The sequence below is a fragment of the Haliotis rubra genome, unplaced genomic scaffold (genome assembly GCF_003918875.1).
Source record: "Haliotis rubra isolate DU_JTF1 unplaced genomic scaffold, ASM391887v1 Scf127, whole genome shotgun sequence".
Classification (NCBI taxonomy): domain Eukaryota; kingdom Metazoa; phylum Mollusca; class Gastropoda; order Lepetellida; family Haliotidae; genus Haliotis; species Haliotis rubra.
This window is the reverse complement of record NW_025765192.1, coordinates 1,813,559-1,885,647: the sequence shown is the minus strand read 5'-3', so window position 1 is coordinate 1,885,647 and position 72,089 is coordinate 1,813,559. Positions and strand designations below refer to the sequence as shown.

At 38.8% G+C, this 72,089-nt stretch overlaps 4 protein-coding genes across 4 annotated transcripts; 2 read left to right on the top strand and 2 right to left on the bottom strand.

The window, feature by feature from the left end:
- The first annotated feature begins 3,715 nt into the window (after positions 1-3,715).
- Positions 3,716-6,373, top strand: LOC124266671 (fibrinogen-like protein 1). Its single transcript, XM_046701472.1, has 4 exons — positions 3,716-3,737; positions 4,697-4,924; positions 5,519-5,649; positions 6,086-6,373. The coding sequence occupies exons 1-4, from the start codon at positions 3,716-3,718 to the stop codon at positions 6,371-6,373; spliced, it is 669 nt and encodes a 222-aa protein (XP_046557428.1).
- Positions 6,374-24,707: 18,334 nt separating this feature from the next.
- LOC124266652 (angiopoietin-4-like) lies at positions 24,708-30,444 on the bottom strand. The gene is made up of 4 exons (XM_046701453.1): positions 29,335-30,444; positions 28,780-29,007; positions 27,592-27,722; positions 24,708-25,419 (listed from the first exon to the last, which is right to left on the bottom strand). Exons 1-4 carry the CDS (start codon positions 29,462-29,464, stop codon positions 25,135-25,137), a joined length of 774 nt encoding a protein of 257 aa, XP_046557409.1. The 5' UTR covers positions 29,465-30,444; the 3' UTR covers positions 24,708-25,134.
- A 2,956-nt stretch (positions 30,445-33,400) lies between these two features.
- On the bottom strand, positions 33,401-40,478 carry LOC124266642. Its single transcript, XM_046701443.1, has 3 exons — positions 40,412-40,478; positions 35,172-35,307; positions 33,401-34,358 (listed from the first exon to the last, which is right to left on the bottom strand). Exons 1-3 carry the CDS (start codon positions 40,463-40,465, stop codon positions 34,222-34,224), a joined length of 327 nt encoding a protein of 108 aa, XP_046557399.1. The 5' UTR covers positions 40,466-40,478; the 3' UTR covers positions 33,401-34,221.
- A 790-nt stretch (positions 40,479-41,268) lies between these two features.
- On the top strand, positions 41,269-48,180 carry LOC124266651 (fibrinogen-like protein 1). Its single transcript, XM_046701452.1, has 5 exons — positions 41,269-41,773; positions 41,971-42,076; positions 42,492-42,719; positions 44,263-44,393; positions 46,198-48,180. The coding sequence occupies exons 1-5, from the start codon at positions 41,483-41,485 to the stop codon at positions 46,525-46,527; spliced, it is 1,086 nt and encodes a 361-aa protein (XP_046557408.1). The 5' UTR covers positions 41,269-41,482; the 3' UTR covers positions 46,528-48,180.
- The last annotated feature ends 23,909 nt before the right edge of the window (positions 48,181-72,089 follow it).

Sequence of the window (72,089 nt, the reverse complement as noted above, 5' to 3'; positions counted from 1 at the left end):
ATACATACATACATACATACATACATACATACATACATACATACATATGCATGCATGCATGCATGCACGCACACACGCATACATACGCATGCATGCATGCATACATACATACATACATACATACATACATACATACATACATACATACATACATACATACATACATACATACATACATACATACATACACACCCACATATACATACATACATACATACAGATAACATCCGATATGACACACATAGGTAGATATAGAGAGGCAGATAAATGGATAGATGGTTAGATAGATAGATAGAAATTTTACCATACAGTTACAGGGCTAGAATTTCATGCCGCAACAGCCATACATGTGTACTCGGCGTCATTAATGAATGGCCAAGCTATTGGTATCACTATTTCTTAAAAGTGATAAATCTTCGATTTGTTTGAAATATATACAACTGAACGTTTTATAAACTTTCTTAACAGTAAGGAATAACACATCAGGCCGTTAAAATGTCATTATTACGTTCCTTAACGTCCGATACATTCTGTTACAAATTTGTTGATTTGGAAATCCACCTGCCACTTAATGTCAATGATTTGCACGTGCAAGCTGCTCTATCCATGGAAAGTGGAGGACAATACACATGCATTGATGCTTGTTCACTGTCGTTCACTATTCACGTACCTGTCTGAAATCGCAGCTTAAAATGAGACGCTTTTGACACTTGCTGAAAGGGGTCAGGCTAAAGGCCTTTTGGAACCTGGTCAAACTCAGCGGCAGATTGATGTCCTCTTTAATTTGACTCAGAGTGCTATTGATAGACTGTGGCAGAGATTTCAAGCCAATGGGTCTATGGAATATGCACGTCGACCAGGTGGCCCCAGAGTCACAACATTCTGAGATGACAGGCACATGATTAACACTCCATTGCGTAACAGATTACTTAAAACAGTATATCTTCAGACAGAACACTTAGATAAATATATAGATAGATATTCAATATACAGTGAGAGTGTTACTATTTAATGCCACAACAGCCATACATGTTTTTCAGCCATATAGCACCAAGTTCACACACATGCATAAGTCCGTTAAAAACACAGTCACACACGAAAACAGTTATTATGTACACATTTTAAAATTCAGTATCATTCACAATTCAAAACACGGGGTATGACATTTATTTATAATTCTAAACAGGGCTATCAGCCGGATTAAAAAACAACAACCAAGCAATTCATTACCCACATACATATTTACAGTTTATGATACAGATGGAATTCGTTTCAAGTAATATATGATAAAGGTTGCTATCTTCTGCACGTTACCGCTGTCCCTTGTCTCGTGTGGAGACGGGGCATATCACCAGGAGATGGTGCATGGATCAAGAAAGAATTAATTTTGTATATCCATAGAACTATCCCTCTTGTTCAGTCTAATCATTAGACTACAATACTGGTTAAAGGTTGCTTCAACACTAGAAGTTACGTATATTACTGGCCTAGATTTTACGAGAGTTCGAGATACATGCTAGCATCCACAAATGTTGTTTCCACGGTGCGTACGTCCGTCAAAAGACCGCCGCCATATAGCTGGAATATTACTAGGCGCGGCATTAAACAAACAAACAAACAAACAAACACGCAAACAAACAATTCAACAAACCCAAACACACTTAAGACAAATTTGGAGCAAGTACTGCCCTTTTCTGTCAATTATCATCTACAAGTCCAATCATATGGAGACATCAAACGTTGTCTACAAAGAAAGTAGGCTGTTTCAGAAATGCCCGACGTAGCATACTATTATATTTGGGATTGCACCTTCTCTGGACAGTACAGATTATGTTACATTTGACCACTTTCTAAATGGTTCAAGGTATTCTCAGCTTTCGGTCGTGATCCAGATGCTATCAGTTGTCAGATTTTTCATGGTAACGATCAGGTGTCCTACTCTGACAGTATGGGTTCGATTAAAAATGAGTAGTAGCATATGTAAAATCAACCTGAATCTCAAGGAGCTCAGACTCAGAATATAGTCTTGTGCTGTATACTTTATAAGATAATTATATTCAGCGTTGTTTATGAGACGTCTCATCGGGTTCCACATTCAGCTGTCAGTAGGTGATAAAAAAAAGCTCACAGGTACTGCACATATTTAAGCCCAGGGCTTAAATAACGGATTTTGTGCATTTTGCGAGAAAAAAATATTACAGAATTTAAGCCCAAGGCGTAAAAACGAAAAAAGTACAAAAGATGAAATTAAGATGAACTTCTGATGTTTAAGGAACAAATTATTAATCAATTTAGTGTTTCATGAACATTAAACGAGTCCATGGAGTGCATTATCATTCTGGGAGCAGAGAAGATGATGTTCACAGTTGCCCAGTACAACCGACGTCGACCATAGAACATATGCATGTCATGTTCGTACCTAATGTGTAAAACATATGTATGTTTGTTGAACATTGATATCTTCAATGGGCAATTACAAAAGACACATTCTGTATTAACATGCAACCCGAAACCATTCAAAAAGACCATTTATTTCCGCAAGTGAAATCACTTCACTGAGATAAACATTAAATGAAGTGAAATGACAGAAATACCTTTGCTACGGGTAAAACAGATTAAACATATCTCTAAATACAAGAGGATCCTTGCAATATGTAACCGATATAGGATACTGAAACGCATGGCTTGTTTGCTGTTAAAAGCTTCTTTATGGTCATAACATATGAGGAGTGAAGTCTGCATGCTAGATGACAAGTTTGTATATATCACAAGTTTGTATTTTAGATGGCGTAAGTGACGGTGGGGCAGGCAAGCGGTGAAGGCGATCGCTCGTCACGCCTAAGACCCGGGTTCGATTCCCCACATGGGTACAATGTGTGAAGCCCATTTCTGGTGTCACCCACTGGAATATTGTTAAAAGCGACGTAAAACTGAACTCACACACTCGATTCGAGTACTGGTGATATACTGACCTGTTTGAAAGCTACGAAGAACAGTGTAATATGTTTGGGTCGTGTCACTCGAATGAAGAATCTACGAACGTGTTTACGTAAAACACAAGTTTAAACCCACTCAGCACATATCATGACGAAGTAAGATCATAAACTAGAGAAAATGATCACATATGATTGTACTGCATTTCTAAAACATTCTTGATGCAACATGTTCATCGCTCTGTACCAGGCAACCTGATTAGGATTCATAAACTTTGCGTGGTAATTTAGTTAAAATATTGGTTATAAATAAAACGAACAGGAAATGTGTTTAATTTGCTGTAAATTCTGGACGCTGAGCTGGGCATCAGTCATGACAAACATTGACAATCCACTCACAACGTCAATAATAACCTGAATAATTGTGATCTTATACGCATCATATACGCAAATCACCTTGGCACTTTGATCCCTCCCTTGCACAGATGCCACGTTGTTCGGTAAATGTTATGACAGTCACGTGGCTAATACCAGCCGAATTAGCCCTAGTTTCCAGTTATTTGGATCCTCATTTGTGAGCGCGCTGCACAAGGTACCATAAGCAGCGTAGATCACCCACAATGACTAGAATACTTCATGTTTGCATTGTTGTATTATTTGGAATTATACCGAAATGTGATGCTCACATGAAATTCACCCGTATTGAATCTTGTTATGACCCGACACAGACACCCGAGACATACCACACAGTCACCCGTATCAGCGTTCCGCTATGTGGAATCATGTGCGCAAGGGATGACAGATGTAAGTCCATCAGCATTAAACGTGACGGGAACACTGTCACATGTTATCACAATAGTGGAAGGAGACTGTTGAGTACAGGATGCGACAACCAGTACCGACATTTCAATGTGAGTACATCAAGATTCATTCGAATACTCGTGACAAGATTAGATTTGGGATTAAATGCGATGATATTACTATTACAATATTAAAATTTCTTACACAATCGTAAACTGTGTATTTACATGTAGTATTATTGTCTTTTTCTGTAAATTGTTCATTAGAAAACATAGCATGGCAAATTATTGGATCAAATTAGTGAATTTACTAGATTTGAGTAACCAATAGTTGACTGCAAGAGTTTACAAGTTTGATATATTTTCATTTTGCTTGTAAATGATATTGTTACACCAGGGGTACCATTCAACATGTCATTACCGCGGAGTCTTTCTGAATGACACCTATGGCTGCAGATGCTACGGTGGCTATATTGGTGCATGGTGTGAACGGCTAATGCAAGGTATTGTATCAGTCCTTTTGCATGATACCTTTTTATTTTGTACCATATTTGTGCCACCTGGTGTTAACGGGTAAGGTATTTTTGTCAATTTTGAATGATACTTTTGGAACGTCATATTTGAATAAAACAAAACAATTTAAGTCTCACCAGACTGAACGTATTTTATTTGTTACTAATTTGTTAGAATAACTGTTTTCTCGTAACCGCTAATATTGTCAGCTCTATATCTATTATATTGATGCCTATTTGCCTAAAGTATGTAAGGTGGAATGCCGAAAAAGGTTGACGATTGAAGACGCCTACAGCATGTTCAGGAAAGATCCTGGTTTAATCTTGGATAAAATTACGCACAGACTGTGTAAACATCATTTTTTCATCAAGTTTGTTTGTAGTTCGAATGATGAGTATGTTTATTATGAATGGTTATAATAATTTAAACTTTCCTTTTCCTTCAATGCAGATTGCACTGATGGTTTCTTGACGGATCATTACAGAGACTTTAGAGAGTCGGATGTGTTTCACATCCATCCCCACAATGCTCCTCAGGTCTTTAAGGTTGTTTGTAAGATGGATAAATGGACAACTGGATGGGCATTTCTCTGCGCACGACGTCGTGGGGCTATCCAGGTCAACTTTTCACGAACGTGGGAAGACTACAAAAATGGATTTGGAAACTTCGGCTTACGAGGTATGTTATAAATGCGCGAATTGTAATGACGAGATTGTGTTGTGGGTATGATAGATTAAACATATTTCCAAATACAAAGGGATCCTTGCTAGATGTAACCGATATAGGATACTGAAAGACAAGGCTTGTTTTGCTGTTAAATGCTTCTTTATAGTTATAACACATGGGGAGAGAAATATGCATACTATATGACGTTCACAGGTTTGTATTTTAGATGGTGAGTGAGTTTAGTTTTACGCCGCACTCAGCAATAGTCCAGCTATATGGCGGCGGTCTGTAAATAATCGAGGCTGGACCAGACAATCCAGTGATCAACAGCATGAGCATCGATCTACGCAATTGGGAACCGATGACATGTGTGAAACAAGTCAGCGAGCCTGACCACCCGATCCCGGTAGTCGCCTCTAACGACAAGCATGGGTCACTGAAGATCAATATTCTAACCCGGACCTTCACGGGTTTTAGATGGTGAAAGTGGCGGTGGGGTAGCCAAGTGGTGAAAGCGATAGGTATTATAGGTATACTCTTCACTAATATCTATTATTCTCCAATAACAGACTTAGACAAGGGAAATATTTCATGTATGTGTTTCAGAAAACTATTGGTCAGGTCTGGATGTGATGCACTACGTGACTAACAACCGTCCCCACAAACTGAGGGTACAAATACTGTTTCAAGAAAATAGGACCAACGTGTGGAGGAACCATGACTATCTTGATTTTAAGGTAGTCAAAGCAGGATTCTAAACAGATACACATTTGGTGATACGCCTCAGATTTGCAGGTTTTGAAATCCGTAAGAACATATCTAAGAACTCAGTCTCCAAAATAATTACAGTCATTACCTATTACCACCCCAATTGCGAAAACACAGCGAATATATATTTTGATAATGCTGAAATAGTCCAGATACAACATCATTTTTGAACTCATGCATTAATGCAGAGAAAATCATGAAGGCCTATACATTGTTATAATACAGGTTACAGATAACCTGAACAAATGCCCAAGGCGCCATGCCATCCATCGCCGTTGCTTGATCATATAATGCATTAAACGTTTGACACAGTTCATGTTGAAATTCACCATGCAGTCCTTATTTTTAAATCTTATTTACTGTAAAAGAGCAGACCATCGTAAACAGGCGAATGTTTACTTTCAGGTTAGCAGTGAGCAGCATGGTTATAACTTCACCTTTTCGTCCGCTGTACCGCCCAGGATCAATGAAGCAATTGATGGCCTCTCTGCGTCTATGGGAGTTCGATTTTCGACTTACGATATCGACAACGACAACGACAGCGGTGGCAACTGTGCAAGTATCCACCAGTCTGGGTGGTGGTTCACCACATGTGACGGCTACAATCCCACAGGGCAGCCACAACCTCCATCAGTTCAATACCAAGACATCGGACCCCACTCAACTGTCCTGGCCTCACACACTGAACTATAGTCCTGTCAAGATGAAAATGTATCTGACTGCCGAAATTAACTGAAGGGATCTGAGACTTAGTTTCTGGTTTCCCGCTGGCCTGAGAAGTACTATCAACAACCTTCAGGTTTGCTTGTCTAAAGCACGAAACTATATGTAGCTCCCTGATAAATAGGTTATGCTATTCGGTCCAGCGTCTATCAAGAAACAATATTAACATCTGCCGCAAAATCTACCTTGGGACTGATCAAATTCAGATTCCTGTTGAAATGATTATTTGCTTGTCACACCCAAAAATCCTCTCAGATCCCAAACATGTGTAAAATTATTCATGCCTTGACATTGATGGGATATTCGTAAATGCAGAATTAAAACATACTCATCCACTGACTTTCACACTATTGAGCATGTGAGTGAGTGAGTGAGTGAGTGAGTGAGGTTTTGCGCCGCTTCAAGCAATATTCCAGCCATATCACGGCGGCAGACACCAGACATGGGCTTCAACTTGTTAATATCAGTCGAAAAAATTATCCCCAAGATCTTAACGTTTTCTGGGTTCCAACGTAGGTTTAGATCTGGTCTGAATTTAGCATTACTATTTCTACAACTTCCTACCTAAATCACTTTTGAGTTATCATAGTTAACATTAAGTCCAGAGATTTGTGCATACAGATCTAATGTGTCAATGACTCCTTCGAATGATTTCCTTGAGCCATCCAGGATATATTTTGTGTCATCTGCATATTGAGCGATCAAGTATTCTATGGTTATTTACCACTACACCCTTTATGCTTCATTTAATTTCATCACAGTTTTCAAGTTTTTCTAATCAGAGCCGATAGTATTTCAGCACATAGTAGGAAGATACAAGGTGACAAAGGGTCGCCTTGTCTACAGCCACGAAGAATAGGTATCCAGGGAGACATTATACCATTTATGACTATATTTGATTTAGTATCTTCATGCAGTATAGAAACCCATTTAACAAAACCATCACCAAAACCCCAAAATGTCAATGTTGTGATATATATTACTTGTCCTGCAACAAGGAGTTGTTGAACTTCCAGTATGTCTTTCGCTTTATTGTATTTTCAATATTCAAATGGAAACTAGGAAGTGAGAGGTCTGTCCTATAGCCTGGTTCTATTTTGGTTTGGGATACATCTCTATAAAGATTTTCTGACATAAGAAAAAATTCTCATCTAGCTTGTTTTACAGGTTTTGTACGCCGCCAGGTGTACTGCTTTAATTCAGGGTTATTATCACGCCATATATCTATAAGGTTAAGTTCTCCTATAAGTTCTAATAATTGTTCTCTAGCCTTTGGATTTTTAACATTCTTGTAATTATTAGTGTCTTTATCTTGGTAGAGAACAAGGTTAAAGTCACCTCCAAGTATGTAGGATTCATAACCAAATTCTTTTAATTTTGTTAGGATCATTTTTTTAAAATCTGGTGAGTCAGAATTTGTACCATAGATATTACCTGCAGACATTCGGCAGCCATCGAGGGTGATATCGATCAAAATAAAGTTACCGGATTCATGTTTATAAACTTGATGGATCTTATATTCAGTATTGTTATTCAAGAGAAAGGCCACACCTCTAGACTGGCTTGAATGATAATTAAGAATAATATCATGACCCCACATTGATCTAATAAGTTTTTCCTCTTGACAAGTAAAATGTGTGTCTTGGATGAAGTAAAGGGAACAGTTCTTGGAACGCAGAAAGTTGAAGACATCTCTTCTTTTGGCTAAATTACCAAGACCTCGACAGTTGAAGGAACCACAAGAGAAGTTGCTATCTATAGCTTTCATGATTTGTAATAAGTCTAACTGACGTGGCGGGAACACATTCACACCATTCACACACCATACGTACCTTACAAATAAACGGAAATAACAGAAGAAGATGCAGAACACATCCGGAAGGCGTTTCATGATAGTAATCGTTAAAGTAAATAAAGAATGTCCCAATAGCTATTGTCATATCAATATTGTAAGAAACTAGGTAAAACTGGCAGTATCTATCTTGGAACCGGAGGTCATAAGACTTCTCTCACAACTCTTAACAGTGGAACTTCAGTTGCCATGGTAGTTGTTGTAAGTATTGCAAAAGCACACAAACGGCTAGTCCTCCGTATAGATAAAAGCATTTCAATATGGAGAGAAATGACATCTCGCTGGCAACCGTGTAACCGGAAGTCGAATCCTGCCAGTGGGATTTCAAATGCCATATTCAACGATATTCAAAACTCTGCGCATTACCAGAGTAAACAAAGAGCGAATCCTCCGTAGCAAATAAAAGCAATAGCAACCACACACAGTTAACTGTTACTCCGCTGTAAGCGGCTTGATTCGTCAACACAATAACTCGGTTGTCTCGTTGAATCGCTACACGATTGAGAGGCTCTAAAGTTTACTCAATAATAATATACATTGCCCTTTTTTTTAAAACAGGCAGAAGAATACAATATCTGGTGTGACGAAGAAGGTTGATGGCCCCGCTGAGACTTACATGACTCTGAGGTCATCCAGAGAAAGCACAAAACACTCCCCCTCTCAAGTAAACGGGTCTGTACCTGGTGTGTGTTACGTAGTTCTTTGCCTTTGGCGACGAGTTTACTTCTCAATTTTTTCAGCTTGACGGGTAGGTCTGTGCGGATGGATTTCTTGAGACTTCTGAGCACTTTGCCTTGTTTAAAACTCGCGTTGTAGACCTCCTGTCTGATTAAGCTACATTATGAAAGTAAGCTATATGAAATTGAAGAAATTATTAAACGAGGATGAAGAGAGCTATAACCCCTCTAGGTAAAATTGCTATTATCAAGTCACTGCTCATTCCAAATGAAATTTCCTTTTCCTAACTCTGCCATATCCACCTGGTATTTTTTAAAAAAAGAGTTAAATAGTATTTAATAGTTATTTGGTTTTCTCTGGAATAACAAACCTGACAAAATTAAACGAACAGTAGTTTGTAGACCAATTGTTGAGGGTGGGAATTGTTGAGGGTGGGCTTGGCATGATCGACATATATGCCTATGTCGATGCTCTGAAAGTAACATGGACTAGAAAACTACTACAACAAAACTATGATAGAAAGTGGAAACACCTGCTGCTAGAAACACTTCCACAATATTTAAACCTACCACTGTTTGGTAGCGACTTTCCACACAAGCTTTCAAAATCTATACAGAATATTTTCTGGAAAGATACTCTGAATGCTACTGCTAATTATAGCTATAAAAATAAACCAAATACCTGTGAAGATTTTCTTAGGGAACCCCTTTTGTATAACAGAAACATAATTATAGGTGGCAAATCTCTCTACCGAAAAAAAACATTTCAAGAACATGACATTGTTAATATTCATTGTTTACTGAATGATGACGCTTGTACAGTTTTGTCATAAATGTTACAATATAAATTTTACTGAATTTCATGGAATTGTAAAAGCAGTTAATAAGTACCTCAAAGCTACAGGGATTAAAAAAACTCAAATGTGATGTTAGATAACCTTATAAATATAAATATGAATAATCTTTTTTGATGTACAAAAGGATCAAAGAGCTATTATTTTAAAATCACTGAAGGTGAAGAAAAATTGAAGATCATCGAAAAATGGGAAGATGAAACTTTGATTAATATTAATTGGAGCGATATCTTTATAAAACCCTTTAAGACAAGTCCCGATCCCAAATTATGATGGATGCAATATAGGTTGCTTCATAGAATATTTCCAGTAAATACATACTTGATTAAAATGAAATTGTTGATAATAATCTTTGCACATTCTGTGGGAGTTAGCCTGAATCTATACTTCACCTTTTCTGGAACTGTAGAATAAGTAAACATTTTTGGCAAATGCTTTCTCAGTGGATTGAACAAAACTGCTCACATACAGGTATTATTAATTTCCAGGTTGATCTGATCCTTTTTGGTTGTTCCTCCACTTTCCAAACTGATGATATTTTTCATCTCATTTGCTACGTGCCAAGTATCAGATATGTAGATGCAAGCTGCAAAAGAAATCACCAACCCTCTCCCATTTGAAGAAAGAATTAGGATACTATTATTTAATAGAAAAAGCTAGACATTGTAAAAAAGCTATGCTTAATGACTTTGAAACGAAATGGGCAATGTATCGAAACTTAATTAATGCAGAAATATGATCTATTCAGTAATTGGGTATGTATGCTTTGGTGTGAATGTGTGAATGAATGACGTATAATTATTAAGCTAGTTACTCTCTTTTATTTATTTATTCATTACATATGTGTTTGTTTTTTTATTTTGATTTATTTATTTTGATTTATTTTTTATTTTATTATTTTATTTATTTATTTATTATTTTTTAATTTATTTTTTAATCTAATTATTATTTAATCTAATTATTATTTATACATCTATTTATACATTTTTTAATTATTTATATATTTTTTTGTTTATTTTTATTTATTTTTTCTTATTTTTATTTATTTAATTATTTATTTATTTTAATACTTATTAACAAAAAAATAAAAATAAAAATCATGCTACCATGGCTACCTTGCCCTGTCCATTGTATACTAATCCATAGTGTTGTACTTAGATGGAACCATTTATTTGAGCATTAGTTTCTTTAAAAAGTTTAATACAGTTGTAAGGAATCTCAGTTTCTTTGGGTTTTAATGCATCTGTTATAAAGTTCTTAGATTACACAATGCTGATTTGGAGTAAACTGTATGTAACTGATGAAGTGAATACAGGTTGCCATGTACTGAATTTTATACTTTAAGCAACATGTTATTTCACATAGGTAGTTAAATCGTGTTCATTGAATGCCAGATGAGCATACCATGTGTTAGTAATAATGTGTTGCTTGGTAGATGTTTGTATTGTAGGATGATCTTGCTATAAGACTATATACCACATTGTGTACAAAGGGCAGAGGCTCCTATCACATTCAACAGGACATAGGAAGATTGCCTAAACAAGGCCTCTTCAGTAATGGTGACATTTTGCAAATATGCTAGCTGGTAAATATTATCAATTTTACAGGACATTTGACTATCCTTGAGGGACCATCTTTGCACAGTGTGTGTTCATTGAGGTGATCATGGGTATCTCGAACCCATCACAGCTTGTGTACCAAGATATCTCATACTAGTTGTACAGTTTTTAAGTTCATGTATTCAACAGCAAATATAAAAAAAAGAAAAAAAAGAAAAGAAAAGAAATGGGCTTCACACAATGTACCCATGTGGGGAATCATCACGTCTTCGGCGTGACAAGCGAAACATTTAGCAAACAAACCAGAACAGATCTACATGTAATCGTTCAAATAGAATTGCAGCAGTCTTTGCCTGTGTGGAGATGTTTCAGAGAGCAATTAATATTTTTATAATTTATGTTACGACTTTAATCACTAGGCCACCCAACATAGTCTACCGTATTCTAAATAGCCTAGAAAAAGTAACACGAGGCCTAACTATATTACGAAGGAAATCCATAAAAAGGCCACAGAATTCCTAAAATAGATTTAGCAATCCAGGAGGATATTGTATCTTTCACTCATTAGGTGTGTGAGTGAGTGAGTTAAGATTTACAGTCATATCGGCAAGTTTTCAGCCATGCTGTGACTAAACCAAGCCATACATTGATAGTAAATAGTGTTACATTATAAAATCTGTTGACAAAGGACCATAAAACAAATATAATATCACAGATGTAGATTTAATCCTGGTATGTAGCATTAAGTTTTATTTTACTATTAAGAACAAGAAGACGGAAAAAATATAAGAACAAACTATAGATCATGAGCTACTGAAGCTAGATCACCCTATCAGCTACCATGGGGACTTACAGTACTTTGCTACCTGTTTGGACTAGCTGGACTTATGCCATCCTTCAGGTGTTTGCGAATATTGCTACATTTAGTTATGTATTAAAAGAACGCATGTTGCTGTTTGCACTTCCATGATGATATAAATTGATGTGTTTCAGTCTGTTGTATGTATACCATCGTATATTATGTTTATTTACTTCGACATGCGAATAACAAGGAAAAACGTTTGTTAAATTGTAATAACCGAATCATTTTCAAAACTATCTGTGTCAGAGATGGAAATTATATTTTTACAAGAATATTCACATAATTACATCCATGAAAAACGACGGGCAAATATTATCATTTGAACTCCTTCAGATGACTGCGCATCTTGATGTAATTTGGCATACAGTTAGTTATTTAGTCAGTTATTTGCTTTAGTTAGCGTCGCACGCACAACTAAGGTATTTCGGCGACGGGGTAGTACACTTATTAAGAAACAAGGGGGAACAAAAAATATAAATTTTGAAAGAGTAGTGTTACTACCCAAAAAACAACAACCAACAAACAAAAAAAACTGAGTGTGAAGGGAATTTTAAATGGAGGCCGAACAAGAAAGGTAAAAATATGAAATAGGTAAAGAGTAATAGAGATTTGGAATTTAATATAGATGTAGTATAATAAATGGTTATTGTTATTGTTTAAAACATGTTTATAAAGAGAATAATGATGAACATATAAAAGGTTAAATGAGGAAGTTGATAAAAAGAGACAACATACAGTCAATACGTGGCACCTTATATCGTGTTTCATGGCCCGTTTCACTGGACCATTTCTCCAATTTAATCAAATATCGACGGCCTTCTCCGAGCTTATGTATTAACACGCCTACATATGTAATCGAATATTTAATGAAACCTTCGTGTTATGAAGAAACACTCGGTGTATGTAAATACAACAAATATATTTACATTGACTTTAACCTGGAAATCAGGAGTAAATTTAAAGGCATTCTTAAAATTTCCTTTCAACCTAAAGTTCAAACAGGATGCTGATGTACGTTTGTGCACTGATTCACTTCTCATGTATTCGTGCACCGTTGTGTATCCTATATGATGTCCCAAATGTTCCATTTACGGCGTCTCTTCTCTCCACAGCCTTATCCTTGTAGAGCTCATCATTGCACCCATGTGGCCCCGTACACCAGTTTGATCTCACACACCGAATACCCTTCTCATAAGATCAACAAATGGCCCTTTCTTCACTTTTAACGCATTTCAAATTCAATGTAATGTATGGGTCATTATGAAAAGCAATCAGAAGTGTCTTGTCAAAATGTGTCCATTTGTGGAGAATATAACCTTCCCGGACAGAGATTCATACTTTATTAGGTGGTGTCAACAATTTTATCTTAGGAAAATGAATTGATAGGTGGATTATGTGGATTAAGATTACTTTACATTTACATCCTTATACTTCCCCAAAATGAGTTATAGCATGTGTGTGAACACTATGGTTTTCCAGCAGTTTTAATGGCTCACCTTGACATTATTGCATGGCATATCTTCTGAGCTGCCTAATGTATAACAGTTTGTTGAGGTGCCTATCAGTAACTTAAAAGAAAATAGTTTCCTTAGAACAGCAAACCTATCCTAAAACAATGGACTTGTCATAAACATTCAGGCACAGAAAGATGCAACGTGTGAACGACCATCAGAATTTTCAATCTTACTCATCATATCATATAGGTTCAGAAATGATAGTTCCACAAGTACGTTGCTTATGTACCACCCTTTTTGTATCCAAATCAATAGTTTGGCTAAAGTTTTATATGCCAACATCTATTCGTTGATGAATTTTTCTTTTCATGTCCTTGTACCAGGATGAATAAAACTACAAGACAATTGCAGCTTCGTCTTAATAAGATACAAATGGTTACTGGAAATTGCTTTAAGAGCTAAACCATGTGGTGTACATTTTTGTAACAAACATAAGCTAACACGTGCACAGAGATCTTTCTTAATAGGAAGACAACTTGTTTTGGTTAACATTTCATCGCAAATTATCTTTTATTCCTCAGATAGATATTTGGTTCGGCTCGCAAAGCATATCTTTATCTATATGGAGAGTCCGATACAATTCATGATCAAGGGGCCGGGTTAGAATTGGTCTTCAGTAATCCATGCTTGTCGTAAGAGGTGACGAACAGACTTGGTCGACACGTGTCATCGTATCCCAATTGCGTAGATCGATGCTCATGCTGTTGATCACAAGATTGTCTAGTCCAGACTCGAATATTTACAGACCGCCATCAAATAGCTGGAATATTGCTGAGTGCGGCGTTAAACAACAAACCAACCAACCAAGATACCTTAAAAACGGATTGGGGATTGGGGATTGGGGATTCGAATCCCGAATCTGAATTTAATGATCACATTCAGCATTCGAATCCCGAATCTGAATTTTTTGTTCACATTCGTCATTACAATCCCGAATCTGATTTTTTTTCGTATTCGGGGTTTTCATTTTGCATATTAGGCACTCGGCAACTTCGGAACTTCAGCGTCCTTGTAACTATACTCTTTGAACAAAAAATTCAGATTCGGGATTCGAATCCCCAATCCCCCATACGAATCCGTTTCCAAACAAAAAATTCAGATTCGGGATTCGAATCCCGAATATGAAAAAATTATTCAGATTCTGGATTCGAATCTCGAATATGAAAACATATTCAGATTCTTGATTCAAATTCCGAAACCCGAATGTTAAGAAAACTCAGATTTGAGGTTCAAATATCGAAATCTGTAGTTTGGTTGTTTATGTTTTTCAGTTACCCAGGTACACAACGAGCACCTAGTTCATTAGAAGGGGGATGAAATAATGAATAGTGACAAAATTCGAATGTGAACAAAAATTCAGATTCGTGATTCGAATCCCAAATTCCGAAACCGTTTCTAACTTCATGTTCCTCCAAGGTATCAGGGATAAAGGGTTAAACAGTATATATCAAAGCTTTACTCAAATCCATCCAACCCAGCTTTCAAATGTGTTTTAATCCGACTTAACATGATTTGTATGATAACAAACCAAAGTCGATTCAACCTTTTGGATACGGAAATGCAAAATAAATCTTCACTATAATGAATCACGTTTTACTTCAATGTGTGGATTTTGCAAATATCAGACACCATTTTATGACGATGTTTCTCCCATATCTGATTTTTTTAGAATAGTTTCTAACCACTTGATTGTAGCATATTTAAAATAAATCAATTTATCCTAAAAGTATGGATTCTTATCTCATCAGTCAGATTTTATCCTTAAATTCGATATTTGACTGAAAATATAGCGATTTATAACATCTTTTATTTTTCGAGCATTTGTAACGCAAAAAGACAATTCTCCCTTTGAATAGCTGCAAAATTGACGATGCGGTGTTAAGCAATATTCACTCACTTATCTTTATCACCTACAATACACTTTGGTTGTTGACGACACTGTTGGGCTAATCTTGACTTTTTTGTAGATGTTGTTCATGACAATGGGCCTGTGACAATGCATTAAATGTGATCATATCACGTTTGTTTGTGGCACCTTTTGACTGAATACACTTCAACACGACCCTCGGCATAAAATTGCCAACAGTCAGTGAACAATGCAGTTAATATGATGGCAGTAGCTACACATATCTGTGTGTACAAACATCCTAACCCATCTTAGGACTATTTCAGCTTGTTGAATGGAACTTATATCACTGTTAACATATTTTCAAAGTCAGAAAGCTTTGTGAAGGATATGTTATCGTTAACCCCTTAGGTTAATATCAGCAGTTTCCCGCGAGTATTCAAAGTTGAATATCATTCCCGATAGCTTGAATAGTATTACCAATATGATACATATAAGTATATCTATTGCAATGATGTTAGCTTCCATTGATCACATAATCTTCTAATACATCAACTAACCATCTGTGGCTAAGATCATGAATATATGATCAGTAAATAACAAAGGAACGAGTTGATCATCATCAAAGATTGAATACAAATGTCGTTGATTTCTGGTGTCTTTTCAATTATGAACAGTGAGAATAAAAACGGACATTCCAACATGGAGACTTTACACCCATCCCGTGTCTCGTACAACCTTTTTGAAATTTTCATATATGCTACATACTTCCACGATTTCGGAACATTTGGAACTCAATTAAGCTTTCTCCAGAAGTTACACCTGTGTACAGAATCAAACGTGATAGAGAAATCAACAAATAATACATTACACGTTCCGGCTTTCATGCTGATACCAGAGATACTAACATAAATTACATTATGAGCGTCCGCCGGAAGGTCGCTGGTTCGATCCCCGACCACGTCATACCAAAAGACGTTAAAATATGGTACTTGTTGTTCCCTTCCTGGCTCTCGGCATTAATGGGTAAAACAAGGACTGGCCGGCTCGGAGTCAGTATAATGTGCCTGAGTTGGGTATTCATGCTTAACTGCGACATGGTCTTTCAGTGAGCTAGTACTATATAACCAGCTTAGACTAGTACAAGCAGTCACACATAAACACGCATGTTCGTTGTCATATGAGCGAAATATTCTTAAGTACGACGTTAAATCCCATTTCCCCATCACTTCACCTTAACTCCGACCGTAGATTCATTAATTAAATCCATGTTATCTGTAACAGATACAAAACCGAGCGATCATACTCATACTGAAGTTGCTGACTTCAACAGAAACGCAGACTTTATGAAGCGGACTTTGAAACCAACAAACCACGTTTCCGACAGGTGTCCCTTAGCAAACATCACAACAAATAACAATTCTGGATATTGGAAAACATAAATAAAAAATAAAAAAATAAAACAATGTATAAATTATGCTGAAATTATGCCATTTTTTCAGAAGATACGAACATTCCGTATGATGAAGCTATAACACTTCTTCCCTGTAACAGTCGTTGAGAATAATATGTGTAACATCATCAGTGAAATAATCGGTACAATCATCTTGTAAAATACTCCGAAAGTAAACTGATGGATATTCACCAGAGGCATATAATTTACCGGTAGAAACTCAACACTTTTTCATTATCATAAAAATCATATTACAAACTAGCAATAATGTTAGGTTATCGGATACCACGTATTCTTGTAACTGTCCCATTTACATCTCGCATCTCTTGATGCGTTATCGCGTCACCGTTTGATCAAGCTAGAGGGGTTCAATGTGAATCTATGTTCTGTTGCTTCTACCCGTCCACATGAAGCTGGAGTGATTCCTAAGGCAGCGTATACCTTTACCCACACCTAATGACATACAGTTTGTTACGAGTGTGTTTTTCGGAAGGAGTATTTGCCCTTTGTTTCTAAGGGTTCTGTGTCGCTTATGGGAGATAATTCTACCCCACGGCCCGTTATTATCTTGAGAGATCCTGGAGCTCTTCAATCTCTGATTTTGAAGGAAATTTTGCCTTTTTCTGATGAGTCTTCAGCGAACTCAGATGTTTTGCTTCAGGGTATAGGTGGCAATTCTTCTGCTCCTCTCCATTTTGTGAATTTGACTTCAGATCTGATTTCTGGTGAGGTGAAAGTTGGTGTTCTTGACTCTCTTCCAGTTCTGGGTGTCGATTTGTTGATCGGTAATGATCTTATGATCCCATTGTCACTGTTTCTCCGGAGAGTTCAGTTAGTACAGAAAAGTTGAAGGATGAATTTCCGGGTAACTTGTCCTTCTTGTGCAGTGACTCGTTCAATGTCGAAAGACTTCTTCTTTGCCGAATGATTCCATTTTGATTTGTCAGATACTTTCATGGATCATTCTTTTTGTGAGGTAGAGGCTGATGACTTAGTTACTTCTTTGAAGAGTCATTAACTACCTCACAAAAAAATGGTCTTCTTGATAAGTCTGATAGTTTGTCAGGTGGTGATCACACTCTGTCAAGAGAGCAGCTTATTAGTGCTCAGGGTGAGGATGTTGAGTTGTATTATGACAGAAAGGCAAAAAAGAGAAATTTCATTTGTGGTGAGAAAGTATTAGTCTTACTTCCCATTCCTGGTCAACCACTGAGAGCTTAATATCAAAGTCCATATGTTGTTGACTAAAAGGTTAGCGACACAGACTATGTCGTCCTGACGGCTGGCCGCCGTAAGCAAAAGAGGTTGTGTCATGTAAACATGATTTAGAAATACCATGACAGGTTAGAAACAAAACAGGTCAGTTGTATTGCCACACTCTCCCCAGTTACTGATTGTACTAAAGACAATGGTGAACATGTTGACAATATTGATGATGCTGTTAGCAATGTGAAATTTGATGACCTTAGTGATAATGTTTCACGAAAGTTAAGAAATTCTGATGTGTTAGCTCACCTTGATGAGAAAATATCACATTTATTCCCTGAGCAGAAAGTTCAAATGTCAGATTTGATTCATGAGTTCTCTCACTTATTTCCTGATGTGCCTGGCCGAACAAATGTTGTTAGCCATGATATAGATGTAGGCGATGCTGTGCCTGTAAAACAACATCCATATCGTATGAATCCTGTGAAACATGAAATTCTGCGGAAAGAAGTGAAATACATGCTGGACAATGACATTATTGAACCCAGTGACAGTCCATGGAGTTCACCATGTGTTTTTGTGCCGAAGAGTGGTTGAGGTGGTTGGCGCTGCTGTGCTGACATGAAAGCTGTCAATGCTCTCTCACGAACTGATTCTTATCCAATTCCAAGAGTGGACAATTGCAAGCAGTGGACTAGATTATATTGAGATCGCATTGGTCAAGCTTGAGATATATAAGTAAGTTTGACTTATTGAAGGGTTTCCGGCAGATTCCACTCATAGACCGTGCAAAGAAAATATCAGCATGCCTTACACCAGATGGACTGTTTCAATACAAAGTGATGCCGTTTGGTCTGAAGAACGCACCAGCGACGTTCCAGAGACAATGTTACATCTGGTCTTGATAGTGTCGAAGCTTACATAGATGATGTCATCAATTACGACATGGAGTGGGAAGACCATCTGAAGAGAACTCGTGTTTTCTTTGAAAGACTGTCTGAAGCAAAATTGACTGTGAATCTTGCAAAGTGTGAATTTGGGAAGGCACAAGTTGAATTTTTAGGGCATGTGGTAGGGCACAGCCAAGTACAGCCAGTTCATGCTAAGGTTGCAGCAATAGTACATTTTCCAGTACCTCAGTCTAAGAGAGAACTCATGAGATTCTTGGGTATGGCAGGCTATTATAAAAAAGTTTTGTCAAAATGTCTCAAAAATGTTGTATCCCATATTACCAACCTTTTGGTGAAAAAGGTAAAATTCCAGTGGGTTAGCAGTTGTCAGACTGCATTTGAAAAAGACAAAGCCATACTCATGAATTCTCAAGTATTGCAGGCACAAAATTATTTGAAAGCATTTAAGTCACAAATTGATGCAAGTGATGTAGGTGCAGTAGCTGTCCTGATTCAAGAGGATGATTCAGGAAGTGATCACCCAGTTTGTTATTTTTCCAAGAAGTTTGCATCAATGAAATTATTCTACCATTGAGAAAGAGACATTAGGTGTTTTGCTAGCTTTGTGGCATTTTGAAGTGTACCTAGGTGCCACTACTTTTCCAATTGAAGTGTTTAATTATCACAATCCCTTGACTTTTCTTCATAAAATGAAGAACAATAATCAAAGTCTTATGAGGTGGAGTTTGACCTTGCAAGGGTTCAATCTTGTGATTAGACACATAAAAAGCAAAGTAATTCTGCAAGATGTTTCTCATGTTATTCATATTATTACATGTCATCTTATTACGTTAGTTATCTTGCTATGATTGTAACAGAAAATGTCTGTGAAACTTTCTTTTCCTTAAGGGGGAGAGTGTTACGAGAGTGTTTTTTTTTGTAATTTGTAAGAACATTCATTAAGTGATAGTTATTATGGGTCACAATGTTTAAAGTTTTGAGAGTGGGTTGCGGCTCACATCTTGCATCATGTATGTTTAATGGCAATAGTATTTTGTTAGCGGTACACCTTTTTGATAGCGCTCCAGAGTTGCCTCCCTTATTTTTGTTTTGAATCCCGGTCTTATGTTCGAGAAAAACAGCCGAATGTTCTGAGTGGATAATGATGCTGCCTACCTTTGCTAGACTGTTCAAGAACTGTGTAAGAGCTATGTAAAGGCTGTTTTTTTGCGTTGTGCGACGGGACTTATCATATCACTGGATTTATATACATTTGTCTGCCATCGTTAACCTACATGTCAAGACTGACTGTGCTCGTCTATATTCAACATATGTCATTGTAAACAACCTTCATTCAGTATATCTGCTCTCTCTGTAAATGTCAAGACTCTGGTGAGTTAATATTTTATATTTGTGACCCATTACTTTTGTGACTCAATTGCATTGTACTAGATATCTGTATTGTCATTCATTGTAGCTTGCTCATTGTTTGTTCAATATATTATTGAATATTTTAGACTTGTCTGTGTTATATTTTGCTGGTTCAAAAGGGACTCTTAAACTTTTGTCACGGCAATTGTTTAACCGTAACAAGTTTTAAGAAAAAGATATAATGTTCACAATGTTCCGTTCATTGTTGCAAACATGGAAATATTCTACAAATGAAACCCTTCAGCAAATATAACTGATTAGTGATCAAAAAAGGGATGCATGTGGCAATACAGCGAGCAGGAGCAGCGTCGTTGCAGATGGTGATTCGGGACCCCAAGTGTGGATGAGTTGGAAAAACTGCTAATTCCGGATAGCAGGTGCAGGTTGTGTCCTTTTCCTCGGAACTTGCCAGTTGGAGCATGTGGGTGAAGAATAAAGCTGAAGGGCAATGGGTGACTTAATAAACTGAAAGGATTGGTGCAAGATTGTTAGCATATGTTATAATAGCTATCGTACCTGTGGTTCTGATTTGCTGAATATAACGCATCCGGAAACAACAACCTCTGATTTATTCGATTATATTTTGTGTTCAACAAAAACACAAACTATGTACATATCCAAAGGAGAGGAATCATCTCATAGGCTAACAACACGCCCCAATCATAATAGTCATAATAAACGCCCGGTGATTCAAACCTCGCAGCCTCCTTAAAATGTACATATAAATATATCTAAATGTTTCTCACCGTTGCTTCGCATGTCATAAAAACAGAAGTGAAAATATACTGGACTATTAACAATCTAGTGGATGTGACATACTTCAGTTTAGAAGCACACTTGTGACGCTGTCAATGAATGTATGTATGTATGTATGTATGTATGTATGTATGTATGTATGTATGTATGTATGTATGTATGTATGTATGTATGTATGTATGTATGTATGTATGTATGTATGTATGTATGTATGTATGTATGTATGTATGTATGTATGTATGTATGTATGTATGTATGTATGTATGTATGTATGTATGTATGTATGTATGTATGTATGTATGTATGTATGTATGTATGTATGTATGTGTATGCATGAAGAAGATTTAGAAGAAGATATTTGGCATCTTGAAACGGCGTGACCAAAAGTTTCCAGTTTGTTTACATCCAATGTTTGTTGGGGGCTGTGGGGTAGCCTAGTGATTAAAGCGTTCGCTCGTCATGCCGAAGACCCGGGTTCGATTCCCCACATGGGTACACTGTGTGAAGCCCATTTGTGGTGTCCCCGCCGTGATATTGCTGGAATAATGCTGAAAGCGGCGTAAAACCAAACTCACTCACTCACTACATTGTTTGCACTGACTGTCTTATGTGCTCTTTGGCAGAGGATTTTATTAGAATGAGGGAGACAGTGGGTCTTTATAACAGCTGCTTTAGTTTCTGCTTAGGTTCGTATGTTACCGGGCGGTGGGGTAGCCTAGTGGTTAAAGCGTTGGCTCGTCACGCCGAAGGCCCGGGTTCGATTCTCCACAGGGGTACAATGTGTGAAGCCCATTTCTGGTGTTTCCCGCCGTGATATTGCTGGAATATTGCTAAAAGAGGCGTTAAACCATACTTAGTCAGTCGTGTGTTACCGCAATGCCATCAATCGGGTAAAAAGTCTGATCAGTGACAAATATCTACACAGTGTAGAAATATCAATAAAACAGTCAACATGATGTTTTGGGGATATGCGCTCCCATGCGTCTCCCATGCCAATTACTTTGTTTGCTTCAACCGCATGATACATTCTTTGGCAGAAAATGAGGTATCACAAGCGGAGAAAAAGAACTTGTATATTTGTTAAGTTTCCCTTTTATTGCCTTCGTGTTCGTGCCACATACTCCAGGATAATCCATGAACACACACACACGGATGGATGATGGATGGATTGATGGATTGATGGATGAATGGATGAATGGATGAATGAGGAGATGGATGGATGGGCCCATAAAACGTGTCAAGAATTTAGATTCTTTGTGTAACAGTATCTTATAATATCAATACAGGGAATAATGAAGGAACGCACTTTATTAATAACGTCTATTCACATTGAAATAAAATAGGGCAATCAGTGGTAATCCACATACATATTCACACAAACACACAGAGACCAATCGACAGATGTCTATTCACTTTAAGCAGTTACAAAGAAACAGAACATTTTATGAGTGGTTAATGTACATTAGGTATGAGTGAGTGAAGGACTGTGAGAAAATGAATAGTTCTTCATAAACAGCAAGGTAAATACTACAGACTTAATCAAAACAGTCAGAAGTACATACATTAAGAAGTACAGAGAAAATGATCAAAACATCCCTAATGTACTGTTTGCCTTGAGGAACATACATGACAACGATCTTGTTCTGAAGGTCACCAAGAACTGCTGAGACACACAAACACGGAAAACAAATATGTATCAGTTGCTTTAAGATTGGAAATTTCATGTCATACGTGTTGATGCGGAAAATCGGAATTACACTGAAAATATTACATGTCACAGATATTCTGAACAAACCTGAGTCAGATAAAATTCAGGCCCGTTTTATAGCAATGCTTTGACATTGTGCAAACTGAGTGCTTTTTTTAAATTGAGCCTCTTGAAGGTTGAAAAACGTAGCTACGACTTTATCGATAACACATTCTTGTTCACTGGATATCTTATCCAATAAGTGTCCTCGTTATTGACTGTCCAGTTTCTTGCATGGAAATCAAACATTTAGCAAACAAACCAGAACGGATCTATGTGCAATCGTTCAAATAGGATTGCAGCAGTTTGTGTCTTTGTGAAGATGTTTCAGAAAGCAATCAATATTTTTTAAAATATTTATGTTAGTATTTTGCCGAATATTTGGTATTACTCCCTCAAACCTTTTACGGCCCATTCAGATCAATAGCATCAACGACAACAAAGATTACTTAAAATCAGTCGATATCACTTTTGCACGTATTGGAGATTATTGCCTAAAGTGTTTGAGGATGTTTTTGTTCAGAAGATTTAAAAGGGTGTGAGGTTGCGAGATGGATATTCAATATACATGTATGATCATAAAGTGAGCGAGTGAGTGAGTTTCCGTTTTACGCCGCTTTTAGAAATATTCCAGCAATATCACGACGAGGAGACACCGGAAATGTGCTTCACACATTGTGCACATGTGGGGAATCGAACCCGAGTCTTCGGGGTGACGAAAGAACGCTTTACTACAAGGCTACCCATGAGACAGTGAGACCTTGAACATGTAGAGTTTGATTGTTAATGTTTGACGCTGTATTCAGCAATATTTCAGCTGCATGTTTGGGTCAAACAATCCGGTGATCATGGTCATCGATCTATAAAACTGCGATTGAACATTTAGAAAGATAATACAAGTAATACAATGGTTGTACATAAAGGGACAAACATTTTCCATAGTCAAAAGACTCTTTGCAAAGAACAAGAATCGATTTCACGAAATTGACTATATCGTCAGTATGTGTTCACTATCAGTGACGATGAGTTATAATCAAATACTAATAAAACCAGATATTCGCGAAAAAGTGAACGTATTCTGTCCAACTGGTATCAAATGCCACAAGGACATGGAACGAATTATTGATTGTTTACCCGAATAAACATGAGAAAATAATACGGTAAAAGCCAAAGTTATCAGATATCAGCTTCACACATGTTTATGTCAAATTTGAAATATCATCCACATGTCTACCACAAAGCGTTTTCAGAGTTATGGTGCTGTGTGGTTCTGTGCGTAGGGCTCGGATCACAAATCAGTTGAAGCTAAGCAACGTTGGGCGCGGAGAGTCCTTGGATGGGTGGTCGTGTTTGACTCTTGAGAGTTTCTAGGACTTCAGTTCTGCCCCACAATGAAGCACATGTGATCTCACCTTAGGCAAGTGAGTTTGTTCAAACTTGCATCTGTTCACCCAGCAAAAAAGGTACTCGGTGGGATAATTCATGTGACTATTAACCTTCCGCCTCACAGACAGCTTGGGTTATCCGGGATAATAATAATCAGCACTTGGAGCACTTGGTAGCACGGGGATCGGAGCGTTCCCCTCCGTGGTGCGGACTTCATCCGGGATAATAATAATCAGATTACCAACAAATTCAGCGCATTACAAATGCCCTTATTATTATTAAACCACGAATATTGTAATCCTGATCTATCTCCTGAGTCGTAAATTTTCTTTGAAATTTCCGCACAAATAGCATATTCGATGGAGCCTAGAAATTAAGTTGTCATCAACAAAGGTCAGAGCTACTGGAATACTGCTCAAAATGATGAGAAAGGTGAAAGTCTTGTGGGGAATTTTCGTGACATTGGTAGACCTTAATATGATCAAATTTAACAGTATCCCAGTGGAATCGAATCTGTGTCTTTGTTGGTTGCTTCGTGATGAAGATATCCGTCCAGATCTATAAGGGGAATCTTTCTGATCCGAAATCATAGGATCGAACTGTTATTGGATATCTCAGGCGTGCTTTTCGTGTTTATTCCATCAATCTTCAGTCCTATTCGGCAGTCAGAAACATACTTATGCTTATTGCACTGTAGTTCATTGTGTGAGGCCAGGACAGTTGAGTGGGGTCCGACGTCTTGTATTGAACTGATGGAGGTTGTGGCTGCCCTGTGGGATTGTAGCCGTCACATGTGGTGAACCAAAACCCAGACTGGTGGATACTTGCACAGTTGTCACCGCTGTCGTTGTCGTTGTCGACATCGTAAGTCGAAAATCGAACTCCCAGAAGTGGTGAGAGGCCATCAACAGCTGGATCATTGTTGCCACCGGGGATGCAGCAGACGAAAACGAGAAGTTATAACCGTATGTTTCACTGTTCACCTGAAATAAAATATACGAAGATGAACTCACTTTCAGGGAATCTGTGAAAGTGCACATCAACACGATCAGCAAACGATATACGAAGCAGTAAGCCAATAATTAAGCTAGGGAAAATTACGACCCTTTGGTTATGAATTATATGACGACGAGTTTTGCCTTGTGTTGGAAATGCTGAAATGATTCAGGAGCAAGTGAGTGAGTGAGTTAATATTTAACGTCACATCGGCAATATTTCAGCCATATCGTGACGAGAACAAATTTGACAACGATGGAGAATATGTATATATCATAAAATCTGTCGTCAAAGGACAGTAAAACAACTAGACTATCACAGTTCGAATTTAAAACTAGCATGTGAAGTTTAAAACTAATAGCACAATTTGGACAATACATAATATAAAAATAGGCTATAGATCGCCAACAAATGAAGAGCCAATCACGACCTTAGTGTATTACTGATGTAGAAAATATGATGTTGCATGTGCACTAAGTTAGTCATATGGAATAAAATGTTCTAGCTACACGATTGCGCTCTGTAATTAACTAAATACGGGATAAAAACACACAGAAGTACAAAGAACTTCAAACACCTGCAAAGTAAAAAAGAACGGAATGTCGCCACATCTAACAACAAGCAATAGAATATGTTTTCTCTCATTGTCAAATGTATTCTTAAGGAACCGTTTGACCAGAAGTACACCGTACAAAGTTGTGATACACAGGATCACAGGATCGAAGCCCTCAAATTTACCCTCGATTTGTCAGCATTGTCAAGTAAATATACTATCTTCACCCAATTCAAATGACTGTCCGTCATAAAACTCTCGTTCATCAAGATTACAACATTAAAGGCCTTACTGAATCTTTCAAAATGTTATGTGGTAGACCCGTGACAGACATTTTCAGACCGGACGTGGATGAAATGATGTCTGATGCATTTCTTTACTTTCATTTACACCATATGGATTTTGTTTTCAAACGAACGTTAATGTTTTTCATGTCCGCTTTTCCATCGATGTGGAACGATGCTCCCACCGTTTGACGATCAACTTGTATCATCACTAACTGATACTGAGTCATACACACCAGCCCATGATGTAGTCGGGAATATACGATATAGTTTTAGCAGTTGATATCGTATGGTTGTGCTAATTAAGTTGATGTTTCTATTCATGGTCATTACTGTGACGTACCAGGGTTCGAATGTGTTTACAGTTGAAATCAAATCTGTTCGGCCTTTCGGCCATTACAGTTGTTCACAAAGCTACACTCATTACCCACAAATGAAGGATTTGCTAGAAACAATCCATAACCCCGTTTGAACTTCGACTGGCAGAAAATAACAAACACACTGCTGAACTATATTATGCCAAAATATTCATCACACTATGTTAAAGGTAATTTTACATGTCAGGGAAAACCTTTAGATCTAATTTGGTCACAAGATCTACATTCTCAAAATTTATCTGGAGGTAGCTGGTTATGTCTTCAATGATTGGACAATGCATCCGCAGATACATTATAGTGAATGCCAGCATTGAACTTCAAATATATTATGTCTAGATATTGAGGAACATTTGACTCAAACTGATAATTGAATATATTCCAACTTAATGTTTCATCTGGAAACAATTGTGACATTAATTTGCCAGTTTCTAGCCATATAAGACTTACACGGCTTGGTTTAGTGCGATTGGAAATTATCAGCCATCAGCATTGGGAGAACGGTAACATGAATGAGCTGTATGTTCTTTGGTTGAATGAATGTTTATCAGAGTTTATATGTTCATGCTCCACAAACATCGGGTAAGCTTGTGACCTTGTGTCATAGAACAGTTAGACCTTTATGTATGAAACAGTAAATGGATGGTATGCCAGTTGTAATTGCTGACTGGCACTTTAAAAATGCCACGAAGATGAAACATTTAATGTTTAGAAAGCTGTTTATACAGTTGTGCACATGGAACATTTTGGGTCAAAAGTCGTAAAGAACATTTGATTTTCAGGTGAAGGATTATGCTTGACCATATGAGGGCTATGAATTTAAACTTTGTCTTTATTTAATTGCGATCTACCTGGTGTATTAGTTACGCATTTCCATATGAAAGTATATTAAACAAACAAAACTATCAAATTTCCAATCGTGTTTCTTAAGAACCCTTCTTTGAGTACCTGGAAATCGTTGTAGAAATACTTCCTCCCGATCGTGACTCCATCTTCTTGAAATGTAATGTATGCCCTCAATCTGTGTGGACGATTGTTTGTCACGTGATATATCATATCCAATCCAGACCAAAAATTGCCTGAAACATTACATTATGGCGAATATCACCATGACATCATAATTGATCATAACTGCAAAACCATGAGTGAATTGAAATAAACGTGCCTATCACTCAATGTTACTTTATTCAACAGACCCGTGAAGGTCCGGGTTAGAATATTGGCCTTCAGTAACCCATGCTTGACGTAAAAGGCAACTAACCGGATCGGGTGGTCAGGCTCGCTGACTTGGTTGACACATGTCATCGGTTCCCAATTGCGCAGACCGATGCTCATGCTGTTGATCACTGGATTGTCTGGCACAATCTCGATTATTTACAGACCGCCGCCATATAGCTGGAATATTGCTGAGTGCGGCGTAAAACTGAACTCACTCACTCACTTTATTCAAGAAATAGTCATATATTTCTATATAACAGGACACGAGTCCGAGATTTCTTGTTTTATTTAATATCATTCTGAATAATGTATGGTTACAATATTTTTCTAAATCGAATTCAGGGCTGAATTCGACCTTTCCAGTTCAAGCTGTAGGAATGCTATGATGTCGTCTGGAGAAATATCTTTTATTTCATTCAAACTCAAATTTATCTAAATACAAGTTGAATTCTATTTGGTATGTATATTTTAAGAAATACACAGAACGCTCCGAAGTATTGGATAGTTTAAATTAGAATCATTAAAGTGATACTTTTGACATTTAAGATAATTTTAGCGCTCAAATTAGTGATTCCTTACTCCACAGATACCGCGTGACCTCATACAAAGTGAGAGAGTGAGTTCAGTTTCACGCCGCACTCAACAATATCACAGCTATATGGCGGCGGTCTGTAAATAATCGAGTCTGGACCAGACAATCCTGTGATGCATGCGCAACGATCTAAGCAATTGGGATACGATAACACAACCAAGTCAGTGAGCCTGACTATCCGATCCCGTTAGTCGCCACTTATGGCAAGCATGGGTTACTGAAGATCACTTCTATCCCAGATTCTTCGCGGGTCCTCATACAAAGACTACCATATGTATAAGCCAGTTATTTGCACATTACAGACTAACTAGTAATACTGTATTTACCTTCGATTTTGAAGTCTCCAAATCCATGTTTGTAGTCTTCCCATTGGCGTGTAAAATTCACGTAGGGACTGTCCCAACGTCGCTTATAGAAAAATGTCCACCCAGGCGGCCATTTGTGCATTTCACAAACAACCTTAAAGGCCAGAGGAGAATTTTTGGGATGGATTTTAAACACATCAGACTCTGTGAAGACTCTGTAATGATCGGTTGAGGCACCCTCGGTGCAATCTGTGTTGAAATAAAAGGAAGAAATACTGTAGAATATTAACAGTCTCTAACATACCATACATCTGCATTCAGTCAAACCGACACTACCAACAGACTAAATGCCAAAACGATGCGCCATTATCTGCACTATTAATAGCGTTTAGTCTCCAGACTGATCATCTTACACTTGGTCAATTTTTTCACCCCTATCCTCCACTCATTAACGATAGCTTGATGGTTATTAATGGCAAATAATAACATTTACTCTTACCCTTGTGAGACTTTAAAATATTATCAGTTAAAACAAATACGATTTTTTAATTGTTTACTGTAAACATTAATAAATACCTTCCATCAGCCGTTCACACCAAGCACCAATATAACCACCATAGCATCTGCAGCCAGAGGTGTCATTCAGAAAGAACCCGTGGTAATGACAACTTGAATGGTAGCCCTGGGGCATAAAGTATAATCTCATTTACAAACAAACTGTAACTATGTTATATTTATCAACAACTTTCAAGGACTCTTCCAGTTGTGAAATGCTGGTTACTTAGTTTTGATCAATTCACAAATTTGATCAAATAATGTGCCATTCCATGTTTTTAATCCCCAAACCAATCTTGCCACGCGTATTCGAATGAATATTGAGGTACTCACATTGAAATGTCTGTACTGGTTGTCGCATCCTGTACTCATCAGTCTCCTTCCACTATTGTGATAACATGTGACAGTGTTTCCGTCACGTTTAATGCTGATGGACCTACATCTCTCATCCCATGCGCACATGATTCCACATTGTGGAACGCTGATGCCGGTGATGGTGTGGTATGTTTCCGGTGTTTGTGTTGGGTCATAACAAGATTCAATACTGGTGAATTTCCATGTGTCCACGACAGTCCGGCATAATTCCAAATAACAAAACAATACAACTGTATAATATTCCAGTCATGCTGAATGATCTACATAGACGGTACCATGGTTATTGTACTTTGCGCAACACGCTAACAGATGAGAATCCAAATAACTTACTGGAAACTAGCAAGTCACAAGTGGGAGTCATTCGACTGGAAGTGATACACGTTCCTATAAACTAACAAACAACATGGCGTCTGCCTGAAGGACGCGGCCCGAGTGTGAATAGTTGCCTTGTCATTGGTTGTCATAGCTGTTAACTAACTCATTGGCTGGTATCAATATGTACAGAAACGCAAGATGCATCTCTTTTTCGTGTTTTAAAAATCAATATTGGAATTGATTACCATATTCGAACCTAGGAAACATGATCAGGTTGTGTGGTACAGATCAATGAACATGTTGGATCAAGAGTGGTTTGACATCTAGCGAAATCCAATGTCGAAAATAAGTTGATTGTTTTACATCTAAGACCTCACATTTTTCCAATAATTCCTTTAATGGAAACAGCTTGTGTTTAACGTGTACATATTCGGAATTTTCCATTAGAGTGACACGACCCAACCAATTTACACATTTTTCCAAATAGCTAAGACATCATCCATACGTCCTCCCTGTTCACCATGTGTGAACAATGTGTTTGGGTAATAAATATGCTACAAACCACTTTATACCCGCATACTATACTACCAATCAAAAGTTTAGACTCACTTAAAGCACTCACTATATGTTATGTATATATATGTGGTTACATCGAATATGAATTTCTGCACTACCTTGGGGGGAACCAACTGCAAACCTTATGCATATGTATTGCACGAGGATCATGCATCAAATTGCTGAAAAGCATGTGCAAATATTGTGCATGTGAACAGCTGCGTTTTGGTGTAAAGTTTTGTTAAGAATTCGCCAATTTTCACCAAGTTTCATCATTTGTTGAACTCATGACAATAATCTTTTCAACGTTACGAATTTGTTTTACAATCCATCAGTTCATGTGTAAACAATACCTTTAAACAGTGTGGGGTATTTTGCAAAATCTAGTTTAGAACAATTGACTGAAGTAAGTGGCTACATTTACACTAGTGAGTCTAAACTTTTGAAGGGTAGTATATATTTATTACATACATCCGCTTGTGCGCGTTATCATTTAGTATCCTTGAGACTTACGAAGTTAATGACAAAGGTGTATTCATAGTTTGATAATTCCATGTTGAGCTTGGCAAAATGGCGGCAATCGGAGAACGTAGCTATCTGTGTGAAGGGTTCAAGTGTATATATCGTAAAAGTATATATGTTAAGCGATCATCAATTAAATATATGACTGTTCAATAAACGTACAGCGAAGGAATTGTGAGATCAAGGTGTACTCTACGTTAATCTATTCACAGCCTATACACCCTAAACACTATATTACATATATATGTAAATATATATATATAAAATTCATTTTTATAGCGCCTTTATCCATCTGTCCAGTTGCTCGCTGGGGCATATGTAGGAGTCATTAGAGTGTGAGCGGGAAAATGTCAAAAATTGTAAGCAGTTCTGAACAGAAGGGTTTTGATTTGGCGCTTAAAAGTGGATTCACATAGGTGGCTTTAAGGTGCAAGATTCGCTGTTGAACTGGCAACCAATGGAGAAATCTCAGAACTGGAGTGAGGTGGTCAGTGCGTCGCGTGCGTGTAATCGATACTGCTGCAGAATTCTGTAGTCTTTGCAGACGTGATAGAATCTTTGGTGGGAGGTTGACAAGAAGAGAGTCGGTTGATGATAAGAGTTTGTACAAGAAGTTCGATGGTATCCAGGGTCATGAATGGAATGTTACTGCAACAGCTGTAAGACCTTCCTCGCCCACTCCATTCTAAAAATAAACATCCTTGTGGATTTATTTATCACCTGGTTTTAACCATCGCAATTATTTACTCAGCTCCAGTCAATAAAGTTCAAAGTTATTTGTCTACCACATCAAGTTTGTCATTCACGCATTTGACCTGCAACACTCCCAACAACAAGTGTAATCTAACAGTCTGACTCAGGGAAATGGCACGCTGATGTCCATCCGGTTACCAGCGAACAATTTGGATGCTGTAACAACATGGTATATCCTTGGGTGAACAAAAGGTCATCGCAGTAAAATATGTATCTATGTTTGCATAAAGTTATACTTTAAAACATATTTTTAGAGATTTCTGGATTTTCTTAAAAATGCCCCTTAATGTGTGTACTAATTCATCTTTTGAGGTAAAACCGAAAAATCCTAAAAATATTTACATAATCAGCAAACCTCCAGATATACCACGGCAGTCAGTAAATAGTCGAATCTGGACCAGACAAACCATAGTCACAGAATTACCACGACCCATAGTCAGCTATGTCACAGAAGGCGACAGCAGAACCCGATTTAGTTGACAGTCAATGACAGCCAACAACATGCAGAGGCCTATTCTGTACCGGATCCCCAGGAAGATTTTTGGGGTTTCACAGAGGTGGGTTGGGCTTGAAGCTCTTTGAATATGATGGTTTACAGGCATTAAATACTTTCGATTCTATTCGATTATCTTCCTGAGTTAAAAAAGAGGTTCTGTAACGTACACAACACTGGCCATTATTGGCGGTTTCATAATTTCTTAAATAAATGACAATGGATATACACGACACGTAATCGGGTATCGGAAAACCACAGCAGACCATGCCGAGTGATGTCTTTCGTTATTTCTCGGTTTCATTTATGGTCATTATTGTGCTGCAATGTATGCAATGGCATGGACAAACCTACTAAAGCCTTCAGGATATAGTCAATCAAATAATATTTTTTTCAATCAATTAAAGTAGAAATTAATACAGTGCTACATGTCCAGATGTAACAGGCCTAATACATGTATATCGTTTTCTTTTATGTGCGTTTAGACAGCCTTATAAGAACTGTCAAATCCCGAAGCTGCTCGAACGATCAAGGCCATTATGTACGGTATCTCTAATTACACTTCCTGTTACATTTAACTTATTTTACCAATCGGTTGCAGCCACTGAACATAACAGATGGCACAAGTGGTTCACTGAAATGCTGTAACTAACGAAGTTACACCCTTCTGGCTTATTCCATCAGCCAAGACTAAAAACTGATTCAGTCACTCATTCTCTCAGTCACTCACTCAATCTTAGTGGTCTTAGACGTTGCCGACATTGGCGAAACCATCGCTCAGACAGGTGGTTGATAAACCAAGAATCCTCATGAGTTGAATATGAGATTCTAACCGAAATTAGAGAATACTGTCCGAGTTAAAGGACACAATTCTGTTTGGACAATCACGGCGTGTTATATGACTGAGTCAACCGTGCCATTGCATCCACAAACTCAATTATACATTTCAACTCTGTGTGCGTCACGTTATGGCTGAAATATTGCCGATGTGACGCTAAATATTAACTCACTCACTCACTCACTCACTCACTCACTCACTCATCTCTGTGTGTCTGAGCAAACTATTATACGAAATGACGTGATCTAGTGAAGTTTATTTCAAAGGTTTCATGATTTCATCGGAATCTGATAACAAGACCATCAGCAATAAGTGGTGACCACTAGCAATGAGACAAATGGTGGTCCTTATTTTCATTGAACTTCCACATTGATTTGCTTCTCTGCCGTCTGACCGTTCCGGCCGGTAGCGATACAGAAGTAAATTCCTTGATCAGCCGGAGTTACCGGAAATATCTGGAACTCTTTCCATTGTACGTACTCGCTACTGGTGGACACAATAGGGTCCAACGATGGCCCTTGTCTACCCTTCCGTAGTTCCACATTCACGATGTCCGGTCCCAGGCCGTTGCATTCGATAGAGCAGGTATATCGCTCGTCACATGTTTTCTTCCCGTCAAATACGTCTGACAGCGAGTAGGCACCAACAAAGTTTTCAGGGAACGGTCCCACGTGATCTCTATGTTTGAGGTAGGCGACACGTGTCGAGCCAAGAGTGGGCAGATAACTCCTGCTATAAAACGTACTGTATACAAACACCAGTCCTTCTTCTGACAACAGAGTGAGACGGGAGGACACAACGGTTTTGACACCTGGGTCAATGTTGAATGTCCTGTCAATCCTTTGACCCACAGAGTCATACGGGGTCACTACTTGGACAGGGGCGTCTTTAGATGAGCTGTTGATTCCAACAAAATACCAACCAAGGTCTGGTACACTGTAGAAGTCTGAGTCCTCTATCTCGATCTCTACGGATATATCGAATGGCTCACCTGGGGTGTAGGAAATGGGATCGGGTGAAAATCGAATGGATATATCAGACACGGCCAGTTCTCCGTTTATTTCCCCAAAACATAGTAATACTCCGTCAGGGAGCCCCTCAGTTTCAGAGCTACGATCAGTCCATAGGCAGGGTTCCTTACTACCAGCTCTGACCGTCCTTGACCTTCACGGAACGTGTCCTTGGCCGTATCATCTGGAATATTTAACCAAGACGGTAAGTTGACGTTAAGACTTGCATTGTCTATACTGTTTGTAGCGAGTTGATACAAAATTGCTTATGCAGCGTTAAGTAATATTCACGCACTACTTCACTCACTCAGTATTCTGGGCTGGCCTCGATTTTTTGTTTTTAAAAAAATAATTCCTTCCTTGCCAATGCTTCATGCATATTTTATCTGGCTTGTGCCCCCAATTTATTTTTCAGGACAATCAATTAACATTGTTAAACTCTGTAAAGACATTTAGAGTGAGTGAATGAGTGAGGTGTCTCCGATGGTTTTGGGGATTATCTGCATACATAAAGGGGTGGGGTGGGGTGGGTAGTTGAAAATCTCCTTCATCCAGTGGGAAAGTTCAGTTGAAGGCCGCCTTGAACAGTCTTCCAGTCATATCACGGTGTGTCACATAAAACCGACAGATATTCACCAAGAGGCGAACCTAGATTCGAACCCACGGTCATAGGATTCTGGCACAGCAAAAAAATGTGCTTAAAGTGACAAGGGACCCCGTGCCCCTTAAACGAATGAGTATATTCTGGAAATCTGAGTACTTAATGCATTCCAATGTAGTGTTCGCTGTTAACTGGATCAACTTGTCTCTCATGTTAATGAGGTAGACCGTCATAGCTCATAATGTTCGGGAGTCACAAACGTAAATGGCAAATTGGCTATGGCAGGAAAATAACTTAATGACATTATTGACATTTTGAATGTGAGGGTTAATCATGTATACTTAAAACCAAACATTCGTTCGTTCGTTCATTCGTGCATTCATTTGGCTCACTTACATATCTTATCTCCGTATTTCCATACAGCCTCCGCCTGAGAGGGACTCTCATACTGGATAGAGTATTTGACAAAGCCACCCTCTTCCACAGCGGAGATACTCGAGGTTTTCAGTCTTGCGTCGCTGGTTGCAACAACCTGCGAAAACAACATAATTTGATTTACAATTTAAGTGATTGTTACTCCAAGAACGGACCAATAATATGAGCACATAAAGAGGATTCTGTCGAAATAATCTTAGGAGATAAAACTCCTCTTGTGTTTTATTCTTTACCAGGCATATATAACTTAAACACATCACCATAATGTACAGACGATATCCCATTCCATGTGTTCAGACAATAACCAAATGTGTATTCTGTATTCTATAAACACATTCCTAAACATATTTCAACAGTAACCAGTAACTATTGACCTTTCAAAATCCGCCTTGAAGAGACACAGCATGACATCCATTGACAAAACGGCCCTTATATATTCAGGCAAGACACTTTATTTCCTACACATTAAAATCTCGTTTACTCCGATAAGACATGCTTACGTGGAGGTATCGTGTCAGAGTAAATTATCATATTGGAAAGTGATTACTAACTAGGACTTAGGAGAGAAGGGAAGATAGTCTAGTGGTTAAATTGTTCGCTTGTCGCGCCAAATCTCCGGGTTCGATTCATCCCGCCGTCATATTGTCTGAACATTGCCAAAAGCGGAGAACACAATACACACACTCGCTAACATTATCACCATGTAGAATACCACATAGGCAGTGGGGGAACTTAACATATGGTAGATCTCCGTGTGTGACAGTGGGAGAACTTAACATATGTTAGATCTCTGTGTGTGACAGTGGGGGAACTTAACATGTGGTAGATCTCGGTGTGTGACAGTGGGGGAACTTAACACATGGTAGATCTCTGTGTGGAACAGTGAGGGAACTTAACATATGGTAGATCTCCGTGTGGAACAGTGGGGGAACTTAGCATATGGTAGATCTCTGTGTGGAACAGTAGGGGAACTTAACATATGGTAGATCTCTGTGTGGAATAGTTGGGGAACTTAACATATGGTAAATCTCCGTGTGGAACAGTGGGGGAACTTAACATATGGTAGATCTCCGTGTGGAATAGTGGGGGGCTTAACATATGGTAGATTTCCGTGTGTGACAGTGGGGGAACTTAACGTATGGTAGATCTCCGTGTGGAACAGTTTGGGGAACGTAACACATGGTAGATCTCCGTGTTGAACAGTGGAGGAACTTAACATATGGTAGATTTCCGTGTGTGACAGTGGGGGAACGTAACATATGGTAGATCTCTGTGTGGAACAGTGGGAGACAGTGGGGGAACTTAACATATGGCAGATCTCCTTGTGGAACAGTAGAGGAACTTAACATATGGTAGATCTCCGTGTGTGACAGTGGGTGAACGTAACATATGGTAGATCTCCGTGTGAAACAGTGGGTGAACGAAACATATGATAGATATCCGTGTGAAACAGTGGGTGAACGTAACATATGGTAGATATCCGTGTGAAACAGTGGGGGAACTTAACATTTGGTAGATATCCGTGTGAAACATTGGGGAACGTAACATATGGTAGATATCCGTGTGACAGTGGTTGAACGTAACATATGATAGATATCCGTGTGAAACAGTGGGTGAACTTAACATATAGTAGATCTCTGTGTGGAACAGTGGGGGAACTTAACATATGGTAGATCTCTGTGTGTGACAGAGCGGGAACGTAACATGTGGTAGATCTCTGTGTTGAACAGTGGGAGACAGTGGGGGAACGTAACATATGATAGATATCCGTGTGAAACAGTGGGGGAACTTAACATATGGTAGATCTCTGTGTGTGACAGTTCGGGAACGTAACATGTGGTAGATCTCTGTGTGGAACAGTGGGAGACAGTAGGGGAATTTAACATGTGGTAGATCTCTGTGTGGAACAGTGAGGGACAGTAGGGGAACTTAACATATGGTAGATCTCTGTGTGGAACAGTGGGAGTCAGTAGGGGAACGTAACGCGTGATAGATCTCTGTGTTGAACATTGGGAGACAGTGGGAGACCGTAACATATGTCTCCTTGTGGGACAGTGGGGGGAACATTAGACATGGTAGATCTCCGTGTGGAACAGTGGAGGAACTTAACATATGGTAGATCTCCGTGTGTGACAGTGGGAGAACTTAACATATGTTAGATCTCTGTGTGTGACAGTGGGGGAACTTAACATGTGGTAGATCTCGGTGTGTGACAGTGGGGGAACTTAACACATGGTAGATCTCTGTGTGGAACAGTGAGGGAACTTAACATATGGTAGATCTCCGTGTGGAACAGTGGGGGAACTTAGCATATGGTAGATCTCTGTGTGGAACAGTAGGGGAACTTAACATATGGTAGATCTCTGTGTGGAATAGTTGGGGAACTTAACATATGGTAAATCTCCGTGTGGAACAGTGGGGGAACTTAACATATGGTAGATCTCCGTGTGGAATAGAACTTAACATATGGTAGATTTCCGTGTGTGACAGTGGGGAACTTAACGTATGGTAGATCTCCGTGTGGAACAGTTTGGGGAACGTAACACATGGTAGATCTCCGTGTTGAACAGTGGAGGAACTTAACATATGGTAGATTTCCGTGTGTGACAGTGGGGGAACGTAACATATGGTAGATCTCTGTGTGGAACGAACTTAACATATGGCAGATGGTAGATCTCATATGGTGTGTGTGAAACAGTGAACGAAACATATGGAGAAACAGTGGGGAACTTAACATATGGAAACAGATCTCCATTGTGTAACATATGGTAGATATCCGTGTGACAGTGATAGATATCCGTGTGAAACAGTGGGTGAACTTAACATATAGTAGATCTCTGTGTGGAACAGTGGGGGAACTTAACATATGGTAGATCTCTGACAGAGAGAACGTAACATGTGGTAGATCTCTGTGTTGAACAGTGGGGGAGACAGTGGGGAACGTAACATATGGTAGATATCCGTGTGAAACAGTGGGGAAAACATATGGTAGAGTGGGTGGAACAGTGGGGAACGTAACATGTGGTAGATCTATGGAACAGTGAGGGACGTGTGAAACAGTGGGGTGGAACAGTAAGAGGGGAACGTAACATATGGTAGATATCATATGTGTGAAACAGTGGGGAACGTAACATATGGTAGATCTCCGTGGTGAAAAACAGTGGGGATGACATGGTAACATATGGGTGGTAGATCCGTGTGTGACAGTGGGGAACGTAACATATGGTAGATCTCCGTGTGAAACAGTGGGGAACTTAACATATGGTAGATCTCCTGGAACAGTGGGTGAACGTAACATATGGTGTGATCTCCGTGGAACAGTGGGGAACGTAACATATAGTAGATCTGGAGGAACTTAACATATGGTGTGTGACAGTGGGGAACGTAACAGTGGTGAAGAGACAGTGGGGAACGTAACATATGATAGATATCCGTGTGAAACAGTGGGGAACTTAACATATGGTAGATCTCTGTGTGTAGACAGTGACAGGGGAACGTAACATGTGGTAGATCTCTGTGTGGAACAGTGGGGAACGGGAGACAGTAGGGGAATTTAACATATGGTAGATCTCTGTGTCGGGAACGTAACAGTGAACAGTGGGGACAGTAGGGGAACTGTGTAACATATGGTAGATCTCTGTGTGGAACAGTGGGAGTCAGTAGGGGAACGTAACGCGTGATAGATCTCTGTGTTGAACATTGGGAGACAGTGGGAGACCGTAACATATGTCTCCTTGTGGGACAGTGGGGGGAACATTAGACATGGTAGATCTCCGTGTGGAACAGTGGAGGAACTTAACATATGGTAGATCTCCGTGTGTGACAGTGGGGGAACTTAACATATGGTAGATCTCCGTGTGTGACAGTGGAGGAACTTAACATATGGTAGATCTCCGTGTGGAACAGTGGAGGAACTTAACATATGGTAGAGCTCCGTGTATGACAGTGGGGGAACTTAACATATGGTAGATCTCCGTGTGGAACAGTGGGGGAACGTAACATATGGTAGATCACCGTGTGTAACAGTGGGGGAACGTAACATATGGTAGATCCCCCTGTATGACAGTGGGTGAACGTAACGAAAGGTAGAACTCCGTGTGGAACAGTGGGGGACAGTGGGGAAACGTAAAATATGGTAGATCTCCTTGTGGGACAGTGGGGAGAACATAACACATGGTAGATCTCCGTGTGTGACAGTGTGTTTGACAGTGGGGGAAATTAACATATGGTAGGTCTCTGTGTGTGACGATACATACATACATACAGACATACAGACATACAGACATACAGACATACATACATACATACATACATACATACATACATACATACATACATACATACATACATACATACATACATACATACATACATACATACATACATACATACATACATACGTATAGCGCCGATATCCAGCTCAGCTCAGCTGCTCAAAGGCACTTTGTTTTTCCCTCGTTCACTGGATGTCAATCTCAACGGCACATCGTATTGTCAATCTCAACTCCCTGGGGAGCATACAACTCTTGCAGCCACTAGGCGCACCGAGTTATTGTGGCATTCCCATCCTTACGAGGTACCCATTCACAGCTGGGTGGACTGGGACACATAGTCACAGTACTTTGTCCAAGTTCACTGCACGTTGCTGTACCCGCAACTGGGTGTTTGCACGTATTCATGTGGCCACCATCTGGTCATATACCAACGGATTCGTGGGTTCTTTTAAGTGCACAGGGTTGTGTACTGTACACTAGGGGTTGTGACAACACTGAAAGAGTCTGCACACAAAGTTGACTCCAAGGTTTTTTACACCCGGTCACAGGTGGGCTCGATCCCGTCACCTCAACCTCGCTGGATCACTAGCCTCGCGCTTTAGCCAGTTCGCCCACCACGATGGGGGAAACTTAACACATAGTCGGCCTACATGTAGTAGAGGGGCATTTAACATATGGTACATGTAGGTCTCCGTGTGGGACAGTCGGGCCCTTAAGCATCTGTTGCAAAACTTGATTGTTCAGGTACACTGGTATGTAAGTCTCCCTCACATTTCATAAACCATACTCTTTTACCTTCTGCCGAGACTTCACTGATCTATCCTACATGAAGTGAAGATGTTACACATTATGTCAAGTATCATATATTGTCAAAGACTCATTGTCTGTGTAACCCCTTGACTTAAAGTGTAACGATGTTTTACTTACCGAACATAGCGTTGATACCAGCAACACAGCCACTGCAGAGAACCTCGCCATCATTACGGTTCCCAGGAAAACATATGTCCTGTAGGAGGGCGTACATATGTTATATCCGGCAATTAGGGTGACTGACATTTAAACGTTCTCTCCGCGGTTGTAAAAATAGGATACGAATTTCAAACATAAAAGTCATAATAATACATAATACTGATTATATTTTGATGACATATGTCTACAATGGATCTCCCTATTTGCTTAACGTTGGCATTTGTTTATTTGTTGTTTAACGACTCACTTAGCAATATTCCGCCATTACAGGGGGTTTGTAAATAATCGATTCTGAACGAGAAAATCCAGTGACCAATATTATGAGCATCCGTCCGCCCGTCCGTCTATTAATCCTTCATCAATAAGCAGCCAATAAAATACATTTGTCGTAGATATTGAAGATTAAAAATCCAATGGATTCGAAATGAAGACTGTGCGCAAGTGGAATGTGATCGATAAAAGATAATGGCATGCAAGGGTTTGTTCATTATGAGTATAAAAGAAAGGGGAAGTGTCGAGTACTGGTGTTGTACGTACCTATTTGAAAACCACGAACGGAGAGTGAAATGTGTTTGGTTCGTGTCACTCGAATGAAGAATGTAGAACAATCAACATACTTCAACATGCGATTTCACTTTATTCCTGAAACACTTTTGATCCGATAGGTTCATTGATTTGTACCTCACAACCTGGTCATACAATCCAATATGGTGATAGAATGCAAACATGCATTTCAGTGAGAACAAGAAGGAGATGTAATTGAATGTGACGTACATATTGATACCAGACAAGGGCTTATGTATCAGCTATGACAACCAATGAGAATGCCCCTACAACATCAATAATGTAGCTTTCAGAATTGTGAGCTGACATGCAATGGCAGAATCGCCGTGGAACTGAGGATACAAACTCCACACTTCGGTCCCGGTTTTTGTACAGGCGCCACGTTGTTTTGCTGGTTGGTAGTTTCCAGTAAGTTATTTGGATTCTCATTTGTGAGTACAATACGCACCATTTCAATCATTTAGCATGACTGGAATATTATACATTTGGATTGTTCTGTTATTTGGAATAATGCCGGACTGTCGTTCATACATGACACTCTCCAGTATTGAATCTTGTTATGACCCGACACAAACACCCGAAACATACTACACCATCACCGGCATCAGCGTTCCACAATGTGGAATCATGTGCGCAGGGGATGAGAGATGTATGTCCATCAGCATTAAACGTGACGGGAACACTGTCACATGTTATCACAATAGTGGAAGGAGACTGTTGAGTACAGGATGCGACAACCAGTACAGCCATTTCAATGTGAGTACCTCAATATTCAATCCAAAACTTTGAATTGGATTCGGGATTAGATAACATAGCATGGCAAATTATTTGATCAATTAGTGAATTCAGCAGTTTTAAGTAACCTATATTTCACATGTCCAAGGTTCCTTGCAGGAGTTTATAAGTTTAACATAGTCCAATAGTGTTTGCAAATGACATGTTTTATGCACCAGGGGTACCATTCAAGTTGTCATTACCACGGAGTCTTTCTGAATGACACCTATGGCTGCAGATGTTACGGTGGCTATATTGGTGCATGGTGTGAACGACTAATGGAAGGTATTGTATCAATTGTTGCAAAATAATACTATCCGCATTTGTTTTGATATTTGAAAGTCTCACAAGGCTGCAAGTCTAGAGAGTAAAAGTTATGTCTTGATGTTAATAGTTTACAGGATAAATATTTGTCATTATTAATCATTTATGAGTAATTTCGGTTTTCTCTTTAGCGCCAGTTTCAGCAGTATACCTTTCATATTAACGTTTACCTGATACACATACCTCTAGAAAAGGACGGCCTGTGTGTAGAAGCAATGAAGTTTTTAGCAGAAATATCCTTAATGGTCCTGGATTAGATGATGTGCTATGGCAACAACTCTGTTGGTATTTCTGTAGGTTTAACGCGGATAATTGTGTATGGTATATAATTAATTCTTCTTATTTCAAAGTTAGCCTTCCTTTCATTTCAATACAGATTGTTCTGAGGGAGCCTCAACGGATCATTACAAAGACTTTACAGAGTCTGATGTGTTCCACATCCATCCCAGCAATGCTCCTCGGGCTTTTAAGGTTGTTTGTACTATGGACGGATGGTCACCTGGATGGACATGGTTCTTTAAGCGACGCTTTGACAGTCCCTACGTGAACTTTACACGCCCATGGGAAGACTACAAACATGGGTTTGGAGACTTCAGTAACAGTGGTAAATAAACTTGTCCCAGCTATCGGGGTTCAGCATAAAGTACCCCCCGTATGAATGAGTGAGTTAAGATTTTAAGTCACAACCCCTCGTATGAGATCAGGAGATATATACGGAGAAGCCATGGTTGTCCTTATCACTGGGGGATTGAACGATGTATGCGTTAGACTGAGCTACAAGTGTCAAGAATTTTACTTCAATGATTCCAATTTAAAGTATCCAATACTTCGGAGTTTGTGTTTAATCCTTGCAAAATTCATACGAAATACAACTCAATGAGAGAAATCTGAATTAGGCTGAGTTCAAAACTATATTTCCAGGCGGCAGCACAATATACATGTAGTATTTCAAGATGTACTCATATCAATTTATTGAAAGGTGAGGTTTTCAGTGATATGTTTTATTAAAAGATAAAGGCTATTTTATAATTGACAGATTCGTTACTAGCTATAATCTCAAATTATTATTATAAGTATTATGTAACTATTGTCATCCTTAGAGAGTATGTGCCACGTCTTTCAAGGGAAATTGTGACGTTCTTAATCGTAACATGTGTGTCATTATAATTCATAGCTAAGCGTATTAAAAAGGGGCGTGGTGGGCGAGCTGTCTAAGACGCCAGGCTAGTGATCCAACGAGCTCCAGGTGCCGGGATCGAGCCCACCTGTGACCGGGCGTAAAAACCTTGGAGTCAAGTTTGTGTGCAGACTCTTTCAGAATTGTCACAACCCCTAATGTACAGTACACAACCCTGTGTACTTAAAAGAATCTAGTACCCACGAATCTGATAAATGACCAGATGGTGAATATGTGCAAACACCTAGTTACAGGTACAGCAACGTGCAGTAAAACCTTGACTATGTACCCAGCTGTGAATGGGTATCTCTTAAGGATGGGAAAATCACATTAACTTGTTGCGCCTTGTGGCTCCATGAGTTGTATGGTCCCCAGGGAGTTGAGAAAAATACGACGTGTCGTTGAGATTAACATCCAATAATAGAGGGAAAAAAACAAAGCGCTTGAGCATGCATGTGGGATGGACAATATGAATACCCACATATTAAATAAAAATCGCTGGCAACTGGAGGCATGCTGTAAATCCAAACAGGGCCCATGCACGTAGGAAAATAACCGTAAGAACCAATGGTCTCTTGTATGGTGATCTACTTTCAGTTGTTGTCAATCTATAGACCGTTTGTACATAGTATGAACTGCAATAAAATACAACATTTACCCTACTGAAGATAATGCAATAATACATTATAATGAATCTCCATCTGTGATATTCTGGTTGTTTTTACTGTCCTTTGTCGATAGTATTTTTCTAATCTAACCGTAATATGCATTATCAAAACATAATTTATGTTAGTCAAGAAATGACTATTCTGAAAGACTAGGCTGAAATTCTGAACATGTGTCCGGAAACCTCAATTAGCATACTTGACAAAAATAATTCAATTGACGCGGACTGGTATATTTGCGATCAAATGACATTCTAGTGATATTCATCGTGTATCAAGTTATATTTTCATTGCTAATGTTTCAGGCAATTTTTGGACAGGATTGGATACGATGTATCATGTGACCAACAATCGCCCACAAAGACTGAAGGCATATATTTCTTTTAAAGAAGATGGGAAATGGGTATTGAGGACCTATGCCTACAAGAATTTTCAGGTACTTAAAGGAAGGTTCTAAACAGACACCAATTTGGATATATACACTTCCGATTTGTGAATTTTATTTGTTTAATAAACAATCATTTGAAAATACTCACTACTGTTCCAGGTAGGACGGTAATGTTCATGACCCCGCCTACAGTCGGAAATTAACCTAATGTTCTTTACGACTTTTGATTCCAAATCGTTTATATGTACGACTGTATGAACAGTTTTCTAAAGATTATGAATAGGAATTTTCTTTTTGTAGTGGAACATTTTTCATATTTACGGTATTTGTAAAATGCCAGTCAACAATTACGATGACCATATGTCACCATGTTGAACCTCTGATCACAAGGAATGTACATATACTTGAGTACGCCTGTTAGAACACCTCTTCAGTACAGCTTGTTCAGCTTGACCTGAGCTACTCTACATATTCATGACCCGGGAGGTCAAATGGCACAAACCTCTGGGCGAGTTAACTTCATAAAATAGGGGAGCAGAGAATATTATTAATGTTGCGTTCGCGCGAAGCATGCACACATGGATTCGTAACAGCCCGAATCGGAAACATTAAACCATCTGTAGCTTCTTTTTTAAAGAACGTTAGGACATTGTTGACGATTTTTCGACACAGAGATGTCAAGCGCAACCTTGTCTCGGCTGATCGGACATGTTGACAATCAACTGACAAAGGTGCACCCCTTCATAATAATAGACCGAACCAGTTGTGACACGGTTACGCAATGCATTAGAATACCTATCAGTTCAAGCCGAACAAGCTGTATATGCTAGGTTGTCCTTGGGGATGCTTATACAGGCATACACCACTTCAATAGTCACTTGTCTATTTACGTATCCCACGAAAGCAAAGAAGCTCCAAAGGTGAACGTAGTGAAGAAAGGAGATGTTATCTCCAACGGGGAATAACCTCCGTTTGAATATTTATATTACATAAACATGAACTTGTTCTATAACACGTGCTTGCTTGTCTGTTTCAGTTAGCTGAGCATGTATTCACCGTCAAACATAAATCAGCCAATGAACCTTAAGTTCATTCATGTGACCATTCACCCAGTGCTGATCACCTGTAAACACATTTAAACCCTTCAAGTCCTTAAATTATTACTATTCGCACAGTGTATGACCATGACTAGATTAAGAGCGTTAAAACCAGCTCCACATCCATGAGAAATAACTGCACACACTCGACTGTAAACAATGTGACTATATCAGGAGGATGTGTACATGGATCACTATTCACTATCCATGATACAAAGTGTGCGAAATATAGAGAATATCCTCCCTCATTAGTTGCTCAAGTATTGTGGAAAACACATAGAAAGGCTGCACAAATGTGTTTTTGAAAATAACAACAGGAACAGATGGTATGAGTCAAAATAAGGAACTGCATTATTTTGTCAATGGTGAGCCAAGTTTAAAGATATCTGAATAAAATGCGATAATAATTGTATGAGTCAAAGGAAGGAACAGCATCAGATATAGTGTCTGTCAATGAAGCGTCAGGTTTGAAAATGTCGTCCACATGTGAACCATAAAACCTTTTGAAAGTTGTAGTGTGGTCTTGAATGTTGTAACCTTGATAGAAATCTTCTCAGCAAGAGTCGTATGACAGTCCTTGAACTTTTAGTTAAATGAGCATGCTTGGCTTTACCTAAAGATTGTGAAATATAAACACACAGGGCTGAAGCCGAAAGAATATTGCTTGACAGAAAGGGAAAGGTGAAATCTTTTATCAGTGTGATTAACACGCACTTTCAGAGATTTCCTTAACGTGTCGGAATGTTTACTTTCAGGTGAGCAGTGAAACATATGGTTATAACTTCTCGTTTTTGTCTGGCGTGCCACCCGGCCCCAACCATGAAAAAGCGATGGATGGCCTCTCTCTATTTCTGGGAGCTAAATTTTCCACTTACGATGTCGACAATGACAACGATAGCAGTGACAACTGTGCAAATATCCACCAGTCTGGGTGGTGGTTCACCACATGTGATGGCTACAATCCCACAGGGCAACCACAACCTCCATCAGTTCAGTACAAGACATCGGACCCCACTCAAATGTCCTGGCCTAACACACTGAACTACAGCGCTGCCCGAGTAAATATGTTCCTGATTGCCGATTAGAACTGCAGATAGATGGGATACACAGGATGACTTTGATATCACAGAACTGTTGGATACTGTTCGATTGTTGGATTGTTCAGGATCAGAATAATTGCCAATGTTCCACGTTAGGACAGATTGGGCGATTGTTTGTCAATGTTCAGAGGCAGACATGCCTTGAATGGTAGTATGCAGTATAACACAACGAACAAAGTCTCAGACTCAGACTCATATGTGAAGCGACGCAACTGAATATTGTTAAATGCGTCTTGTATAACTCACGCCCTGTTTGTCAGAGAGGCATGAAGAGGATGGCTTTGATATCACATAACTGTTGATAAACTGTTCGTTCCTGCAAGGTCGATGATCAGAATAATTCCCAGTGATGGATGGTTGATTGTTAGGCTGCCCTGGCAGATCAGGAATATCATCTTCATCGTGAAACAACCAAAAAGACTCAGTCATAAGCGAAGCAACGCAACTGAATATTGTTAAATGTGGCGTCATACATAACCTCACATCATCACAGAACACACAATATAAGCATCTACTTTGAACAGTCCTCGTTTGGTCCAAGATCAGTACAAGTACATGATATAATCATGTTACAGTTATGGTATTCTATACACGACACACATCAATGAAAACTGAATTTAATAATTTTAGAAAAACACAGTATTTTATCATTTTGATTCATTTTTCAGCTGTTTATGCATGTAAAAATGAAATTTAAAACTTGCTCACAATATTGCATCCAAATTCGTCAGTTGACAAATCCATCATCATTTGGACTCATTGTTTAGCTGTTTCTGCATATATCTAACCTGCAGTTACAAGGTGATAAGTGTTGTTTGTTTTATATGCATTCTGTATTTGCAATTTGACAATTTGTGTAGTTGTATTCAATTCTCGACACCCATCTCACGTCTTCTCGTATTGATTATGCATATGTATATCTTATGTACACCCCGTGTTCATTTCCAATATGTTTACAGAGCTTAGATTTTATCAACGATGAATGTGAGATAGAAATGTAATCTCGAATGAACGCTTCACAATTAATTGCAACCTCAAACTAGTACGTGTGTGTGTGTGTGTTTGTGTGTGTGTGTGTGTGTGTGTGTGTGTGCAATCTATAGTAAAGAAAGCTGACATTCGAACCAGGTTGTAAATGTACCACTGTAACATCTATAAGAAACTATTGACGTATCAGTGGTTTGGAATTCATTTTTACATGGAAGTTTGATTGAAAGCATTACTTGATTCAAAGGCTCCATAAAAATTCGAACGAAAAATAAACTTAGAGTCTATCATATCTCGTTTTAGGGTAACAATAAAACATTCATTGTATTTGTGAAACCGAGCCCTGTATGTCAGTGACACGTGACAGTTGACAAAGCTTACAGCATATTTTCCTTACCAACAACTATAAAATTAAATTGCAGCAACGTAATCGATATTTGCTTTCTTTGTCTCCGAGTCTCTGCAGTTCGGTGTGACCTTCAGAACAGTTTCGTTATCCGTTATGTTCCTCCATGGAACCAGTTCATTCTGGATGACTTTACTACACGTACTGTTTAGTTTTTACTTCTGACTACATGTGATTGTTAAGTATACCTTGCTGTTTGTGAGAAACGTAAAATGTGTCTATATGGCATTAAATATTTCATTTTATGTGTCTTTTCATGAAGCTCACGTTCATTAGTGGTTATATATTGATATGTTTCACACATCGGAAATATGAACTAGTGTGGACAACGGCTAAAGCAGCTCTTGTTAAGACTGTTTCTTCACGTATTATAGCGCATTCTCATTTTTATCTATGACATGTTTAAACGGCCGGCAAATATATAATCCACTATAGGTCAGACAGACCTATGTTTGATATCGTTGACAGCAGCAATTGAGTGATGGTCAACGTATTGCCCAAGTTGCCTTGCTTGACTATCACATTCAACATAGCCGTCTCCAGCAACCACCATCTATTTTAGGGACCTATTCAGATCCCGGTCCCAATCGCTAGAAATTGTCGACCTCTGCCTAAAAGATTGTTTTATCCTTTACATATTCGGTCAATGAACGTTGTATGTTTGCTTTCAATAGACAGATATGATCATAACGTATAGCAAGAGAAGCCAGGAATTACCTTAGACAGTACGCAGTCTAAAATAGAAGGTGATAAACCGTTCATGAACCTGAGACTACTGATTTAGTCTTTGTTAGACTAAATGTTCACTCTTCTGATGTTTCCTAAATGAAGTTCATGGACAATTATGATGAATCAAAAGGTCAGGTTTCTGTGTTCGTTAGGCCAATGCTAGGTATGTTGAGACTATATTGCGTGACGTTTAAAAGAAGTTTATAAAGACGCATATTGGTTGCTTTGCCAACATGGTTCTCTGGGTAGACTGCGTTTAGGTTATGCTGACCCAAACAATGACAACACAATGGCAGCTTCCATCAGACAAACAAACATGGCGGACACTGGCGTGTATTTCCCCAGAGAGACGCTAGAACGGGTGGTTAAAAATTTATACTAAGTTTTTTTCTTTGCTATCCATACGTCACGGCAATAACACTATGTGGATTTTAACAGAAGGAAAACAACAATTAAGCTGTTTCAAGACACTGCTTCACACCTTGTAAATATAAACGTAACTCCTATTAATGGCATTTAGAACTTGGCATGATGAAGAAGAACATGTTTGATGGATTGACCTCTTTACTGGAACGGATGTGACGTTTCGGTACAGATGATAACACTGTTATCAAGCAAGTTAGGATCTTCTTTAACGTTTGATAAAATGTGTTTGCATACATGCATATTTACAAACAAGAGTGAGTGAGTGAGTTTAGTCTTACACCGCACTCAGCAATATTCCAGCTATATGGCGGCGGTCTGTAAATAATCGAGTCTGGACCAGACAATACAGTGATCAACAGCATGAGCATCGATCTGCGCAGTTGGGAACCGATGACATATGCCACCCAAATCAGCGAGCCTGATCACCCGATCCCGTTAGTCGCCTCTTACGACAAGCATGGGTTACTGAAGGCCAATATTCTAACCCGGACCTTCACGGGTTACAAACAAGAAGGTGAATTAGCGTTTAAAGCTTTCGCTCGCTACTCCGAAGACCCGGGTTCGAGTCTCCACATGGGTACAATGTGTAAAGCCAATTTCCGGTGTACCATGCCGTGACAATACTGCTAAAAGCAGCGTAAAGTCATATTCACTCACTTCATCCACACAACGATGTAAAGCACGTGTAGGCGTATGTGTTGCGGTTTGTATCTGCATGGACTTTGTGCTAGCTTAATTATGCTAACCCACTGAGATACCATGATACATTTTAACATCGTTACCACACTCATATACATGAGTCTGTGCTGAATACAGACTGTCTGCGTTTACAAGTCGCGCCATTCGGGGCAGACGCTCTAATCATCTGTTATTTTGCCGTACTTGTATGCAGTATCATGGAGTGTGTTCAAAGGACGGACTACTCCGAATTACCGTAAACCACAGTGATGCACCTGTTTCACTATGTCTGGATAGGGTAAATTGAACCCGTGGTCAAACAGGATAACGCACGCCGTTTTGGACAGTGATCAAATAATATCTCGATGTGCACACTTAATGTGAGTAGCATCCTCGTTTTTCCGTTGAAGACTCATCGTGTGTACCTTTCATACAATGTTAACATGCATTCGTGTACATGCAACCCGCCGACATAATGCTGGACTATTTTCAACGTAGAGTATACCCACATCCACTCATTGACAATATACATAATTTCATACAGTTCTATGAATGGGGTATTGTGTTCACAATGGTCATTCTTGCAAACATGCATATATTGAATGAGACAACCCTCCAGCAAAAAATGACTGTAAAATGATTAAAGTTTGAGGCATGTCGCACATTGTTTGAGGAGGGAACAGCGTTGTTGCAGATGAAAAAGCCACCATGGAGATTTAACGTTACATTCTCTTCGAAATATGAATAGCTATTGTGGTTTTCAAAATATTTTAGCCTAGTGTCAGCAGATACATAATCGACTAGAGTCTTTACCTTTTTCAAACATTTTTAAGAAAAGACAAAGTTGCTCTTTCAATGTTTGACAAGAATTGTTAAACCAATTATATGCATGATGTAACAACACGCTTCAAACATACAGCTGACTTCAAGGGGACAAACGGTCCTCGGGTTATAGCATGATTCCCACGAAGTTCAGTAATATTTCCCCCATGACCATCGGTTGTGTGGAAGTTGAATAAATATGATGTCACATACTTCTGTTCATAAGGACACACGTGTAATGAGACGTGTAATCACTTACACAAATTACACGCTTGACAATGATTATCTCACCACAGTGGACATTGAATTATTGTAAAATGTCATGGTCAAATCGATATCGTTTTCTTATAACTTCATCAACAAAACAAAACTTTGAAATTTGTTTATACCGCCGTTGTTTTCACTGTTTGTCTGATATATTATTCGGCTTTAAAATTATGATGAGGTATCTCAAGAACAGAGTGATTTCATCTGCGAGTCTGGTTCGTATGTTACTACTCTTCGTAATAACTATTGAAAACATAGTCCCCCATAATACCTAGGCAGGGTAGCATAGGCGGATCCAGAATATGTGTGTGTGTGTGTGTGTAGGGGTACCCCCCACACCCCCACACACACACCTTCTCCCTTTTATCCTGAAAATGTATTAAATGACCATTGAAACTTTCATGAAATAATCTGTAAGAAGCTGTATAGAAATGTCACTTGAACAAGCAATATGGTTCTTTGGTGAGATTTGCTCACTTTGTATCCCATAAGATTGTATGTGTATGCTATACTCTTTGGTAAGGGGTTTAAATCAGAATTAGGTATCACAGGCAGTCTGAACAAGAGCTGCTTGCGCTGCAGTGCTCGCCTATCTATGCCCACTAATGTATGTGCATTATGAAAAAAGAAAAACATATTTTGGGGAATATTCCCTTTTATTGCCTTTGTTTTAACGTGACATTACATAATCAGAGATAATCCATCCACACACACATGTATGGATAGATAGATGCATTTATGGATAGATATATTCCTTGTGCTACAATGAAACACAAACCCTAACATATAGATGGATATATTCATTTTCTGTGGTACGGTATTTCAAAGCGTAACAAACAAACATTTTTTATTGTCGATTTACATTAAGGCACTGTTTGAGAGGCATTCTAGAAGTTGTATGCAATAGGAATGACAAGTCTTTATGGATGATCAAGTTTTTTTATTGTACAATGGCTACGTTTCGGTATATAGATACTTATACCGTTTTAAAGCATTAGGTGGTGAATGAGTACAGCAGGATATATATAGGGTACATGAGGGATAACAAAGACAAAAGATGTTTAACACTGAAATCAAGCTCGGTGTATCTCATGTACATTCATGCTTGTTTTCATTGTTAATCATCTTAGGTACAGGGTTGTGAGAGTGAATAATTATATATTCCTCATAAACAGCCAATTATCACATATTTAGTTAAACAGTCAGAAATAACATTTAGAAGTATAATGTACTGTTTGATAGAGGAACTAGCGTTACTTGTAGTTCGGAAATTTAGATGCCAATGTTATTGGTGATAGGTGTTGATACGCAAAATCGGAATGGCACTGGAAGTGTCAGGTGTAAAAGAAGTCACGTGACAAATTTGGGTAAAATACCACGCAGGCCCGCTTTCAAACAATACTTTGAGGAACGAAGATATGACTTTATGGGTAACAACGAATAAGTATTGAAGATGTTAACTAATCGATATGTAATCGTTCAAATACGGTGGGTAGCTCCGTTTATCTGTGTGAAGATGTTTCAGAAAGCAACTAATATTTATATTGTAAATTTTTCCGAATATTTGTTGTCACTCCCTCAAACGGTTTTGGTCCATTCAGATCAATAATGCCTACGACAATAAACATTAGTTAAGATCAGTCAATATCCAGTTAAACGTACTGCTGAGTATTGCGTAACAAAACGCAGCTTTTGAATATGTTGTTGTTCAAAGGGCTTTCAAGGGTGTCGAATTGCGCTATGGATATTTAATTTATGATCATAAAGACACCAACTACAACGTCTTGTAACACACAGCAATATGTCAGCTACATGACGGAAATAGTCGGGACCAGACTATCCAGTGATTGACATGATGAGCCTCGATCTATACAGCTGGGATTGAACATTTAAAAACATAATAAATGTAATACAACGGTTGTAAAGACATGGACAAAACGTTTTCCACAATCATAAGGAAACTTTTCTTTCAAATATCTATTTTACGATATGTAAAGCATAAGCACGTGTTCACTATCACTAAATGGTGACGATGACGGGTTTTCGGCGTGACGAACGAACGATTTAACCACTAGCCGCTACCCCACCGCCCCAGTTTTGATCCGAATTGACACAGGAACATTATACGGTAAAAGCCAAAGTAATCAGATATCAGTTTTGCCACTTATATGTCACATTTGGAAATATTCGTAATAGTTTAGAACACCAATAAAAGTAACACAATGGTGGTAAATATAATCTCTCAAACAAGAAACGCATAGCGAAAATGGCATTTTGATGCAGCAGTGTATTGGTACAGGGAGGTTTTTACAAAAACGTTTGTTTTGTTTATGATTCCTATGGTGTTTTTGAAACACTATATCCAAAAGCATCTCACATGCTTTTCGATACACGCATGTAATGTCACAGAACACTTAATGCACGAGAAATTGGGGATCACATCGTGTCATTTTTCAGTATAAAACGTCGATCACTGACTTTGGTTTATGCACTGTAGTTAGGAGTTTGGGAGATTTCAAGATGCCACGACTGTGTCGTGCCAATCGGCATAATGCTATCGGTCTCCTGGAAGCAGGACAATTGCCCATCCTTAATGTCTTTCAGAGCACGATTTCCCATCTCTCAGTGGAAGGCCTCGAGGTACCACTGCAGCGCACGACCGGTACAGCCGGGTACATCATCTGCGTCATGGAACAGCTACAGCGACCAGTACCGCTAGGCAAATACCTTGATTGAGAAGAGTATCTACACAGACCGTCAGGAACGGAGTGCGAAAGGCAGGTTTAAGAGCTAGAAGACTGTACTTTGGTCCCATGCTGCATCAGCTGCATCGACAACATCGTGTTCAGTAGTGCACCAATGTTCATGCCTGTAGCCTGGTAAATTGGCGTTGAATCTGGTTCAGCGATGAATCGAGATTTCTCTTAGAGCTCTTGGAAGAATGCGGGTGTACAGACGCTGTCATGAACGTTTTGCCGTCGCCTGCGTCCCCCATATGGACAGTTTCGGCACGGGCAGCGTGATGATTTGGTTAGGATAACCTAGATTAGAAGAAGTGAGTAGGTGTTGATCCAGGGCAACCTGACAGCGCAACGCTACTGTGATCAAATTCACACCTCTATCCTATGCTCAACCGTCAGAGGGAGCTGTTCTAGCCGGACAAGGCCTGACCACATCCAGCACGTGTCACAAGAGACTTCCTCCAGAATCAGGACATCAATGTGCTGCCTTGGCCCTCCAGATCACCAGACTTATACCCGATCGAACATCTTTCGGATGCCTTCGACATACGGGTGCAAAAGCGTACCCCACAGCCCCAGACACTTCAGTAACTCGCACATGCACTACAGGCAGAGAGGACAAAGATGCAGCAACATCAGATCCAGAGACTAAATCGTTCCATGCCGAAACGATGTCGCGCAGTTCTGAACCCTTGTGGTGGTCACACCAGGTACTGACTTCAGCGCCGCCAAACGTCCATATGTGACCCACTAACTGACTTTTCTCGAGCTCTTATCAAATAGTGATACTGTGACAACTCCCATGTGTAATTCCTTTGAATTCCATTTGACATTAAATTCCATACCATGTATGAAGATAAAGAGTAAAGTGTAGTTAAACTTCTTATACTCGTTTCTATTGTGAGAGAGTATATAACGACAAACCCCTTGCAATAATTATAGGTACTTAAAGTCGATTTATGATATTGACTTCAACAAGAACATGTGCTCAGAAATCATTATATGGTGACTTTAATGTCAAATAGTAATGATACTATTTGTTTGCGAGCCTGTTCTGCCCAAACAGTATCATTCGTCATAAACACATGCAAAGGCTAATAAATTGTTCACGCGAATACACACTTTACATATTATGGTAAAAGCGAAATCGTCGGAAATAGGTTTTTCATTAACAAATTGGAAACATCCTCCATCAGAACATTCTCAGAGCTTTGGGGAAGCCGTTTATGCTGTAACCCTGATGGCAATCGCCTGAACAGGAGTTGTATAACGATCTTTGAAAATTTGAAATGTAGAGACCAAAGACACCATAGGCTAGAGCTACTGGAATATTGTTCGACATCAAGGGAAATCATGGAAAGTCTTGTGGTGAATTTTCGTCACTCTGGTAGACCGAAATATGATCCAAATTTAATAGTATTGAATTGCATCCCTGTGGAGAACGCCATATAATCCGTGTGGAATCGAGTTTTTGTATGTTGGTTCATGGTGAAGATAACATTCTAGATCTATCAGGGCAGCCCGTCTGTGAACCATTTTAAACAACCAACCGATCGCATTAACATGTCACACTGGGAATTATTCTGATTAGAAATAAGATGATCAAACTGTTATCGAACAGTTATGTGATATCAGCCGTTCATTTCGTGTCTATTCCATCAATTTTAATTATTTTGGGCAACCAAAAACATACCTATTTGGATTGCACTATGATTCAGTGTGTGAGGCCAGGACAGTTGAGTGGGATCCGAAGTCTTGTACTGAACTGATGGAGGTTGTGGCTGCCCTGTGGGATTGTAGTCGTCACATGTGGGGAACCACCACCCAGACTGGTGGATATTTGCACAGTTTTCATTGTTGTCGTCGTCGTTGTCGACATCGTAAGTGGAAAATCCAGCTCCCAGAAACGCAGAGAGGCCATCCATTGCTTTTCGGTCATCACCGGGTGTTGAGCGAGATGAAAATGTGAAGTTATAACCGTATCTCTCACTGTTCACCTGAAATCAAATATATGAAGGTGAACTCACTTTCAGGGAATCTTTGAAAGTTACAACACGTCCAACAAACCTTATACAGCATTCGACGCAGAAAGCGAAAACTAGGGAGAATTACGAAGCAGAAAATAACAAATATAGTGCTGAACTTAATAATAACAAAATATTCATCACATCCATGTTTAAGGTACTTTTCCATGAGAGAAGAAACCTTTTGGATCTAATGTGGTCACGAGATTTACAAGAAAAGGTTGTTATGTATTCAATGATTGGACAATGCACTCGCAGAAACATGGTACTTAAATAGATAATAGGGTAACTGATTACATGCCCTATAAAATGTAACACTGATTATGTTAATGTAATTTTTGACTGTTACAATGAAAAGAAGTTTTGCTTTGAAATTTGTTTTCAGAATTCAGAACGTTTAGAAAAATGTTCATTCAGTCGTACATATGGAACATTTTAGAAAGAACATTTGGTTTTCAGACCGTATGCATATGATGGATATGAACCAAAGCTTTATCGTTAGTTAATTGCACTCTACCTGGAATGATAGTATAGCATATTTAATTGAAAGTTTATTAAACAAACAAAACCTTCAAATCGGAGGCTTATCTCCAAATCGTGTCAGTTTAGAACTCTTCTTTGTGTACCTGAAAATCTTTATAGAAATGCCCCCTCCTCACTTTTCTATCTTCTTGAAACGTAACATATGTTGACAGTCTGTGTGGGCGATTTGTCGTCACATGATGTATCATGTCCAATCCAGTCCAAAAGTTGCCTGAAACATCACATACGGTGATTATCACCAGAACATCATCATGTGATCATAACTGTACCAACAAGAGTCAACTGACATACACTTGTGAGTATTAGTTGTTACTTTCAACCACCCGTGAAGGTCCGGGTTAGAATATTGATCTTCAGTAACAGCTGCAAATGATATTGGACCGCTCAACCTTAACGACGGGCCACTATCAGTTCTGTTGTCAAATGACGTCATAGTGGGTGCGTGGGCTTACGGTTCATTCGACCTTAATTGGCTTTCGACTGGCAGATATTCTGGGTCAAACAAGTCAAAGCAACCCGAATTCCCGCTTTTAATAGCGATAATATTGGCTTTCTTGTTGGTGCTAACCTTAACAATTACACTATTAAGACTGTTGATGGACCAAAACCGAACACTGACATAGTTTGACATGTTGCAGGCTATGGTCTTGTCAAAGGCCAAGGTCGAATATCGTCACTTTCTGTTGTGACGTCACTTGAATTGTTCGATGACGTAATTGCATTCGGGCAGTCAACCCCGTCAGAAGTTGATTTGGGTAAACTTACAGTCAAATTCCTTCATTGTTTCCTTTTTCCTTTCAACACAAATTCCATGTATTTTAGCAATAATAACGGTAATGCTATTTTTGAGGGCATTATCATTTGAAGAAGACCTCGGGCTTCTGCAAATGATAATTCCTTCAAAAATAACATTACCCTTATAGTAACATATGCTTAAGAGGCGACTAACGGGATCGTTTGGTCAGGATCGCTGACTTGGTTGACACATGTCTTCGGTTCCCAAATTGCGCAGATGGATGCTCATGTTGTTGATTGATCACTGATCGATTACAGACCACCGAGTGCGGAATAATGCTGAGTGCGGCGTAAAACTAAACTCACTCACTCACTGTTACTTTCATCAACAAGAAGGCACATATATTTCTACATACTCTCTCGACTGTGAGGTTACTTGTAACAGTTGATATCAAGCTGAATAATTCATAACTGCAACACTTTCCTAAATTCTTAATTCGACCTTCCAGTTCATATTGTAGAATTGCTATATTTTGTTGTTGCCCTGAGAAACAGATTCAGTCAAACTCAATCAACTGTTGAATTTATTCTATTTCGCATGGATTCTGCAATGGTTAAATGTAATGCTCTGAAATATTGAATACTATAAAAGGGAATCTTTAAAGTTTTACTTTTGGCACTCATAAATCATTCTAATGCTCAATTAGTGATTCCTTCCTCCATACCCAACGCCAGACTTATGGCCATTACAGATAGCAAGTGTATTTACCAGAGATACTGAAGTCTCCAAATCCATGTTTGTAGTCTACCCATGGGCGTGAAAAGTTCACGTAGGGGCTGTCAAAACGCCGCTTATAGAAAAATGTCCATCCAGGCGGCGATTTATGCATATTACAAACAACCCTAAAGGCACGACGAGAATTGTTGGGATGGATGTGAAACACATCAGACTCTGTAAAGTCTCTGTAATGATCGGTTGATGCACCCTCAGAGCAATCTGTATTGAAATGAAAGGAAGAAATACTGTAGAATATTAACAGTCTCCAATATACCATACATCTGCATTAAGTCAAACCGACACTACCAACAGACTAAATGCCAAAACGATGGGCCATAATCTGCTTTTATGATAGTGTTTACTCTCCAGACTTTAAGCCTGATAAGAAATTCATTGTTTATTTTGCAAACATTAATAAAATACCTTCCATCAGCCGTTCACACCAAGCACCGATATAACCGCCATAACATCTACAGCCATAGGTGTCATTCAGAAAGACTCCGTGGTAATGACAGCTTGAGTGGTAGCCCTGGTTGCAAAAACATATCATGTACAAACAAAACGAAACCATGTCAAACTTGTCAATACTTGCAGTGAAGTATCAGTTACTTAAATCTAGTTAGTTCACTAATTTGATCAAATAATTTGCTAGGTTATATTTTCTAATCCAAAATCCAATCTTGTCACGAGTATTCGAATGGATATTGCTGTACTCACATTGAAATGTCTGTACTGGTTGTCGCAGCCTGTACTCAACAGTCTCCTTCCACTATTGTGATAACATGTGACAGTGCTCCCGTCACGTTTAATGCTGATGGACTTACATCTGTCATCCCTTGCGCACATGATTCCACATTGTGGAACGCTGATGCCGGTGATGGTGTAGTATGATTCCGGTGTTTGTGACGGGTCATAACAAGATTCAGTGCGGGTGAATTTCATGTATGAACGACAGTGCGGCATAATTCCAAATAACAGAATAATCCGAATGTATAATATTCCTGTCATAGTCACTGTACAATCCGCAGCACACTCACAAATGAGAATATAAATACCTTATTGGAAACTAGCAACTCACAAGTGAGAGTCATTCGGTTGGAAGTGTTACACGTGATTACAAACAACGAGGCATGTGTCCACGGGACGCTGCCAAAGTGCTGAGTTTGTATATTTTCATTGTCATAGGTTGTCAAAGCATACTCCTTGTCTGGTATTAATATGCACAACAAAATATAATACGCCCCTTTCTCATTTTCTTTGAAATCAATATTTGAATATGATTAATCAGGTTGTCTGGTACAGATCGATGAGCATGTTTGATCAAGAGTGTTTTAGAAATGGTGTGAAATCGTATGTGGAAAGTAAGTTGATTGTTTTACAATAAACCTTTTATTCTTGTTATTATTCCTGAAAGGCAATCAGCTTGTGTTTTATTCAACCTTTTTGGATTCTTCATTCAAGTGACATGACCCAACCAAATTACATTGTGTTTCTAAACAAGCCACGACATCACCAGTACTTAACTCTTGTCCTCGTTGGCCACCCAAAACGCCATGTACATGTAGTACTTTGCTCCAAATATGTTATAATCATGAAGAAGCCACATCAGCAAGCGCAAACCAGTTTACACCAGCATACTATACCGATAACAGATAACAACGATCAACTTGAGCGCGTTATCATTTAGAATCCTGGGGACTTTTTAGTTCATAAAGTAAATGACAACAGCATGGTCAAAGGTTGTTAGTTTCATGCTCAGCTCTCCAATGACTGCAATCAAGGAACGTAGCTATCTTGGTGAAAGATTCCAATGTATATATCTTAAAACAAATGTCTTTTAAGCAATCGCCTATTATATATTTAGGTTTACAAAGATGAAGACATTTTGAAGCAGACATTTATCGATGAGGAAAAAAACCCGATGAAACAATAAAACTGAAGTGACTGAGTCAGTTTAGTTTTACGCTGCAATCAGCAATATTCCCGCTCTATGGCGGCGTTCTGTATATAACCGAGTCTGGACCAGACAATCCAGTGATCAACAGCATGAGCATCGATCTGCGCAAATGGGAACCGATGACATGTGTCAAACCAAGTCAGCGAGCCTGACCTCCCGATTCCGTTAGTCGCTTCTTACGACAAGCATGGGTTACTGAAGATCAATTCTAATTGGGTCCAATAATACTGAAGGTATATCAGAGTTTAGTTTGGTTTGATGAGGCATTATGGGAGTGAGTGAGTTGAGCACTGGCAATATTGCAGCCATATCATGATGAGTACACCTACAGTTTTATTCAATGTCCGCTTACTCATGTTGACATCATTAGCTATGTGACAAAACCATGTAAGATCATGCCAAGCATAAACACCTAAAAGTAAATTCACACTCTACACATGTAAGTTCATGGCCATCGAGTGTAAGATCTGTATTTCGAGCAATGCATCCATTATGAATTGTGAACCATGAGATTCTCCTTAGTGAGATACTGGAAGTGGCAACCCTTGAAAACACCTTTTCACGATGTCATGATGGAGGTTGTGGCTCCTCTGTGGGGTTGTATCTGTCACATGTGTTGAACCATCACCCTGACTGGTGGACATATGCACAGTTGTAATCTTTGTCGTTCTAACTGCCAACCACATAAGAAGAAAACTGGACTATCAGAAAAGGAGAGAGGCAATCAATGGTTGGCTCTTTGTCAGCCTTGGGTGCTTTAGTGGACGAAAACATTAAGTTAGAATTACATTTCTCACTGTTCGCCTAACAGTAAATAAATTACGTGTCATACTAACGAAAGTGACGTTCTAGGTGTACAAGTAAGTTGAACCCTTTTGTAGTATCCGAGGGCGTATAAAGCGATCTAAACCCTTACTTAAACTACACTACCAGTCGAATGCAATAAAAGGCAGCAGGCAACAAACTGATGAAAAAGGACTCCTTTGTCGGCATTCCAGCCTCAGTCTCTGCTAACAGAAAACTCAACACCAGCATTGTCTCATAGATGACAAGTCAAGGTGTACTCAAATGTCTATTCAAACAGCAGAGTTACTTTATCATACAATTCAAGTTTTGTAGTCCTTGTTATCAACCCATAAGAAACATCCTTTGCAGTGATACTTACTTTGATCGTAGCACTTATTCTGTGTTCATTTCATTTTTGATAATTAAGATTCATTAGCTTATATATGAAACCATGTGTTCTAACAAACTTACAAGAAATGAACTTTTTAATTGATGTTCCTGATGCTATACATTTTTTGTTTGATCAACCAGCAGACGAATGTATCCCTAATTGCATTTCTGCAATTCCACACATACGAAAACCGTGGTTCAACGATGACTGCAAACAAACTAGGGAGGCAAGACAAAAGGCTTATCATTATTTCCGTTGCCACCTTATGGGCCACAATGTGTATACATTCAAGATATTGAAGGATAAAACATGGAGTACTTTCAAACCATGTTAACACCAATCTTTGCGAAACTTTGCATAATTTTGCATCAAAAATCAATTCACGTACCCCAATATCATGTGTATGGGAGCATGATCCAGAAATGAAAGATAAGGGTCCTAAATCTAGCATTCATCTCTGTCAAGCTTCATCGTGCTTCAATACATTTGTTAGAAAGCGAGGCCAAGTCACAGGTATTTGACAAGTGCTTGCAACATTTCTGGCTAGCACTATCAATTCCCGGGATTTTCCACGGACTTTCTTCAAAGGGGTTTGTGCATAATTTATCATTTGAGATATTGAAGAAGGTGCCCATTCCTCCTGGTATCTGCGTAGTGTTGTGAGAAGCTGGCACTAGCAAATGCTAGAAGGAATGATCAGACATTTTTAACATCTGAAACATTTACTAGAATCCTGTTTAGAGGTACTTTTAAATATGTTATATGACATTATGACTTAAGTGAATTTCTGTCTTCATGGCCTGATGCTTATAATTGGCCCAATACCTACACCTGGACGTGATCATACCGATCATTCAAATTATATGTTATACGAACAAGCTGTTTTGCATAACCATGAAACACATGATAAATAAAAGATTAGATTTGTACTTGAAAACCAACAATCTACAAACCGATATGCAATGTGGTTTCCGTACCACGGAAGTACCACTGATCATTTAGTGTGTTCAGAGATATTTGTTAAAAATACTAGAAAAAGCATACGACACTATGTGGAAATACAAAATCTAAAAAAAAAGTTCCATTATTTTGGATTGCTGGACATTTCAGGTAGTGGATCACTCTTCGTGGATGATTTTTATTATTTCTTGTTGTGGTAAAAATATGGAAAATTGATTAACTTTGTTTTAAATCCAAAACAAATCGTATACATTTCTGTAGAAAATAGAAAATTTATAAAGACCCAGAACTAATTGCAGATGGCAACCCCATTAAGGTTGGAAAGGAAGCCAAGGCATGAGATGTATTAGAAATTGTTTCAAACTAAAAATGGGGAAGGGATCAGAAGTAAAGAACACTGATCCGTTCTAAACTTAATTCCGACTTCATAGATTATAGTGTGGCTTGTAAAGGTAATTAAAAATCATTTCATCCCATTCATTACCAAGGCATGAGGCTTTGCCGTTAAGCCTTCAGAACTCCATTGATTCATAGTCTCTACGCAGAGACTGATGAGTCGTCCCTAAAACTATGTCGTATTATATCTTTATGTGAGTTAAAATTTAACGTCACCTCGGCAATATTTCAGGCATATAGGGACGAGAAATGTTTTGCATACAGAATAAATTTCAGCTGTTAAATAATCAGTCATCGAAGGAATGTAAAATAACTAGAGTATCACAGATAGTGTCTAGCATGTAAATCTAAAACTATCATATTTACGACGACAATACAATGTACGCCGAAAATCCGGGTTCGATTCTCCACATGGGTACATGTGTGTGAAGCCCATTTCTAGTGTCCCCTGCCGTGATATTGCTGGAATATTGCTAAAAGCAGCGTAAAACTTAACTCACTCGCTTACTCACTCAATTAGGAAACACTGCAAATCAATATTTCAAGATTGATCCCACGATGGCGACACAGCGATATCAAGGTATAAAATCACATGGATAGCTTTAGAATCAAGGCCGTGTGTTTGCAGATCTTCATAATGTGTGGTCGATGAGCGTAGCGGTATCAACCGGTTTGTTCCGGCTGTAACAGACTTCATGATGTGTATTTCCCATGATTCCTAGTATGGTGATCTACCTTCAGATGCTGGTGATCTATAGCCCGTGTTTTATATTGTATTGTCTTCTTTAATTACACTGTTTTATATTTACATGCTAGCTTTATGTTCATATCTTTATGTTTTTACTGTCCAACGTCGACAGGTTTAACTCTTCACAATGTTTTCATTTTTGTATCATATAAATTGTTTTAGTCACGATATGGCTGAGATATTGACGATGTGACGTTAAATAGTAACTCACTCACTCACTCACTCACTCACTCATGATGTGTATTTAGGAATTGGAAACGTCTCATACGTACATTTTAGACTTTACACAAAGAGAAAGTCGATTACTGATGTTATTACATGTTTGTTTGGAAGCCACAAAAGAACCGTGAAATGTGGTTGTGTCATGTCAATCTAATGAAGAATGACACAAAATGTTTGCATAATTATTTGGAAAAGAGTTGGTTTAAATGTGCAATAATCAACATACTTCAACATACAATTTCTCTTTATTTAGAAAACACTCTTGAAACAACATGTCCATTGATCCGTACCTGCCAAACTGATTATGTTTCATATATCAAACATAATACATTTACAATGCACTCACAGCATCAATAATGTAACTTTCATAATCGTAAGCTGACATGCAATGGCATAATCACCGTGGAAACTAAAGATACAAACTCCGCACTTTGGTCCCGTCTTGTGTACAGATGCCACGTTGTTTGTGAGATGACAGGAACGTGTATCAGTGCCAGCCGAATGACTCTCACTGGCGAGTTGCTAGTTTTCAGTAAGTTATTTGGATTCTCATTTGTGAGTACAATACGCACCTTTTTCAATCATTCAGCATGACTGGAATATTTTACATTTGGATTGCTCTGTTATTTGCAACTATTCCACATTGTCGTTCATACATGAAATTCACCCGTATTGAATCTTGTTATGACCCGACACAAATACCCGAAACATACCACACCATCACCGGCATCAGCGTTCCGCTATGTGGAATCATGTGCGCAAGGGATGACAGATGTAAGTCCATCAGCATTAAACGTGACGGAAACACTGTCACATGTTATCACAATAGTGGAAGGAGACTGTTGAGTACAGGCTGCGACAACCAGTACAGACATTTCAATGTGAGTACCTCAATGTACATTCTAATACTTTATTGGATATGGGATTAGAAAACATAACAAGGCAAATTAGTGAATTAACTATATTTACGTAACCACTTTTTCACAATTTCAAAGTTCCTTCTAAGTGTTTGCAAGTGTAACATGGTTCGAGTTCTTTTATCAAGTTAATGAATTAACCAGATCTAAGCAACCACTAATTCAACTACTACAGCATTCAATCAAAAACAAATGTTCATAAGTTTAATATTTTACACCACCAGGGGTACCACTCAAGTTGTCATTACCACGGAGTCTTTCTGAATGGCTGCAGATGCTATGGTGGCTATGTTGGTGCTTGGTGTGAACGACTTATGCAAGGTATTGTATTAGTTTTTAAAACATACTACTGAAAATGGATATTTGTTTGGAAATATGTGAAACACTTAAAAGTTGAGAGTGTTGATGTTACCTCCGTGTTATCAAAAGTTCAGATGGTGTGTGATTAACATTAATCCACGTTTCCTCGACGTATACAACTTCATTACCTTCTGCTCATTTTTCTGCAGTTGTACGTAAATATATTGTAAATATATCTAGAGAGGGAAATATCATATCGTCCTGAAGAATCTTCTTATTAAAGTTTTCGTGAAGACACGTGATCATTTCTCTAATTGAATCGACTTATTACATCTCTCACCACTTTGAGATTCAAATTATCCAACACATTTAAACTTCTGGGTTTTGAGACGGATCCCGGGTTCTTCGGATCCATTGAACTCTCAGGTGAGATAATCCTGAATAATCTTGTACGTGGTATGTTCAAGGCCTTCAACGTTCTGTTTGTAAATTGTTTTATAGATAACAAGGGAGCACCACTTTCAGTTTCCCTACTGAAGAACTCATAAACATTTTTAATCATGGTCTTTGCGTCGTGAGACAACATAATTCACGTGTCTGTCCTGGGTTAGAGACTGTGATTCACACACCGTGACGCAAGAGTAAATCTAATCTAATAAGCAATCACCGTGACACTAAAAATACTTTCCTTTTAAGTAACAAAGAAACATGAAGGTACATGTAAACACTTTTATATTGAAACGAATAACATGATAAAAGATATTTGCAAAAACGCAGTCCCAAAAGTTATAGATGATTTGCAATGGTCCATCCTTTTGGCATTAACTCTGTTGATATCTCAGTAGTTTTATCTCGGATGATTGTGTATGGTATATTAGGCACGGTTCTTATCTAATAGTTGTCCTTCCTTCCATTTCAATACAGATTGTTCTGAGGGAGCCTCAACGGATCATTACAAAGACTTTACAGAGTCTGATGTGTTCCACATCCATCCCAACAATGCTCCTCGGGCTTTTAAGGTTGTTTGTACTATGGACGGATGGTCACCTGGATGGACAGTGTTCTATAAGCGACGATGGGACAGTCCCTACGTGAACTTTTCACGCCCATGGGAAGACTACAAACATGGATTTGGAGACTTCAGTACCAATGGTAAATACACGTGTACCATTTATCTGTAGTGTCCATAAGTTGGGTACCCCTCGAATGAGATCAAGCGATATCTACGGAGGAGCCATGGCTGTCTTTGCCGCTTAAGGGTTGAGTGATTTATGCTCTAGAATGATCTGCAACTTAGATGATTCTATTTTAAACTATCGAATACCTCAGATCCTTCTGTTTTACTCTTGCAGAATTCATACAAATTATTATTTATGATTATTAAACTATTTGAATGAGAGGAATCGGAGTAAGCTTTAGTCCTCCAGTTCCCCAGGCTTCGTCCCAATATACATGTAGCAATTCTATGACGTGAACTGGAAGGTCTTTTCGGCAAAAGGTGAGGTGAAATGGGGTTAAACGTCGTACTTAAAGAATATTTCGCTCATATGTGCATGTGTGGCTGCTTGTACTAGCCCAGACTTAAGCTGGTTTTATAGTGCTAGTTCACTGAGATACCATGCCGCAGTTGAACATGAATACCCCACTCAGACACATTATACTGACTCCGAGCCGACCAGTCCTTGTTGTACCCATTACTGCCGAGCGCCAGACAGGGACCAACAAGTACCATATTTTAACGTCTTTTGGAATGACGCGGCCGGGGATCGAGCCCGCGACCTTCCGCTCTCCGGGCGGACGTTCTAACCACTACACCACGGAGGCGGTCCGTTTCGGCAATAAAAATCATTCAGAATGATATTGAATTGTAAAAGAAATCTCACTCGTGTCCTTTTACGTAGAAATATTTGTTCTATTTCTTTACTGAAAGAGCAAACAATACTCCCATTTCCCATCCTATACATTGATTATAAACCCGTGATTAGCGCCCACATCACTGATGTAATGCAAAAGAAGTTGGACACCCCAGACGGTATAAAATGTACAGGAAGTTAAACCAACTATCTGTTATACATACTTGTCAGGGCACTTGAAGAGGTCATTTTGGACCATGCTGTATTCAAAATACACCCATGACTTTGTATCCTTCATTTTACCTTCATGTAAAATACTTTAATTTCATTGGTCAATGACGCATTAACAAGTTTCCGTTTCATGGAAAAAATATTACCCCCTGCCACGGTAAAAGCAAAACTCTCCGCCGAGAAGCTGTATCGCTAACAATCGTATGACGTCATAATATGACGCATGCAGTGCGCAGAGTTCGAAAACCGTTCGATTAGCTGTTCACTGTGTACATATTTGTTTTACCGACTTTCACTGCTTTATTTAAACTATTTTATACATTGAATCGTTTGCACACTCAACTTAAACATATTAATTAACCATTTTTATAGCAGTTTTAAGCTTGTCAAATATGTTGTCACTCACTCACTCATCCACTCGGGTTAAAGTATTTTTAAACCATTGTACCCCTAACGGGGTTACGTTGGAATATGGAAATTCCGTAGCATGTGCCAAACTGGACGTATTAAGGGATGGTGTAAGTCAAGCTAGGGTCCATGCAGGGAGCAAAAGTACTGTGGGTCTCCATGGTCCCTAGTATGGTGATTTACTTTCAGTTGCTGCAATATACATATAACCCGTTCTTATATTATATCATCGCCAGTGGTGTAATAGTTTGATGGCTGCATGCTAGTCCTAAATCTTCATCTGTTATATGTCCATACTCTCCTTTGTCTACTGTAATATAACCTAACCTAATGGATCATGTATTTACTGGCATAAAACTTCAGGTCACTTTCACTCACAAATAACACTCGAGAAGTATATTTGAACTTCACAGATCACTGTGATATTCATCGTGTATGAAGTTATACTTTTACTGTTAATGTTTCAGGCAATTTTTGGACTGGACTGAACATGATGTATCACGTCACTAACAATCGCCCACACAGAATGAAGGCATATTTTCTGTATAAAGAAGAAGGGGTATCGATATGGAGACATCACATCTACATGGATTTCCAGGTACGTAAAGGAAGGTTCTAAACAGACACGATTTTGGAGATAACCATCCGACTTGTGTGTTTTGTTTATTCATTTGAAAATGCTACACTATCATTCGAGGTAGAGCGCAAATAAATAAACACAAAGCTTTGTTTCATATCCAACACACGATCAAATCTTATCCTTTATCTGAAACCAGGTTTTCTTTACGACTTTTGATCCAAGCTGTACCATAAGCACGATAGTATCAGCAGTTATCTAAAATGGTGAATTCAAAATTTTCCTTCAATAGCATAAGAATTTTCACCATCGCTTTTTTTTTAAAATGCCAGTCAACAATTTCAATGCCGTAAAATAGTCACACATTTCGGTTCGCCCACCATATACCACCATGTTGATCATTATCGCAGAACCTCTGATCACAAAGTAAAGTACCTATACTTGAGCACACACGCTGTGATGTCTGACCAAACACCTCTTGAGCTTATCCTAGTTGGTCATTGTGGACGCCTTTACTGGCATATACCGTCATGTCTACTTACGTGTGCCATATAAGCACTGAAGCCGCGGAAGATGAAATCAGTGAATAAGAGACATGTTATCTCCAACGGGGAATAACTTCCCTATGAAATATTGTTTACATAATATATTGTTCTATAACGATCAGGGCTTGCTTGTCTGTTGTCGTTAGCTGAGTACATTATCACCATCAAACATCACTCAGCCAATGTAAACCTTTTCCCGATGCTGATAACCGACAATTGTCAAACACCTGTGAAAATAATACGCCACTTAACCAAATTATGTAACCACTATACACTAAACGCCAAAACATACGTTACCCTCCTTCCTTAATGAAGGAAGTACCTATCTTCAGCTGGCGTTGTGATGCGTGGACGTCCACTTCTTGGTCTGTCTACGGGGACCCCAGTCTGTCTGAAGCCCTAAATAAGTCTTATAACCGTGATACGATGGCATCCGAGGGCGTTGGCAACAGCATTGTATGTCGACCCAAATCTGCACCATTACAATGATTCTTTCTCTCTTTTCAGCTGTTAATCGTGGTATATTTCTCGTAGTATCATGCATTCTAAGCTCTCTTTATACCCTATAGAATCATTCTACATGTGAAATGGATGTAAATACTGCTTGCATATTGCTGCATATTGCTTTGTGTAAACAGAAAATGGAAAAATGTTACTTTGCAAGCAAAAATATTAACAAAGATAATTTTAGATGTTCCTAAACATTTTTTCACAATATCAAAGACACGTTTTACTTGTTTTCACTAATGCAAATCAGCAGAAAATGTTTTAAAAGACTGAAATCATAGGAATGATTATTTTACAATTTTACACACTCTACAACAGTTGTTTCTTGTTTTAATAGTTGAAAAATTGTGACTTTAAATGGTTTATCTTTGTTGCAAACCAGAATTGTATTTCAACCTTTCATTTGGACATCCAAATCACTGTTATTGGTTTATTTCGGCATGGACGAAAATAGAACAATTTAACTCTTCTGAAAAAGATGCATTTCACCTAAATATGAATGCATTTTTTTTCGTGATTTGCATAAAGCTGTATTGTTAAGCTTTCTTGTAAACTAATACCTTCTAACATAACTTTGATAGTTTTTAAGTAATTCATAAAGGTAGGCGGGTAACGTTTCTTTTGGCGTTTAGTGTAGGTTGAATATATGGTACAATGGTACATTCAGTGTATTATGACAATGGCACTATACAGTAAGATATCAACTAGCTTGATCAGGTTTTCCTCAATGTCTAAACATATTTGAAGTATAATGTTGACAACAACTTTAGTTTATACGGTAGCCTTGAATAGCTTTGCGAATAATCGTAATAACGGAAATATAATAACGCACTCTTTCATTCAAAACTTAAAGATCTGAACACGTTTGAACCCTTCAAGTCATGACATTATTACTATTTGTACGGCACAGTTTGTGGCCATGAAGAGAAATTAAGAGGAAACACCCACCCCACCACCCACCCCATCTCAATCCAAAGGAGCTCGCTTCAAAAACTCGATTGGAAAATACTAACTTCATCATCTTGAGCAGATACAGCTTTTCAATGGTCATTTCACTAAGTTTCAGGACAAGAAAAAAGGGGTGTGGGGTGTGTGTGTGTGTGGTGGGGGATACCCTGGATCCGCTTATAATCATGAGGATGAGTGTTTAAATCATCACTATCAAGTAGTTATGATGCACAGTGTACGCGAAACGGAGAGCATATCCTCCATCAGCAGTGGCACAAGTGTTGTGGTTTAAATGGAGAAGCAAGACTAAAGTTCGGTTGAAAAAGAACCGCGATAGAAACTTGCTTGATTCAAAGGGAGGAACTGCATCAGACATATTGTTTGTCAATGAAGCGCAAGGTTTGAAAATGTCTTCCTGATGGGCACCATAAATCCTTTTGAAAGCCGTAGTGATGCCTTGAATTTTGTAACCTCTATAAAACATCTTCTCAGCAAGAGTCGTATGACAGTCCTTAAAATTTTGGTGAAAAAAGCATGCTTGGTTTAACTTAAAAGATTGTGAAATATACTAACGGAAACAAATAACTGTGCATAACATTAACTGGCATAAACAACAGTGATTTGAAAAGTTATAAATATAACCCTAAATAGACATCTGATGTCACGTATCGCGAGTGGCACGTGCACTTTTCGCACAATGAACTTACTCACTTTTTGCATACTTTTTGACACCTGATATTGAAACTTGAAGAACGGTTGATTATTCTCTAGCCTCTGAATGTTGTGGTAAGCACGCTAATTCCAACCTAAACTTTGCGTACGTCATAACACGGCTCACAGAAAATCAGCATCTCCGCCACGAAGGTATGCTGGAGACAGGAATGGCCCAAAATAAAGTGGCCAGACATTTTGGTGTCCATCGAATCACGATCTCATCTCTATTGAGGCGTGTTCTACATAATGGGAACGCGAGAGATTTGCCTCGGGCCGGCCGTCCACGCGTAACGTCACGTCAGCAAGACAACCACATTCGGCTGACACACCTAAGAAATCGATTCCAGACTGCCAGTTTGATTGCTCGGACCATTCGGCCTCGGACTACAATTATTTTCCTTCTTTGTTATCTACAGTGACATAATTAATATCGGTCGTAGGCTGATCTCCTGTTGCATGCTGACCAACCTGCCACTTGTCACTAAACCGGCAAAATATGGGCCTGGATCGACCTTGTCAATTTTGCTGTATCCACTGTAAACAAAGGTCACCGGAAGTTTCGAGCCGAAACACACTAAACAGCCTTGAGCTTTGGGTCAAATCATGGAAGGCTGGTGTCAATACCATGTTTAGATTGTGGATAAAAAAAAATTGCAATAAATTACAATGTCTTACCTTTCATTTAAGCTATCACAAGTCACCCTGAAAAAAATTTGCACATAAGAACAGCTCATTTAAACAAGGCACTATATTCTCCTATTTTCCATCCGGGTCATGGTAAAACTTAAGGGGGGTAACTGTGGTCTGAGGCCATTCCTGGCTTACGGTCAAACAGTTCCAGGACTGTACGGAACCGACTGAGAGAGCACAACATCCGGGCCAACGGCCTGCAATACGTTTGCTCTAACGTCACCGACAGGCACGTCTTGCCTGGTGCAGACAACGTCTGCGGTGCAGGAGAAAGGATTTGGGTGGTGTTTGTTCACTGACGAGTCGAGATTTCAGCTGAACAGCTCAGATGGCAGTGCAAGGATGTACAGACGGCAAGGTGAACGGTATGCTGACGCGTGCGTTGTTCAATTTCGACAGTTTGGTGTCGGAAGCGTTATGGTAAAGGGAGACATCCTGGTCGGCCGTTTTTCAAGGACAGAGACGCGTCAGCAAAATAATGCCCATCCACGTGTTGCTCGTGTTGTGACAGATTTCCGGAGACAGCAGAACACTCCGTTACTCCGATGGCCAGCTGTTACTCCTGACCTGTCACCTTTCGAGCACGATTGGGATGAAATGGAGCGATGCGTACGTCAAGCCCAGAATCAGCCAGTGACGTTAGCTGAATTGGGACAAGCGTTGGTTCAGACATGGAACAACATTCCCCAAGCCTTCTTCAATCGAAGAAGTGGCATGAAATTAAATAATGCACAGTTACTTTATTCCAGTAGTATATAAACCCTAAAGGATAAAGATGCGGGAACTTTGCTCGACAAAAAGGGAAAGGTGAAGTCATCCCTTTTTACAGGATTGTGGACAGGCTAATGGCTAAGACCCTGTCTTCATTTTGTGGAAACAACAAGAAAAGAAACTGCAAATGCAACATCATACTTTTATTTCACTCATACCTTAATCGTTTCCAAATTTCTTACACAAAACCCCTCGTCAAGTAACTGACAAATTTTCCAAGGCGTAGTTCAATTTCTTCGTTTGTTGCTTAACGGTAAACGACAAGCATGTGTTGTAGAACCAAAGCGTCGCCCTCACTCAGTTATTCGCTTACTGCATCGATTGTTGCTGATAATTTGCTAAATGTGTTAAAAACACTGTCACAGATTTCCCCAAAGTGAGTTGTCCTTCGTATGTAAGGAAAGAATGTTAATTACTTTCAGGTGAGCAGTGAAACATACGGTTATAACTTCTCGTTTTCGTCTGCCGCATCCCCCAGTTTCAACAATAG

Bases quoted from the DNA above. Each gene is read 5' to 3' on its own strand.
- LOC124266671 (XM_046701472.1), top strand. From the start codon at position 3,716: ATGTGCGCAAGGGATGACAGAT. The intron at 4,925-5,518 runs GTATGTTATAAA...TATGTGTTTCAG, and splicing joins TGGAAACTTCGGCTTACGAG to AAAACTATTGGTCAGGTCTG. The intron at 5,650-6,085 runs GTAGTCAAAGCA...GTTTACTTTCAG, and splicing joins ATGACTATCTTGATTTTAAG to GTTAGCAGTGAGCAGCATGG.
- LOC124266642 (XM_046701443.1), bottom strand. From the start codon at position 40,465: ATGATGGCGAGGTTCTCTGCAGTGGCTGTGTTGCTGGTATCAACGCTA. The intron at 35,308-40,411 runs GTAAGTAAAACA...TTGTTTTCGCAG, and splicing joins TGGTATCAACGCTATGTTCG to GTTGTTGCAACCAGCGACGC. The intron at 34,359-35,171 runs GTAAGTGAGCCA...TAAATATTCCAG, and splicing joins GAAATACGGAGATAAGATAT to ATGATACGGCCAAGGACACG.
- LOC124266651 (XM_046701452.1), top strand. From the start codon at position 41,483: ATGACTGGAATATTATACATTTGGATTGTTCTGTTATTTGGAATAATG. The intron at 42,720-44,262 runs GTAAATAAACTT...CTAATGTTTCAG, and splicing joins TGGAGACTTCAGTAACAGTG to GCAATTTTTGGACAGGATTG. The intron at 44,394-46,197 runs GTACTTAAAGGA...GTTTACTTTCAG, and splicing joins ATGCCTACAAGAATTTTCAG to GTGAGCAGTGAAACATATGG.
- LOC124266652 (XM_046701453.1), bottom strand. From the start codon at position 29,464: ATGAGATTATACTTTATGCCCCAGGGCTACCATTCAAGTTGTCATTAC. The intron at 29,008-29,334 runs GTATTTATTAAT...ATTTCAACACAG, and splicing joins GTGTGAACGGCTGATGGAAG to ATTGCACCGAGGGTGCCTCA. The intron at 25,420-27,591 runs GTACTCAAAGAA...ATTTTATTTCAG, and splicing joins ATTTCTACAACGATTTCCAG to GTGAACAGTGAAACATACGG.